The sequence below is a fragment of the Lissotriton helveticus genome, chromosome 12, assembly GCF_964261635.1.
Source record: "Lissotriton helveticus chromosome 12, aLisHel1.1, whole genome shotgun sequence".
Taxonomy (NCBI): domain Eukaryota; kingdom Metazoa; phylum Chordata; class Amphibia; order Caudata; family Salamandridae; genus Lissotriton; species Lissotriton helveticus.
This window is the reverse complement of record NC_136073.1, coordinates 561270450-561342538: the sequence shown is the minus strand read 5'-3', so window position 1 is coordinate 561342538 and position 72089 is coordinate 561270450. Positions and strand designations below refer to the sequence as shown.

The 72089-nt window shown below is 46.2% G+C and overlaps 1 long non-coding RNA gene across 1 annotated transcript; it reads left to right on the top strand.

Moving 5' to 3' along the window:
• The first annotated feature begins 16234 nt into the window (after positions 1-16234).
• On the top strand, positions 16235-51560 carry LOC144798395 (uncharacterized). Its single transcript, XR_013603531.1, has 4 exons — positions 16235-18465; positions 34518-34601; positions 35261-35332; positions 51447-51560. It is a non-coding gene; the product is annotated as an uncharacterized LOC144798395 (long non-coding RNA).
• The last annotated feature ends 20529 nt before the right edge of the window (positions 51561-72089 follow it).

The following is a 72089-nucleotide window of genomic DNA, read 5'->3' as shown; positions in this document are numbered from 1 at the left end:
TGCAGAATCTTGCTTTAGTGTTTTAAAGTACATATGTGCCCAAAAATTCCATAAACATAGAAAAAAGTATTTCTTCAGTATATCCAAGGTCACCATTATTTTATTCATTGAAGATAATGGGGTAACCTAAAAGTCAACCGGACCTGGGTGTAGTACGGGAATGAAAAAATGGTCTGTGACCAATGTCTTCAAAGAAGTCAATTCAACTTTACCCAATATGTGTTGCGTACAGTATAACAACATTGGTATCTAATACCCTCACATGATACTTCATGCATGCATTAAATACTTCTTTATGCATGCACATTTCAAGGGAACACACAGACAAAAAGAAAGATATATTGCCCAATTATATTAAAAAATTATCCACATTTATTTTTGAATAAGTATTAGATTGCTTTCAATAGACATAGGTTGCGTGCAGAGAGAAGAAAGGTAGTGGGGTAGTGGTTGTGGGTAGTGAAAGTGCAAATCATAGAAGTAAGAAAGGAACAGATAGATACTTTGAAAATCACTGGTAAACAAAGACCAGACAGTGTTGACCTGTCCAAGGTTAGACTTTCATTTACATGTACTCTGTAAATTACAGTGTGCACTCAATGCATTTTCAGGTTATAACAGATGGAGTATTGCTACCGGTCTCGTTGGGAAGAGCGTCGACGTTTCGACTCGGCTGATGCAAAGAGGGGGGCTGTAGCCTCAGCTGCGAGTCTTCATCAGGACTGTATGTGGCAACCTATGAGTAGAATGCTAGGTTAGATAGGGCGCTGTGTGTATGTGATTAGGTAGAGAAAACAAAATGGTGTCTCTACTGACCTCAACCTGGTGCCAGGCCTGGCTACACAGGTGATGGATCCATCAGAGAATAAATTGGCCCAAGATCGCCAGAGGTTTTAAATTGGTGTAAAGGTGTGCCGTAATTGCAACACCCTATCTCCTAGTCATCTGCGACTGATGATTCTATGGAGGCCCACTTCCTTATGTGGAATAGATAGAGAACATGGTGTCACGATAATAGTGGAAAACAAGGTGAGTACCACTAGATTGCGACCGTAGTAAATGGTATATGAATATTATACATATAAAACGCCACCGCGTTATGCACAAGGTCATGTGCCATTGTATACTATTAAAAAACGGGGTAATGTGAAGGAAATAATTCAGTCTGTGCCATGGAGAAGGTATAATAAACTTCCCCTAATTCTCCAGACCCCGGTGGATAATGTCCCAACAAAGTAAACCTGGAAGCCCGAAGGTTAAGGGTCATCTTAATTCTAATAGATACTACGGGCCTACATCTGCAGTAGAGGACGGGTTTCTAAATCGAAAATACCTTCGTTGTGGGTTCCTGCTCGATCCCAGCTTCTCGGCAAGGCGGCTGGCAAGGAATGACAATCATGTCCTGTCGGTAAATCAAGACGTCTGGTGAGCGTGCGTAACGTGCACGTTGCCCTTCGGCAGTGAATCGATCTCGGAACATCCGAGTGTCATCTGGGTCTCAGCGCGATGCTGGAGGCCCGGGAAGGAGATCAATGTAATCGGAGTTCTACCTAAAACCGGCATCATGCTCACATAGAAGTCACGTGTGCTGTCAAGCAGCGGATACCATATAAAATGAAAGAGCGTGCAAGTTCAAGAGCTTGAGCCGGATGTCATTCTAATTACAATGAAATGCGGGCCCATATGCACAATGTAGGTAATGAATGCAGTATGTACAGTGGGTGAAATGCTTCTCACAATCTTCAAACGGGTTTATACAGTTTCAAGCAGTGGATCCAGTATATAATGGACGAGCGTACAAGTTCATAATTTCCATACAGTGCGCACCCAAGAGCTAAAACCGGAAATCAGTTAACAATATAATTCCAAAGGACTGCACAAGTATAGTTACAGAAGGTGAATCCAGTATGTACAGTTGGTGAAACGCTTGACCGTATTGCATAATCCTCCTACCATTTGCAAATCTCTAGTAAGGTTTCAACAGTCGGCATTTAGGCAACATTTCTTTTATTTCAATTGTGACTCATTGTAATAACTCAGTAGCATCAACTCTTCTAATGACTAAACTTGAAACAAAGACCCCTGGTGGGCTCACTAGAGAAGAGATTTTGCAAACACATTTATAAACACCAACCGCTCTTTCTGCGTTTCTATTAGAAGTAGGTATTAGTCAGGGTACATGGTAGGTTAGAATAGTCTACGTGGGCATAACGTTGTTTGTGTGATGACTAAGGCCGAATAGGGTATTTCACAGCAATTAATATGAAAGAAAATGTTAGAACTCTGGTACAATGATATGTTGCAGTTAAAAGTAATGTTTTAAATGTTGCATAATTGAATCCTGCTATGTGAAAAGTTCACACGGAGGAACATTTAGAAAAGTTTGTGATATTATGTTGTTAATAAATTGATTGATACATATTTCTGTAAGGTTAGACACCCTTGTTTTCTGAAAAATAAGATTTATATTTCAGCCTGTGTAGCAGATATCATGTGGAAGTGTTTTATTGTGTTTTAAGGTAGATTTAATTGCAAATTATAATGTCACTTATGTGAATTAGTCACGTAGTTCCTACAAATCTATAAAGGATCTGCACGTTTTAGACAACATAAACTACGGGATTGGTGTCCAGACTGATTTCAGGCACCCCCAAAGGATATGTTAGTATGTCGACCAGCTAGCTCACAGTGCCACTATAAGCCCCACAACCTTACTAAGGAGAGAATAGTTTCTGGCAACTATCAAACATGAGAACCCTGACCCCTCAGGGATCGTGGAAACAGTACAATACTTTTTGCTTGGTCACTTGTGCTCACTTTATCTCAGAGAGATACACAGAATAAATGGTGGGGGCGTTTTCAATAAGTATTTATTGAACCAGAGTCCTTCTAGCATAAAATGCATGTGCTGCAACAACCACGAGACAGAAACAGATAAAGACTATTACAAGCACCAATAGAGTAAATAAAAGCTAGAATTCTACCATGGTGCTAAAATAGTGAATATATGCAGGCATATAAATACATGAGGTTAATAGTGCATACTCCTACGATGCAAACCCTAACTAGATGTACCTAAGTGTACCTAGCATGTATGTTGGTGTATAGCCAAGAACCCCTAGGAAAGAGCTAATCCCATTACCTGATGTGAGAAAGCAAAGGACCCCATCTTGGTCTCGAGTGGACAACCCGCGAGTAATGTCAGACGACTGCTAACTGGAGTGTGTGCATGCAGGGACTTCAGAGTCTCGTGTCAGCATGTCAGCATGGAATCTTTTCCTCCTCCGGCTTGCCCAGCAAAGATGGGGTACTTATATACCTGAAAGGTACCCTCTGGGGTGCTACCTAGATGTGCCATGGTACTGTGGGCATGTCAGCCAAGGATGACGATAGTGGTGACCCTTATACAGAGTTATTATGCAGAAGATTGTGATCCTGCTGTGATACTAAGAATCCTCATGCATAATAAATGAGGCTAGTTTTTTGAGAAAACCACACAACATGTATGTGGCACCTAACTAGGTAAAAGGTCAGCACCAGAACTGTTATGTAGAGCAAGGTAGGACAAATGTAGGTAAAAGCTTGTGCAACTACCTAGGACTATACTGGGGTACATTGGGTTTCATAGCAAATTAAGAAGTGTTATAAAATATTTTGGTCTAGGATATAATAAAGAAGTATTTACCTATGTGCATGTAATTTTAGAGCACGTATGCACTTTTTTACTCTGAACCACAACGGCGATCCCCTATGTGATCAAGGCTGCATCTGACAGCTGAAATGCTTATTGGCAGAAGCTCTGTAATAAACTGATGTTCTGCAAACAAGTGGTGTGGTGACATTTCTGGCATATAAGAAAGGAAACTAGAATATATAAACCTAAAATTACAACCAGATATAAGGAGCTAAGAGTGACATCAAGGGCACATGAACAACTAATGACCTTGAACTTGATTCACAGGACAGGCTGAGCCAACAAACACATTTTGCACACTTTGAATTGTGTAACACTACTTCTGCTAGTGCTTGGTATGTAAGCCCATTGCCTTTGAAATTTGGCTTGCTATTCACTTTTACTTACATATATTTCTTTTTTCCCAACTACTATTTGAGCTTCAACGGAAAGAACCTTTGACTTGGCAAAGTGGAAATGCGCGCTTGTTTCAGTAAGGAGGAATTGCTAATGAATGTTACACATGACACTTGTCTCTATGTTTTCCATAACCACTCATTCAGCGTGAATATATGCAGATATTAAATTCACCCCATTATAATGCTGTTCTGCTATGAGGTTGCAATATTCTCACCATATCCCTATTATTTATATGTATTATGATCGTTTCTATGACCTTGATTATGATTGGGCACAGAGGGGGAGCAGCTGTAACCGTTACATAACATTTCCCTAATATGCAATATTTACCAGAAGCATTAACCTCATTGGCCCAAGTTGACACTCATAAAATTGGAAATTACATGCTTACGTCACCTAGTCCTGCATGTATCAGAGTTTATCCGCATGTTTTACCCAGATAAATTACAGGCTCTACAGTGATAATTGCATTACTCATAAATCTGACTGTTGTTGCACAGGGCTACAAATGTAGCCCCTTACTGGTAATCGTTTCCTCCCACTCTTTTTACCCCCCAGGATAGTCATACTAGCACAATGTTCTTCTTTACCTGGATTGTAACACTATCACTCTTCCCACTCTGCCCACTGCTTTCCACATTATCAGTAAGTTCATATTCTGCAATCGGATTGGCACATGATCCAAACTCCCTATCTTCATCTGAATTGTCACTTTTGTATGTTTTGCCAGGTCATCACACTCCACTGAGCTTCTATTGTGCTCCTGAGATGCAATTTTCTTTTCCTTGTGTTCAGTCTTCACACATGTTATCACTAAATTTACATTCTGCCCCCATGTGTTTGCATTCTGCTTCTAAGTATGTGATATTGTTGCATAGTCCCCATGTGGTTTCTGTCTGGATGGCTGCACTGTTGCTCTTTTCATAATAATTTTGGGGCTGCATGGTTTTGTTGTGTGTGTTTCTGTGTACATCACGGCCACTGTCAAGGCCTCCTGTTTTTTTCTGAGCACTGATATCACACCACACTATTTAAGCATTGCTGTATGTGTTCTCCGGTTCTTCTGTCCACATTTAATTTCGTCATTACAGAGGTTGTTAGCTGACTTTTGTTTACCGTTATCTTCTTAAAGTCACTGCAGACGTCAGACGTGGATACTGCATTTAAATTTATATTACTGCATTAAAGTCTCTCACTGTTTTCTTTGCAGTTCCTGGGGACTATCCTAAAACAAGCCTCATACAGAGAATGGAATGTCTCTTTTATGGAAAGAACTCACCGTACAGATTGACATTTTTGCCCATCATGAGAATGAGGAGGTTAGTGCTCTCAAGGGTCAGTACTGAACCATTGGGGAAGTCAATTTAACACAAAGTCGGAGAAGGATAGAAGTGTGTAGTCCAATTGAACTGTGATTAGTAAAGTACATTTTTATAATATGGGTACACAGTATTGGGCTTAGCCAGTTGGGAAAATCAGGGATGGTTCTCCCACTCCCTGGAAGGACTAACCTACTAAGAATCAGATGGAGATGAACTCCCTGAGGTAATCCTCTCCTCCTGAATCATTAAAAGCCACCACATGTCAGGGATATACTCATTTTCCTAATGGATCTCCTTCAGGCAATAGGTAGTCTTCATGTTAGAGGCAATCCCCATTTGGGGTATGTGAGGCCATTTTCATGCAAAAAGCAGTGGAGGTATTGTTCCTATCAAAAAGCAAAGAAGAAAGGAAGGCGGGCAAAGAAGGGGGACTATTTCTTGGTGCCCTCACACATTAGTGAGGATGTCATGCTTCATAGTGGGCTTGCTTCTCGTAGGTCCGGCGCTGTAATGCCCTATGGGCCCCACGAAGGGTCACTTTAGCAGAGATTTTTTTTTTTTTGCTGTCTGATGAGAAGTGCTTGTGTAAGGGCATTTTGAATGTGAGTGGTGGAGTAAATGTGTACAGTGAAGTGAAGTGAGACTAAAACTATCTAAGAGATACCGAACTGAACTTTAATGTGATGGTTCCCTTGGAAGGATTAAAAAAATATAATTTGGTTAGGGCTACTACAGGGGCGTGATGTACCCAAGTATACCAAATCTGTGAGTGTGGTCAGGTAGACATGTTTCACGCCCAATGGCCTAAAAAGGTTCCACAATGATTGGTCAGGACCAAAAATATGGGGGATAGTCCTACCCCACACCTAAGACATGATATGCTGCTAAGGTATTCCTTTAGAAGAAAATACCTGGTTCAAAATGTTTAGACTTGATCATCCAACCTAGAAAAGAAATCAAAAAATAAAGAAAACACTCAGTAGACAAATTTGTGTATGTTTGGTTGAATGCGTCACCAGAATCGCTTTTCCAACTCACTGTATCATAGTGTCTCTAAAGGTAGACACTATTTTTGGCGCTGATCAGTCACCACAATGTGAAATAAGCGAAAAACACACAAGTACATATAATATAACAGAACAGACAAGTGATCATACATGGAACAGACTAAATAAACCCATCTGTGTTTGTGTTACTCAGCGTATCATAAGTGATTGGTTGTCCTCAATTGTGAATGACGAGGTCTTACCCTTTGGATCAATTAATTATGCCCAATAGGTCAAAAGTAGAGGGTAGTGCTCAGCTGCTAACTGTGGAAAGAGCTATGATGGTCAGTAAAAAGAAACAGTAAATCAAGTTAACCCAAATGACTTAGTGTTAAAAGCAAAAGAAAAAACAGAGAGTTTTCAAGAGCAGCAACCATACTCACATGGTTTCTGCATGGAGAGCACAAGAGACCTACCCTCCTCTGCTCGCCTGGCTCGAGACTGAGCAGAGGAGAAGACCTGTCATTGAAGGTACGGTCAATTGGAGCAATTGTTCTCAGGTGTGGTGTGGCAGCAGCTGGAAGGGGTGATGACATAGTGGGCAATGAGGAGAGTAGAGAAGAGGAGGGGAGGGGTGAGCTTGAGCCAAAAGGAGTGAGCCCCTCACGTGCTGATGTAACAGAGGTAACATCCCTCAGTTGCGCCCATCTCAGAGTGTGCAGTGGTTAAACGCTGGGCATCCCAAAGTCAACCATGGTTTTTGTAAGGTGGCGTCTAAGTAGTAAACTAAGACAGTTGAATGTTTTGTTAATCAAAGGTGATGGTAAGAGAAAAGTATGGTAAACTTAAGTGCTCTCGCATATACAGTGATAGAGAGCAAATCAGGTGCACATAACTCCCAGCCATCCCTCATGGTGAAATCTAGGCATATTGGCATCTGTGTTCATGTTGGAAATCTAGGCCACCTCATGTAATAAGTAACACGGGGTGGCCAAGTGGTCTATTCCCAATGGATTAGGATGCTTGGAGGGCACTATTGGGAAATGTCGAATGAGGAGAAGAGGGAAGAGAAGAGGTAGGCTGGAGCAAATAGGAGCAAGCCCCTCATGTACTTGTGTAGCAAAAGTATCATCCCTCAGTGGTGGCCATCTTGGAGTGTGTAGCGGTCAAATGCAGGCCGGCCCAAAGTTGTCAATGATATTAGTAAGGCGGCATCTAAAACTGTAGACTAAGACAGTTAAATGTTTTTTTATTGGAGGGTACCACCTCATTGGTATCAACAGAATCATTTGTGTTACTGAAGAAGAGACCAATTCCAAGTCGCAAAATGCTTATCATAAGCACTGCTTAGTGTGGTGTCTGGGACTCCATAGCAGGGCTTTCCATATGTGACACAGTGTCAATGGTGATATGGTATATCAGGTCCCATGTATGAAGAGAATGTCAATCCAGTCATATTAAGAGAGTATCTGATTTCACAGGGGACTGAACTACACCTAGCACTAGAGGATTTCATCATTCAGACCTTTGCTGTTGGTGGAGAGGCAGAAAATCCATCCTTGCTCCCTTCTGAAAAGGTTTAAAGGGCTCCATGAATTAGTAGCTTCCAAAATTATCTGCCAAAGGTCATCTGGAGAGTGGTTGAAGTTGCAAAAGTGATGGCACATTTTTGTAGTACCTGCAGCATATGTTGCTCCAGTGCTCCATTATTCTTGGTTCGATAGCGCTCGTGGTCATTCCCGCGTAATGAAGGCCACAAAGGCAGGTGATCAGGTAACCACAGTTTTTTGTATTGCAGTTACAGTGACTTTTCTGTTTCCAGGTGTATTGGGGATCCAACCTGACCTCTTAGGAATGTGGGCAAACCCTGTAGGACCCACACGGATAGTGCCCTGTGATAGATGGTAAGGTCCACAAGGTGTTCTGCATGTAGGACTGTTGTATATGTGGTCTGGTGTTTACCAGGAGGTCTTTCAGTTTCTGGGTACACTTAAAAGTGAATCATGGCTGTGAAATCTCAAGGGGCCCAGTGCGTCATCACTCCTTCCCACGGTCGCATGCACCCCACCCAAGGACAATCACTACAATTAGCTGCACCTTAAAAGACGGGTCTTCTCCCCTCCTCAGTCTCAATCCAGATGAACAGAGGATGGTAGGTCTCTTGCGCTCTCTTCACAGAGACCACATGAGTATGGTTGCATCTCTTGAAAACTCTCTGTTTTTCTTTTTTGTCCACCCCAAGGCAATTTGGGTCCCCTTGATTTGCTGTTTCTTTACGTTAACTATCATTGTTCTTTCTACAGTTAGCAGCTGAGTGATACACTCTGCTTTTGACCTATGGGGCACTGATCCAGAGGGTAATACCCTTCACTTACTACTGAGGACAATTTGTGATGCACTGTGTAACATCAACACAGATTAGCTTTATGTTATCTGTTACACGTATGACCACCTGCCTGTTCTGTTATATTGCATGTACTAGTGTATTTTTCACTTCTTTCACATTGTGGCGACTGTTCAGCCATAACAATAGCATGCGCATACAGTGTGTTGGAAAAGCGATCCTGGAGACACCTTGGCCCATACATGCAAAACATTTGTTTACTGTGTGTTTTCTTCATTTTCTCATTTATTTTCTAAGTTGGATGATCAATTTTAAACTTTTTGAACAAGGTATTTTCTTTTAGGCAAATACATACACTTTATATCACATCTTAGATGTGGGGTAAGGTTAGCTCTCCTTTTTGTAGGTCCTGAAGAAGTGCTACGGATACTTTTTGCGCCATCAGGCAAGAAACACGTTGACCTGACCACATTCACAGATTTAGGCTACTTGGATACATCACGTCCCTGTAGTCGCTCATACCAAATTATGTTTTTTTAATACTGCCAAGGAAACCATCAGTTTAAAGTCCAGTTGAATACCTCCAAGACTGTTTTAGTCTCTCTTCATTTCACTTTACACATTCACTCCAACTCACACATTCAAAACGCCCTCACACTGGGTCTTTCCTCAGATGGCAAAAATAAAAAAATCTCCACTAAAGCGACCCTTCATAGGGCACATTGGGCATTGCAGTGCCAGCCCTATGAGGAACACCCCTGATGATGAAACATTACATGTTCATGAATTTGTGAAGTCACCAAGAAAAAATCCTTAGGATTCCCACTTCTTTGTCCACCTTTCTTTCTTCTTTGCCTTCTGCTGTGGAGAGGTGTGGCTCACTGGTTAGAGGCGGCAGACTTGTAAGCAGAGAACGGTCCGGGACCAGGGTTCAATTCCCGACGCGGCAGGGTCTTGGACCAGGGTCAACGGACTCGATATTTCTCGCCTCAGTGCCTACTCTAACCAGGGAACACACTCGGTAACTCTGGGCATTAAGCTTGCCTCATCTCTACAACGGCCCCCAACAGACGCCGGGGATGCCTGGTTTCACCCTGGAGATACCCAGAAAGGGAGCATCTCACAGTGAAAACCAGGACGGGTTCCCCAGCGGTCTACAGTGCCAGGACACTCGGGTAGAGTAACAGTGCGCTTTACAAGTATCCCACATTTACATTTACTTTCTGAAAGGAACAGTACCTCCACTGGTTTTTGCATTAGCACTTTAGGAGCCTAGGTGCTGGACCTTCATTGGCTCCCATTACCCCTCATTTCCTTGTTTTGAGTCATATTCAGGGCCATATACGAATCTCTACAATGTCCAGAAAATGTAACTATACTATACATAACATAACAAACATTTTACTCAACTCATTAAGTGCTATTTGAAAGTGGGAGACAAAGATGTGTGTAGAGTGAATCAAAAATGAATATTCCAATATAAGTAAGACTTTCATAGAGTGGGCAGGAGATGCTGTTTATTCTTAACTCAGACTGTCTTCAATTCACTCCCATATTAGGGTTTTATTTTCCAGTGCCTAGGTAAGTGCATGGCAAGCTGTGATGATAGTGCACTGATCTTACCCTTCCTTCGAAGCATGTTCGAATCTACTAGGTTCATTGCTACACCTCACCATGCAGTAAGTATCAAGTGCATTTCCTACAATTATCATAGATCTATTTTCCTATGGTATTTCTGTACGACCAGAACAAAAACAAGTTGAGAAGGTAGTCATATGGGGCTGTGGAGCATCTGGATGTACATTGTCCGGGTGTGTAACTTCATTAATAGAGCTTGATGGTAAATTATTGATGTCAGTGGAAATATTCCTCACTCAGTATTTCCTCTCTCCTAAAAGTGTGATTTTGTACTCCATGCATAGCCAAATTATATTAGAGTGCAAAACCCTCTACAGAGTAGATGAGGACTAAGTTAGCAGAAACTAAATGTAGAGCTCCTTTTTTCAGGTGCATAATAATGTATTTCATCAGGGCTAGTTAGGAGCCTCTTTAGGTGATCTCTCTTGATAGAAGCTAGTGTTTGAACAAGATGAATCAAGTTTAATCAATGTAGCAGATAAAGCGGTAAAAGACATAAAGCTATGTGAAGGCTTTGAAATGACTCTCTCAGAGAGGCCTTCAAAATAGACAACAGAACTGTCTGTTTCTACTTGTTGTTAGAAGTTGGATTTTTCAAGGAATGAAGGACAGAACAGAATCTGGTGTAATCCCTGCACAGTAGACAAGAGGACGAAAGGATAAGCACCCATTCTAAAGAAATCGCACTCCTTTGTTGCAAAGAAGGCATGTGTATTGAATTGTCCTTGCAGTTCCTTTATGTGACACACCAGAGAGAACAAAGGGACAGAAAACAAATAGTGACTGAACTCTCATGTTATTGTCCAAATATGCTTTTTCAGTAGCATGGTAAAGGCCCTCCATCATAGCTGTAAAAGGGTATCCTTAAATCATGCTTTCTGGCCACTGAATATATTTGCTTTAGGGGGCGTGGCTACGCAGGCGAACGAAATGGCCGCCTGACTGTAGAGCTCCGCCGGGCGAGAGAGGAACGGGGCCGTTCGCATGAGATCCGGCACTGCGCGAGGGTCGAAATATGCCTGCAACTGACCCCTGACGCCGCCTGATGCAGCCTGCCTAGTCTGGAGGAAGGGGGACGGAGAAGACGGGCGGAACAGCTGAGGGGTGCTGAGGCCGACTGGGCCTCGCGGGCCGTTACGTTGCAGCGCCGGAGCGCCTGGTGAGTCTGCCTGATTGCCTTCTTGTTGTCCCCTTCGGCCTTGGGGTCGCCGTTGTGCTCTCCCGGGTCCGCTGTTCGGCCCCGGTGGTGTCCGTTGTTGGAGGCGCGGCCCCTCGGTACGCGACCGGCACTTGCCGCCTGGTCCGGCCTTGGGAGCCGGGGCCTCGGTTTTCGGGGACTGCCCGGGAAGTGTGGCGGCGGGCGGGGGGTGCGGTCGGCGGGCTCCGAGGTTGGGGGGTGATTGGCGGGGGGTGCGGCCGGCGGGCTCCTAGGCACGCTACGGTCGGCTACGCTCCGCTGCACCCGGTGGGCGCACGTCACCTCTGCCCCCACCGTTAACGTGCACCCCAGACCCGCGCCTGTCCCCCTGCAGACCCAGAACTTGCACACTCTCCTGATCTCCTGCTAATGTGGCTGGCCATGAGTATCGAACGCCTGTGCACCTTTACAAGACCGGCGCTGGCTGCATAACCTGAGTGACTTCGCCCATTTGTGCTGCTGAGGCCTCGAGGACCTGCACACCTGGTCCCCACACTACGCCATCATTTGCTACCTGTCTCGGCGGGGCCCTGGACCTGCCGACTGCTGCTCAGTGATCGCCGCGGCCATCTGCCGGCCCTACCTACTACGCAGGGCCTCTGACGCTTTGCTCCAGCCGGGTTAATACCCCGTCGACCTGCGTTCCTCTGCCTTGGCGTCTCTGAGGCTCCTGCGGTGCGACTCAGCCCTAGTACGGGGAAGTATCGGGAACCCCTGATCCTCTGTTCCTGACCTGAACGCCCTGCTGTCGGGGTGCCCTGTCGCTGTGCTCGACTTTCTGGCTGGTCGCAGTTGTCGTTGGGTCCTGTGACACTGGTGCTTTGCCCGCCATCACTCCCAACATGGTTAAGAAAGATGTTACCCAGAAGAGACTTACCTTCAGTTCAGCGCCCGTCCGTGCATCTGCGGCTTCGCCTGCTGCTGAGGCGGACACCGGGGGCCAGGCGGCGACGAAGGACACCGCTGGTATGGTCGCGGAGATGATGGGTGAGATGCGGGCTGGATTCAAGGCCTTGGACTCTCGCTTCGATACCCTCGAAAAGAAAATGGCGGACATGGGCGCGACGATTCAGCTGCACGATAGGCGCCTGGACCTGGCGGAATCCAGAGTCTCCGACATTGAGGATGGAGCTGCGTCGACGCTGAAGAGGTTGGAGCGTGTGGAAAAGATCCTTAAAGACGTCGCAATTAAGAACGAGGATTTAGAAGCGCGCAGTAGGCGCAATAATATCCGGATAATTGGTGTGGCGGAGACGACAGCAACCGGACGCTTTGACACTTTTGTGGAACACCTCCTAATCGAACTTTTTGGCCGAGACACGTTTACAACTGGCTTCGTGGTGGAGCGCGCACACAGATCGCTGGGGCCCCGGCCTAACCCGGGCCTGCCGCCCCGACCCATTATAGCCAGACTCATGAACTTCAGGGACAGAGACGCGGCGCTGAAAGCTGCCAGAGAGGCGGGCGAAGTTAGGTGGCAAGGCGACGTGCTCTCTTTCTACCCGGACTTCACAATCATGGTCCAAGATGCGCGCCGTAAGTACACTGGTGTCAAGGCTGCTTTGCGCAAACTGGGGTTACGCTATGGGATGCTGTATCCTGCCAGGCTCAGAGTAGACGTGGATGGCAGGTTTCGCATTTTTGATTCCCCTGCGGAGGCACAGGAATTTTGTCGAGCCTACAAAAACAGAGGGTCGCCACGAAACTCAGGTGATGCACAACGATCTCCGCCACACACTGACTCGCAGGCTAGTGCTGACCTGTTTACTGAAACCGGACAAGGTTGACTTGTCTCAGCCCCATCCTTTTCATGACAGGCTATTTACCTCAGTATTATGCATCTGACAATGCTGTTAATTTTTTGCAGTGCTTTCTGTAATTGCTGAGAATGGAATGTTGCCCCGTTTGTGGTTCTCGCATGGCGGAGCGTCGCCTACCCCCATGGCACGAGCCGTAATGTACTTTTCTCTTATATTGTCTTTATTTTACAGGTACATTGTTGGAAAACTGTTATTGTTTGTTGCTCTTGGTTATTTTCGTGAGGGTGGGAAAAGCCTCCTAGGGCTTCAGGAGTGGCTGGGTGGTGGGTGGTTGGGGTGGGTTGGTTTCTGCTTTGGTTCTGTTATTTGTACACACGCACTGTTTTTCTCTTTGGATGATGCCTGTTTTGTGGGAGGGAGGCGGTGGTTTTGCACACACATGTTTTACTATGATTCCATCGGGTTTGAATGGCTAAGATAGGGCAGCAGTCTGGTCCTTCCAGACTTACCTTCATGTCTTGGAATGTCCGGGGTTTAAATGACACGAGGAAGAGACGGCAAGTTCTAAATTACGCAGCGCGACACGGGGTGGATGTATTGTTTCTGCAGGAGACACACCTGGTGGGAGCTGACTCTTCCTCCTTTGCAAAGGGCTGGGGCACACACAGATTTTTTTCTAGCTATAGCAGATATGCCAGGGGGGTGGCGGTATTGGTACATAGACGCGTCCCATTTGTGCACTCAGACAGTATATTTGATGTAGATGGCAGGTATGTTGTAGTTACAGGGATACTTTTGGGCTTCAAGATCACCTTTGTTGGAATATATGGCCCCAATTCAGACTCCCCTGCCTTCTTCCAGGGTCTCCAGGATGTTCTGCTGCGACTGGACACTGATATGATAGTAATGGGGGGCGACTTTAACCTGCTGATGAACCCTACCAGGGACAGCACCTCCTCTTCCCCAGACTGTAAGCCCCGCTCGCACGCTGTGCTGGCGGATATGTGCGCGCACTACCCACTGATTGACATTGAGGCCCGTTTGCACTCCAGCACACCCACCTACACCCATCACTCGGGATACCACAACACTAGCACCAGAATAGACTATTGGCTCCTTTCCCCAGGGGTGGCCGGTTGGGTGAGAGACCATTCGACGCTCCCACGCACGCTGTCTGATCACTCTCCCATTGTATTGACCCTGCTGATCCCCAGGTTGGGAGGGTATGAGAGACAATGGCGCTTTCCTGGCAAGGCGTTATCTGATCCGGTCTTCAAAGAAGACATTCGTACTGCCATAGAGGAGTATTTTGAATTTAACGAGGGCTCGGTGGACACTTGGGCTACATTGTGGGAGGGTTTCAAGGCCACCATTAGAGGGGTTTGCATCAACAAACATGTAGGGGCTTTGCGCGAGATCCGTGCCTCCCTGACCCGTATTGAGACGGATATTGCCGCGCTGGACGTGGACACGCACACTGACGCTGACGGTAGGGTAGAGGCGAAAAGACTAGAGCTACTGCAAGAGTTCAGAGACACTGCTGATAGGGAACTGACATATCTCTGCACACAACACTCAGCTAGACACTATGGTGAAGGTGACAGGCCTGGCAAGCTCTTGGCCCACTTGCTCCGTCCCCCCCGCCAGGCTTCATACATCTCTGACTTGGTAGATGATCTAGGTGTTCGTCATCAGACCACCCCCGCCATTTGCGATGCCTTCCTATCCTACTACAAGGAATTGTACACCTCAAGTCTGACGACTGACTGTCGCGACCCTGGCCCCTATATCAACGAAATCTCGATGGTGTTCCTAGAGAAACATATGCAAGAATTTCTGGCGATGCCTATCGACCAGGACAGCGTTGTGGAAGCCATTGATGCGTTAAGGGGCTCCTCGGCGCCGGGTCTGGATGGCTTTTCGGCCGACTTTTATAAGGAGTACAAGGTGGAACTGGTGCCCCGCCTGATCGAGATGTATGCGGAGGCGCTCCAGACGGGGATTCTGCCGCCCACGCTGCGAGAGGCAGTCATCATTTTACTTCCTAAACCGGGTCGGGACCCCGCTAGGTGTGGATCCTACAGGCCCCTTTCCCTACTCAATCTTGACTATAAGATTTTGGAGAAAGTCCTGGCAACTCGACTGTCTTTACTTATGGAATCTATTATTTCGCCAGCCCAGTCTGGATTCGTCCCCCATAGATCCACCTCCTTTAATTTGCGAACGCTGTTTTCTGTGCTTCACAGGATTGACCCGGATACACCGGCGGCTGCGGTGTTTTTAGACGCCGAGAAGGCATTTGACTTCTTAGAATGGTCGTTTTTTCTGTCCGTCATGAATCGGATGGGCATGCCATCATTGTTTGTCTCCACGGTTGAGCTGCTTTATACCGCCCCCAGAGCACGACTGCGCCTTAATGGCACGCTCTCTGATAGCTTCCCACTTTCCCGGGGAACCAGACAGGGATGCCCCCTGTCCCCCCTCCTGTATATTCTGGCCATGGACCCTTTGGTACGACACTTTCAGGAGCGCCACTTGCACCGCGGACTCCAGTTTCGGACAGGTCCATTACTCATCTCCCTCTACGCAGATGATACCATTCTATATGTCAGGTATCCGGAGACCAACCTGTCGCCCTTGCTGCTTGAGGTGGAACGCTTTGGGAAATACTCCGGCCTTCGTATTAATTGGCACAAATCTGACATCTTTCCGCTCACCCCCTCCACTGCCCGCTGGGACTGCCCGTTCCCGCTTGAGTGGAATACTGATTCGGTGAAATATCTGGGTATCCACATTCATCTAGATACGGTATCCATGATCCGTCTCAATTACGGCCAGGCGTTAGACTTTCTGGAGGATAATATTGCGCGCTGGATTCGCCTCCCTCTCTCGATGGCCGGCCGTATCGCCATAATTAAAATGCTTATACTTCCCCGTTTTTTGTATTTATTTAATAACATACCGATCCCGCTCACTCAAATCTTTTTCACCCAACTACGCTCATTGTTGTTGCGTTTAGTGTGGGGGGACAGGAACCCTCGAGTTTCTTGGCGCATCCTAACGCTGCCTTATGAACGGGGTGGCTTTGGAGTGCCAGACTTTTATATTTATTACCTAGCCGCGCAGTGCGCCTATGCGCATCCCTGGTTCCATCCGGACGCTCGGATCCCATATCTGAAACCTGAAGCGGACCTGGTACTACCACTTGCCCTCAATTCGATATTGCCCAAAGGCTTACCCCGAGACCCACTTGACATACAAACGGTGTCCACTACCTCGTGGGCCTGGATGCAGATCCGTAGACTGCTCCAGTTGGACGTACTGTACTCCCCGGCTCTTCCATTGCCTAACCCACACTGGCTCCCCATCACCGCGGAGGCCGTGGTCCGCAGAACGTTGTCCTAATAACAGCTAGCCACAATAGGCGATCTGTTCCCAGACGGACATGTTTTTTCCGTGTCCGAGGATCCACGATTTACGGACCGGTCGTTTATGGACTCCTTTGTCCTGACTAGGCTGAGGTCCATGCTTAGAGCACAGTTTCCCTCGTTCCCACTCCCGCCGGATGACATGGCAGCGCTGACTTTCCTACTCCAGTCACAAACGGGAGCCCACATGGTCTCCAGGTTATATGGACTCTGTGTGGCTGCCCTTCCTGCTGCGGATGCAAAAGTTCGTGCGGCTTGGGAAATTAATCTGGGTGGCCCTATCACGGACGCCCAATGGGCTGCCTGTTGCCGCTCCACTAAAGAGGTATCTGTCAACAGTAGGCATAAGCTAATTCATTTTAAATTTTTGAGGCACCTATACTTCACGCCGGCGCTGGCCCACAGAATCGACCCGGCCAGACCTCATCACTGCCCTAAATGCAAGGCTCCACATGCCGATTTTGCACATCTCACATGGACCTGTCCGAAACTACACACCTACTGGCTACAGGTACATCACATCTTGGGCGACATTTTAGAATGCGAACTGCAACACAAGCCGGAGATTGCACTGCTTGGCTATGTCGCTGAGTTCCCCCGGACCACGCGTAAGCTTGCTGCCATAGGTTTCTTGCTGGCGAAAAGGGAAATTGCTTTACTTTGGGGGTCCAGGCGAATTCCTGATTCCAAGACTTGGATGCGCAGCCTTGCCCAATGCAATACCAACAGTGTGGAATACTCCACGCAGATCCCAACAGCTTCCCGCCCTATCGACATCTGGGGCCCATATCGACAGTATATTGGCAGGATTACACGGGATACACGCTCCCCAGCTGCAAGCTCTATTGTCCCGGAAGGGGTGGGCTAGGCGGTTTTGGTTCAACTGGCGCGCGCTGCCTAGTGTGTTCTACCAGGCTTAGCATATACACACTATTGGAAAGAGGTATGCGTGGGCTGCTGATTTTAGAATGTATGCTGGATGGGGCCGAGCAGTTTCCCTACTCTGTTTCCCTGTGCGCCTTGCCCCGGTTGGAGTGGTCGCTTCACCCTGGTCTTCATTTGTCGTTTTACCTGCCCTTGTCTGCCTATGCCAATGTTAACGCCATCTTGCTTGTAAATTGATGTGTTGCTTGCCGCTCTCTCTATCACGAAGGCTCATTCGTTTTCGTTGTGTTTGAAAAAGGTTATATCTCTTTGCGTCACCTCTCCACGTGTGCGATTTTCTTTCAGATTTGGAAAAGTGAAAATAAGACTTTAGAATGTGTTACAATGCTTGTAATGTTATTGGTCTAGTCCTCCATTTACTTATTTTGTATAATGATCACTGATGTTCTTATTGTAAGCAGTTTCATGTGTAAATGTATGCTTGCACGGACCAATCTGATGCTAATAAAGAGATTTTAAAAAATATATATATATATATATTTGCTTTACGAGTTGACAATCTTTCACCAATACCAGCTGTAAACACTGGATGTGAAATCAAGAACCAGCTTTATCCTTTCTTTCTAATGTGAAATCTCTTGTACTAAATGTCTGTGTTTGGTTATTGTCTATTTTCTCCCTGAGGCTTTGAGTTGTCTTTCACTATTTGCAGGGCATAGTAATTGGTTTCCAAACTTGTGCCAAGGTTCATCTTTTCGCATGCCGGCAGGTACTTGAAGCGTACAAGGGTTGTCTTTCTGCTATTGAGCTGGTAAGAACCATGCATCTATTTCTGACTCATATTTCAAACTTTCCTCAGCAGCGGCAGTTCACATTTATTAAATGTATTTTACAATTAAATAAAAGTTTACGAGAAAGAAAAACTAAAATATGTCTAAAGACATAGGCAGTCTACAATTCCGAAAACAAAAATGTATCAATAAATGGCCAGTGCAGCCTCCATGCCTCATGTGTATATAACATGTGTTGAAGAAATGTAGAAATTTGTTTAGAACATGTATTTTGAAGGGGCTTATGATACCGAATGCAACAATCTCTTAAATTTACCATAAAAACAAGTCATTCAACCTTTACTTTCTCCTTTGATTTACTCATGACTTCAGAAGTAATAGAGCACCGACGGAAAGGCCACCCTCCAAGACAACTTACATTTAGGAATGTGGGTGTTCAATACAAGACCGGGTCTAAGACCAGGCCCTGGACTCAAGGGAGGAGCGGTACTTGATATCAAACAACAGGCCTGGGTAAAGGCTGTGCTCTGCAACTACAGAATACAGTTACATTGAGGAAAGGGACGCGGCTGAGTCCATATTCTATAGCACACAGCTTACTGTGTTCTAAACTCCTGCTGAAATGGTGACTGGCCCGGGCCAGGAGGCAACTGGCACCAGCACTGGTGTGTTGTGTTACAGGACTACCTCTCCTGTCTTTCAGCAAGGTGGATGGGCCTTCATGAGGCCAATGTGAACAACCCACTCTGACATATGGGTAAGGCAGTGTGATTGCATTGTATTTATTTATTTATTTATTTTATTGAATTTATATTGCGCACAGCTACCCGCAATGGGTTTCCCGGCGCCAGGGACAGACTGAAGAAAGAAATCAGGCAGGCGCAAAAAAGATCATGAAAGGAAGGAAATCAAAACAGAAAAGTCTTCAACTTTTTACGAAAGGCCAGAAGATTAGTTTCTGTTTTTAACGCCAGCGGGAGAGCATTCCACATCTTTGGCCCAAGATATGCGAATGAACGGCCTCCCATTTTTGTCAGTCGGATTCTTGGAATCATGAAATTACCATTATTAGATGACCTTAAAGAACGGCCAGGTAAATAAGGCTGGGCAAGGTTATGCAGGTAGGTAGGGGCAGAACCCTGACGGATCTTGAACAAAAAACACAGAGTTTTGAAGGTCACACGATCTGAAATTCTCAACCAGTGTAGGTCACGTAAGGGTTGCATTGCGGACGTTCTTCGTGGAACATTACGCAAGAGGCGAGCAGCTGAATTCTGTACCACTTGGAGTTTATAGATTGTTGCTTTATCCGCTCCAAGATAAAGCACGTTGCCATAGTCGATGCGAGACATCACAAGGACCTGTACGACAGTTCTTCGGGTGGACTCGGGCAGCATCCATAGGATCTTCTGCAGCCATCGTAAGGTGTTAAAACAGACTGCAGCGACCTTGGTCACCTGCTGCCTCATCGAAAGTTTGTCATCAAGCAAGACTCCGAGGTTACGAGCGACAGGCACAGGGGTAGGCAGAGGACCCCTGTCTCATGGCCAGTGTCTAGAGCCCCATAGATCTTTATGCTTGCCTAATATGATAACCTCCGTCTTCTCGCCGTTTAGCTTCAGCAGATGGTCTTGCATCCAAGCTGCAACGCGAGATAGGCCAACTTTAAGGGCAGAGACTACCTGAACCCTGCTGCTAGAAAGAGAGAACACGATCTGCGTGTCGTCTGCATATGAATATATGGACAGACCGGCGTCCTCTACGATGGAGGCAAGAGGTCGGATGTAAATATTAAACAACAACGGGCTTAATATAGACCATTGAGGGACGCCGTAAGCTGAAGAATGAATCGCAGATTCAGCCTTGTTTGAGAAAACCTGAAAGGTGCGCTCATTAAGAAATGAGGCCACCCAGGCAAGCGCAGATCCATCAACACCAAGGGAGCGGAGGGACTCCAAAAGAATGGGATGGGACACGGTATCGAATGCAGCGCTTAAATCAAGAAGAATAAGCGCAAAGGTCTCACCGCAATCGATACCGTGTCGGAGTCTCTCAGTCACCCCAAGGAGTGCGGATTCGGTGGAATAGTTAGCGCAAAAGCCTGATTGGGATGGATGGAGATATCCCACGTTTTCAACAAACTCATTAAGCTGGGTGTTGACATGGCGTTCCAATATTTTGGAACAAGCTGGCAGCAGGGATATAGGCCTGAAGTTGGCAAGGTTTGTGATGTCGGCACCAGATTTTTTGAGCAGAGGAACAACCATGGCATGTTTCCAGTCCTGTGCCACTCGAGATTCAATAAGAGAGATGTTTAATAGCCTCATTAAGAATCTCCGTGGTTCAAGGTCTAGTTGTTTTAGTATCTTCATAGGAACTGGGTCCCGAGGGGAGCCAGACCTGATACTATTTAGACAGGAAAGGAAAGAGGAGTCATCAAATGGTAACCAGTTATGAATAAATACAGTGGGAGAGAAAAAAACACTGCAGGGAGAGTCAGGTTGGGGGGACTCAATTGGCCGTGAAAAGGAGGCCAGAGATTGATGGATAACCTCAACCTTGGATATGAAAAAATCCGCAATGGCATTACATTGTGTGCCATTCAGAGCCGGCAAGGAGGGAATAGTGTCTGCTCCTGTGAGTTTCTTTACCGTGGCAAATAGAGTCAGAGGACTATTTTGCACTTGAATAATGGTAGAAGCGATGTAAGTGGCCTTGGCACGTTTGCAATTTGCATGGTAGACTTTCAACTCATCTTTATAAGTCACCTTGCAAAGGGCGGAATAAGAAATCCTCCACTTCCTCTCCAGGGCTTTGCATTTAGCACGTTGAATTTCAACTCATCAGAAAACCAGGGTGCAGGGGGGCGTAGGGATCTATACTTGCTACTAGAGCGGGGGGCAAGAGCAGTCACGGCATCTGTCAGCCAGCAAGAAATCGGAATGTTTAGATCCTGGTCTGTCTTAACAAAAGCCGGAATTGACTCAGTTAAACACAAATTAAAAGCAGCCATGTCGAGCCTATCCCATCGGTAGGACGATTTAATTTCCTCCACATGAACACTGGCCGAAAAAAGACCAGGAGGTAGCATAAAGTGTACCGCATAGTGATCAGACCAATGTAGCGGACGCGCCGATTGAGTACAATCAAACGAAAGAGTGGAAATAATAGGGTCCAAGAGGTGGCCTGCGATGTGGGTAGCCCCTGAATTACAAAGTTTGAGATTAAAAACCTCAAGATCAGATAAAAGAGATTTATTTAGGGGGTTATTAGCATCTTCTAAGTGGATGTTTAAATCACCGAGAATAGTGAAGTTGTTGGATTTCAATAGTGTTGCTGAAAGGCAATCAACAAGTGAGGGAATCCACGAAGCTGCATTCCCGGGTGGCCGATAAATTAGCAGACCGGAAAGCATCAATCGGGGGTTAATCCTTAGTTTAAATAATGCTGCCTCACTACCTGGAAGATGTACATGTTCCAGTTTACATTGATATATAGATTTAAAAATGATTGCGATTCCTCCACCACCTTTACCGGAGGGTCTATCCTGATGCAACGCAACATCTCGGTCAGGAATAATGCGTCAGGAGATTCATCACTTATGAAATCATAGATGTTTAATTTATTCTTAGGAAGCGATCTACAGTTTAAGCTCCAAAAATGGAGAGGAACTACGGATGAGGTACAGCCCTTAGAAGGCTTCCTTTTCCCCCGGTGATGTTTTATATTTAATTGCATCTTAGAGAGCTGCATTTTACCAGTGGAATAACCACAGCCAGCACATGTAAAGTAATGAGAGGGCAGAGTACATAAAGTGCAGGTAGTAGGGATGGAAGGTCGCAATGCATGTAGTGCCCTGGAGGTGTAATGTACGCGGTCATCCCGAGTTAACATACCTGAGAGCATGTTGGCAGAGGGCAGCCCGTCCTGCAGACCCATCCTCAGCGCGGACGGGCGCAGACGGGCAGGACTCTGGCACGACTCCGGCCACGCGAGGACACGCCCGCTGCGCGAACCCGCTGCGCTAAGGGAGGAGCTTGAAATAGGCGTCCCTCGCCGGCACCTGCGCACTGAAGCGCGCGTAGGGAGTGTCTCCAGCACAAACACCCACCCCGCTCTAAGATGGCGGCACCAGATTCCACCCACAGATCCCGGACCCGCCAAGCGGCGGTGAAATACAATTAAGATGCAGGTAAGGGGACTAAAATCAGGGTATAACAAAGTAAATCAAAGTAAATACGAAACAGGCTTTTAAAAACGATTCCAGGACGGTTCGCAAAGCGCTCCTGCAGCAAATGCGCTACCTGACTGAGGCGCAGGCGCAGAGAACCACTCAAATCCCCTATGCCTAGGACAAGGCCTGGGAGGATCATTGTATTTAGGGGCTGGGTGACACTGAGGCCAGGGTGGATTTAGGCAGCCGGGTAAGGCAATATTCACTGGATCATTGGTTTTGCAGGCCTTTTTCTTCGTGGCCTTCCTGCCGCCTTTAAGGTTGGGGAAGATGTGTGTGTGTGTGTGGGTGTGTGGGAATTAGAGTTAGGGTAAGGGTAATGGTACACATTAAAATTAGGTGTAGAGTAAGGTAAGCATAAAGGATAGAGATTGACTTCAGGTTGCGTATATTGTGCCAGTTACGGAACAGTTCTTGTTTAATGTTAGTCTTAGGAATAACTTTATGGCTAGAGTTGAAGTATGGGCATGATAAAGGGTTAGGGTAAAGAATATTGTTAAGCATACTTTGCTGGAATGAACTAGGTTCAGGTCTTTAAAAAGTGGTGGGTATATTATCCTCCTAGTGGTAGGGGGTTTGGGTTTCGGTTATAGTACATACACAGTAATGGGCAAGTGATAGTGATAGCATTATGGTTATGCATAGGATTTTGGATTTGTGTACCTTACATCAAGAATAAAATCCTGTAAAAACATTTTCCGATACTTATACAGCATTAACATTTGAAATATCAGTTTCTCACTTTTCTTTTTGTATTTTTCCCTCAATATTTCATTTCTAAATGTTAACCTAAATACCACTGGCAGGAGACAAGTGTCTTTTGAGCAGACAGGTGCACGAGGTAGTGCTGCCCAAAAGTTCTTTGACTCCATAATTCAGCTTTGAGTGAATAATTTATGTTGCCTGCACCACTTCAATTGTCTAGCACAGAAAAAGAATGGTGTTTAAACTTTATCATAACCAACAGGCATTACACATCCCTCACTTATTTCACAGTACATTGCATACCAGGGCAAGTGGAAGCTCCACTCCAATAAATGTGCCAATAGCTATGACAAAACATTTGTTTGTTAAGGCATGAAACCCATGAGCTGCACCCTTTAAATGAAATAAAAATAAGCTGCATACGTTTATAAATGTTATTAAGTGTGATGGATCGATATCTGAAATTTAGGTTTTAGTTTGAAGTTTAACAGTGTCCAGAAGCTGCATGAAGTCGTCACTAGATGGATGAAATTACTTTTTCCGACAGTTCAAAAATCCGCTTTCTGGAAAAGCTCTTAACTTACAAAAGTGGTTACTTCTTAGGTCTTTGCTCTAGACAACGCGCGTGCACCGCTCTAACCAAGACTGCTGGATCTACTACATGGGCTTCAGCCTGCCCATAGGCTTCCCTTTAGCTGCCCCAATCATCACTCTTCAATTTTTAAACTCCATTCGTCCGCAGCATGAATACATCATGCCGCTTCCTGTATTGAACCCCCCCTGAAGGCACCAGCCAATTACTTATGTGTTTACACAGCGGCCATTTTAGGTACCTATTTCGGGACTACTTTTTTCATTGGTTGGAACTACTGTGCAAGGTGCACTCTCTTGTTGATCTTGGAATTGCTTGTTTTTTTATTGTTATCTTGTGCTTTTATCTCAACACATTATTGGCTCAGGTTTGTTTTCCGTTTGTGGTGTTTCCGTTGTTCAGCAGGTGTCCCTTTCTGGCCGCTGCTTCATTGATCTAAGGGGTTCCGCAAAGAAATTGGAATTTCAACAGCACAATGCCTGTCGTATAAAAAGCTGTTTTTCTGTAGTGAGACCATAATTCTGACAGTGCCCAATGCTGCGTTGGCTAAAACACCACTTCTAAGTTATGAAAATCAAATAGGAGCGCTCAGTCAGATCACATTGGAAGCAAGCCTGCCTATAGGACATGGCAGTAAGACCATAGATGGGACCAAGCAAGATGTGGAAACTTGGGGTAAACGCTACAGAGGACTGCAGTCTTCTCTGCAGGTTTCGTCCTCACCCAGCAGAAACATTCAGTTTACGCGTATACTTTCTTTCTGCTTTCCTCCTTCTGACTCTACGCACATGTTCATGTTTAACAGCCTGACCACCGTAATAATAACAATAATTAATGTTTTAATTTATAGCTCATGTAACTGCATTTTTGTGGTTTCATAGCATTGCCGCACGTCTTGAAGATACTGTTTTTAACAACCCAGGCACAAATAAATATCACATAGGCCGAGGGCTTTAATTAGGCTAGGTCTTGCTGCAAAGCAAGTGCCTGGGACGGGTCCTTATTGGGCTCTCCATTTTTGCCCGCACCCTCCAGGCAGAAACCTCTGTTTTGTCTGATTCCTACCATACATTTTTACATGACAACGGTTCTGCAGGAAGAAATGCTTTGAGTGTGTAATTGAGGTATTGAAGCATATATTTTGTTAAAAGCCAAGATTGTTAAAAATAAGTTGTGCAGGAAAAAAGGTTTTGAGAGAAAGGCAAGGGCTTAGCTTGGATATCCTGCTTTAAACTCAGTAAAAACAGAAGATGGCCTATTTAAACTAACCTTTGCAAATCCTCCCTTTGATAACCAGCCCCCCATTGAGAGAGAAAAGACTTAAAAGGAAACAAATTATTTGAAAAGGGCATTGAAATGTTCATCTCAGATATAGCCAATGGAAATAAACACCATTGACAAAGCTGACAGCCTGGGCTTGTTGTATATGCCATGCAACTTGCTGTATTATATATCTGGGTGCAATCACAGAAGCTCCAAAATACTAGTGGGGAGGCACACTATACAGAAGCACATATTTTTAGCTTACATGTTTTAAAGCCACATCCGTAATCTTCTTTCCACGTCCCTTTGAGGGACCCACCAGGTTTTTCATACCACTTGAAGCCCTGCATATGCCTTTCATCGTAGGCCAGGGTTTATTTCATGAAGCATGCTAAAAACAGTAACTTGCTACATTTAACTTTTTTTCTTTCTGAGCGTGATGAGCTGCCAACTGTGGTAGAATTTTATGTTTATGGTAATTCAGCATTAGTCGTATCATGTTGGAAATTTGTATAACACGCCCTGGCAGCCGGGGCTGCCGCAAATTGCAGGGGTCTCTGTTTCAATTCTTTTGAGGCTAGTCTTGATAATTATTCTATGATTCTAACTCCTGTGGCCTTGCACCCCTCACACTGCAGTGGAATTGAAAGTGTGAGCATTTAATTGTCCCTTGTCACCGCCCACCTGGGCTCCGCATGTAGGGCATTTCATTGCACAGTGTGGCCCTCACTGAAGTGGTCTCCCACTCTGTGCACTGCCTGGTCAATAAAACATGAACATTGCCTATTTTTCTCAGAAAGTAAATGTAGGTCAAATGGTTGGTATGTGTATGGAAATGAGTGGTAAACTGTAAGGTACTACACAATAAACATTTTGGTAGCCGTCAAAGTCATTTTACACTCATTATCTGATCCGATGAAACCTGTTACATATGTTTCTTTTAGTATATTGACTAGCAGCTCGTCCCGACGTTGTCCGGGTATGAAACAGAATGTGTGCAATGTGTGTAATAGGCAAGGGAAATTTATTTTAAAATCTTGCGGTAGAGAACATTTTTAGCATGAAGTGTCACAATAGTTAAGGCATGTGTGTGCAGATACTGTGTGTACCTCGGAGTATGAAGTATTAGCAGACGTCTCTAGTGTGTATGTACTCCACTTCCGTAGGTAAGCTTGTGTGAAAGTGCATTCAGTTGTAAATTTCGTGTCCCCGCAGGCACGCTGAATCGCGTCATCCCCCGCTTGAGGCCCGGCTCCAGTTTTGTTTGGTGTTGTGCTTGTGGTGTAAAGTCGTTGATGCAGAGAGTTGATTGGGTGACAGCGCGTGCTGGAGACGCTGCGCGTGTGGGAAAGTGCAGTCAGTTCAAAGGTTAGTGTCCCAGCAGGCGCGCTTAGTCGCGTCATCCTCCGGCTGAGCCCGGCTCCAGCCCTGGTTGATGTTGTGCTCCTGGTGTCAATTCGTTTATGCAGAGAGTTGAGTGTGTGACAGCGCGCAGGAGACGCTGCAGTTAATGTACCCGCAGGCACGGTCCTTTATGCAGAGAGTTGACTGGCTGACAGCGCGCAGGATACTGTGCAGTTATTGTCCCCGCAGGCACGATCAGTCGCGTCTGTCCCCGCCTAAGTCCCGGCAATTCCCGCGCCCATTTGCCACGCCCCAAGGCACGCTTTTTTGGGGGATGTGCCGCGCGATTGTTGCCGGTTGTAGCGCCCATTGGCCACACCCTTTGCTGCTGCGCAATTGCAATTGCCGTGCCCATTGGCCTTGTTCACACCCCCAGCACACGCCCCCAGCACAACGCACACGTTTAAGGAACGTTTTTTTTTGTCGTCATGCCGCGCCCCGCCCACGCCCACAAGGGACTACTTTGCTGGTAAGGTTCTTTTACCTTTCAAATGTATATGGTGGGCATCTGTATAGCCTATGTCCTTCTGCTGCAACTGCCCTTTCCAATGCTGTATTGGGTGTTGTGATTGGTGCTGTGGTTCCTGAGATTACCCGCCGTAAAAGGTATGGGCTCTCTTTTTATAATATTAGTATAGATATAGATTATACCGTAATTGCATGTACATGTGATTTTTCTAGGATTACAATGGTGGGCATTCTTCCAAGGGCAGGATGACATATTGAACATTTAGTGACACACACATTTTCTACATCTACAAATCTGTCAACTGCCCCCACACCGTGGCCAAAACACACACATACATTTTCTTTGTTGGGCATCTACTACCACCAATTCATAAACTACAATGTCTGCTTGGTCATTCAATCTTGCTCTCTGTCTCACTTTGAGAACATGGAAGAGTACACATATGCGCTGGTACAGGCAAAGCATTGCAGCGCTATTTGGTATCTCTCTGATGGTCAACTATGCACCTGGATAAAGCCATGTTTTTTAGGCCTCAGCTCTAGACAGAGCATATGCGCTGTCTCAATCCGAGACATGGTGCATCTACTGGATGGGCTTTAGCCTGCCCATGGGCTTCGCATTTGCTGCCACCATCATCACTCTTCAGTTCTATCTCTCATCTCTCCCTCAGTCTCCCAGTACCCCCTCTCATCTTACAATACCGCTGATCTTTCTCATCCCTCCATCACGCTCCCTGTCTTCTCTCCATCCTGCCTGCTCACACCCGCTACCTTCCTGTACCTCCTCACGCTCTGCACTGGTCCACCTCTCATCTCCTCCCTATTATTGGTGCCCCTTCCACTTGTACCTCTAACTCTCTCTCTCTTACTCTCTCTCACTCCTCTCACTCTCTCATGCACTCTTCCCGCCTCTCTCATACGGTTCACTTGAGTTCTCAAGCACAGTTTATTACCATGCCTTTTCACAAATTTCTGTCCCTCAAACCCACACTCTCCTCTTTTTCTTTAAGTGTTTTACTTTTCTGCATACATATGTGCTCCCTCTTTATGCATCTATTGCCTGCTCTCCCCTTCTTTCTCACATACTATTTCTGCTCCTCTATCTCAAATTTCTGTCCCTCAAACCCACACTCTCCTCTTGTTCTTCACGTGTTTTCTGCATGCACATGTGCTCCCTCTTTTTGCTTCTGTGGCCTGCTCTCCCCTTCTTTCTCACATACTCTTTCTGCTCCTCTATCTCAAATTCAATCACCACTTCCTGTACAAACTACCTATCCCTCTATATCATCCATTTCTATCTATTTTGTGCAGCTCTCACCCCTATCTATTCACGATGCCACGCAATTCCACTACACAAATACACCACATAATTCCACCCCACACAATTTCACAACTAACAACTTGAATACAACTGACATAATTCCACTCCACACCTCATACACCCACTACACTCCAAACCAAAAAACATTGTCATTTACAACGTCTATAGCTCTAACCCTTGCAAAGTTGAGACCTATTGTAAAATCATGCAAGCTAATATACTTGAAGGTCTCTGCTCATTGGCTGGGGGTATGACAATGGTGATTAAGATGATCAGTGGCTAACAAAAGCAAGACAATGAAAGGCTGAGATTAGATGAATAGTTTAGAGAAATGCAAAAGCACCAAAAAAGTGGGAAGAAAGGTGTCTACTTCAACCAATAGTTGTCGAACCAGAAAAATGTAACATGATTCTTTTAGATTATGTCAGTCACAACAGCAGTCCCAGCTCTTGCTAGATTCTCTAACACACTACACTGGTATTGCATGTATGTATACATAGATATTTCTATAATCTGAACTTCAGAAATATTGGAGCGTTGATGGATGGGCCAGCCCATCAAATAATGATATCCGTTTGGTCAGGGCAGTGGAAGCATGTACTCCACTGACCTGGCAGCCATACAGCTCACCATATTGAGGGATTTCTGCCAGCCTGAAAATCCCATGCTAGTTTGAAGGACTTCAGTCAATAATATAAAAAGTTGTGGAAAAGTCAAGCTGGCACAACTGCAGGGTCTGCTTTGACAGCGAAGTGAACAGATTGGTTGAGTTTCATTGCTGCAATTTCACCCTGGTTCAAGAGCAGTTATTGCGCTTGAGGAAATTCTTGTTCATATTTCCTGTAGCTGGATAGTAATTTCTTTTTTTTAAATTCTTTTTATTGAGTTTTCAACACATTTGAGATCATAATACTGAATCACTGCATATCACTCCATCCCATGCTCCCCTTGTGCAGCATCCCATTTAGTTCTTGAATACCATGAGGTAAACGACGGTTAAGTCTGCTGCTACCAATTCGGTGCACTATAGATGGATATGTGCCATGGACAACTGTGCACTTTCCACCAAGAACTTCCTATGGGTGGCCAACTCTGGGTGCTTTGTGCTGCACTTTCCACTGTCCCCAGATCCTATCATACTTTGGTGGTGACCCTCTGGATCTGTAAACTGCTTCCTCAGCTAAAGAGCAGTTATACTATCCCTCTTGGCCATTTTTAGATGGGGGGGGCCTGCATCTCCAATGGCCTGCTTTGTGATGTCTAGCCAAAACACAACCGATCCCAATCATCAGTTTTTGTCCCCTTACCCGTCCCATCCCAGAAATTCTTCCATGATAGCCAACATGGGATTGTGTTCTATCAGAAATCGGCATACCGTTTGTAGGTTAGGGTAAAGCAGGATACAATACACCTGAATCACCTGGCATTTCCATACCACATGCATGAAGGAGCTTCTGGCCTGTCCACAACGAAAATATTCAGGGCAGCTGTCCCTCCCCATCATCCCTAGCCTATCAGGGGTTTAATATATTCTTTAACCAGGTCTAATCTCAGGCGAGGCAATATTACCCATTTTCGGGCTGCCATTGTTTGCCTTAATCCATTGTCGTCGTACAAGGTCTGCCATCTTTCCTGCAATTTGTTTTGCAGGTCTGGGACATTTAGCACCAGAATTCTGTATAAGCAAGATCTGCCCTTCCTACCAATAGCTAACATCATGAGTCAGATTTATAATGGGCTGTACTCTTGTGAGCGCTGTTATGTGGCCTGTGTGCCTAATAAGTGCATGTCCGCACAGTAAGTAAATAAACAACTGGGATCTCTGTAAATCCTCTTCAAGTTGGTCGTAGAACATCACATGGTATGTCTGCCAGATGTCTCCCAATTTACAGATCCCAAATGTACCTCTGTGCCCTGGAGCCCTACTGTTTCCGTTGGGCATGTACCCATGCACAACAGCTCATTCCTCGTGGGCAACCTCCAGTTAATCAATGGAATGGCTGGAACGGCTAAAATGGCTGGAAGAGTGGGCAGGAGAAACTCCCCATACAGCCAAAACCCTGGTGCTTACCCGGTAAAGGGAGTCTGCTTGAGTTTCGTGGCTGGGTTCCCCTGGTCCCAAAAGATTCAGTCATTAACCGCCAGCAGGTGAGCTTCCCAGTATTATAGTCTGATGTCTACTGCCCCTAGTCTGCTATCACAAAGCATTGAATGCACTCCTTATGAGAGATTCATGGCACCGGTCCTCCCTACTTGTAGCTATTGATGTTGGACTGTAGGGTTGTAAACCAATGGGTAAGGATTTTCTGGAGGTAGTGTGGCAAAACATACAACAGCTGTGTCAATGCCACCATTTTGAAGAGGGCTATACAACCTCATCATGGAAGGAAGCAACAGTATGTATTGTATTGTATTGTATTTGATTTTGTATAGCGCATATATCACCAATAGGTCTCATAGCGCTTACAGAAATTCCGAGATATAGAGGGGATGTAGTTAGAAGGTCTAGAAGAGCCATGTTTTCAGGTTCTTATGGAATGATTTGTGGTTAATATCGGCCCTGATAGATAGGGGTAAGGTGTTCCATGTTGCTGGGCCGATTTTTGAAAAACATCTGTCCCCGTATTTGACCGTTCGAACTTTTGGAACTGTTAGCAGATGTTTGTCCGAGGATCGGAGGGTTCTGGTTGGGCAATATTTCTTGAGTTTTTTTCCAAATATTTTGGTCCCTGGGCGTTTATAGATTTATGGACCAAGCAGCAGATTTTGAATTTAATACGTTTCCTTATGGGTAGCCAGTTTAGCTGCTTCAGACAGGGGGCCGAGGGAGTGCGGGGCGGAAGGTCCAGAACTAGTCTGGCTGCAGTGTTTTGAAGAGTCTGGAGTTTGGTCAGGGAGCTCTCATTGATGTCAGCTAATAGTGCGTTTCCGTAATCCAGTCGGCTCACAATTAGACACTGCACTAGAGGTTTGCGGGATGACTGGGGTATCCATTTAAAAACTTTTCTAAGGCTACGCATCATTCCTACACTGGTGTGGACTATCTTATTTATCTGTGGGGCCATGGATAGTTTATCATCCATGGTAATTCCCAAGTTCCTTACTGAGTTCTTTGGTGCCGGGCAGGGGCCTAGTTCAGTTGGCCACCATTCATCTGTCCAATGTTTATTCGCGTTGCCGAATAACATTATTTCAGTCTTCCCTACGTTTAGCATTAAATAGTTGTTTGACATCCAGTTTTTTATGGAAATCATGCATTGTTTGAATCTGAACTTTGTTTCGGTAGGGTTTGGTCCTAAGGTGATTAAGAGCTGGGTGTCGTCAGCGTACGAAACTGTATCGAACCCGTGAGCTCTAATCACCTTGGCCAGGGGGGTTAGATACACATTAAACAGAGTGGGGCTTAATATTGACCCCTGGGGGACAACCTTGTCATTATTTACACAGGTTGAGTTAAAAGTTCCTGTTTTGACCTTAGATTTCCTGCCGGTTAGGTAGCTTTGAATCCATAGCAAGGCAGGGCCCTCGACACCAATCTCAGCCAGGCGTTCTAGAAGAATGCTGTGTGAGATGGTGTCGAAGGCTGCCGACAGATCGAGTAATACCAGGATGGCAGATTGGCTAGTATCTAGAGTCATGCGGATGTTATCTGTTACCTCGAGTAAGGCTGTCTCAGTGCTGTGGGATGCTCTAAAGCCCGACTGAGATGTGTCCAGCAGCCCGTTATCTTCCAGATACTTGATTAACTGCTTGTTTATATGTGATTCCATGATTTTCCCAAAGAAGGGTAGGAGAGAGATGGGGCGGTAATTTAGGGGTTGTCCATAGTTTTTTTTATTATTGGCCCGATTATTGCTTCTTTCCAGATTGTTGGAAAAATGGCTTGGGTTAATGAAAGATTTAGTGTAGCCGTGTTTTCCGTGATAATGGTCGGGGCTATTTTGGCCAGAATCTGGGCAGATGCTGGGTCGGCAGGCGAACCTGACTTTGTTTTCTTGATGATGTTAATTACCTCTTCCTCAGAGAAAGTCCGGAATTCTTGTAGCACATTTTTCGGGACTGTGTGTTGTTTGTGTGATAGGGTGGTTGGAGCATCACTTAAGTCAGGTGTGATCTGTGTGGGGAAGAGTTTGTGAATACCGTCTATTTTGTCCTTAAAATAGGAGGATAGGGTATTTGCCCACTCTTGGGATTCTAAGCTTGGGGGTTGGCATGAGGAAGGTTTGGTGAATTCCTTTACAATTGAGTAAAGTTCTTTGTGTGAGTTCCTAGCCTGGCTTATTCTGGTTCCAAGATAGGCTTTTTTTGCAGCTGCTATTTGGTCCATGTAGTCTTTATGTAGAGCCTTGTATATTTGTTTGTCCGATAAGTTTTTAGCTTTTCGCCACTGGCGCTCGGCTGTTCTTGATGCCTTTTTGACTATTTTTAAGTTCGGCGTAAACCAAGGGGATAGTTTATTGGGACTTTTGGTTGCCTTCTTTGGGGCTATGGAATTTAGGGTAACTAAGATAGCTTGATCTAGATCAGTGGCCGCGTGGTTTCAGTCTTTAAAGAAAGGTGCCAAAGGCCCCTTTCGTTGATAGATGCCAGGGATAAGGTTTTGGGCAGAGTCCTCCTTGCACACTTGAAAGATTGGGCATCAGAAAAATGGATTATGTAAAATACTCAATATGGTTTTAGGAGAGGGCGGGGTACAACTGAACAATGTCTTAATGTATCTCTAATCATTAATAAGCACAGAAGGTCCTTTAAGATTCTATCCATCTGGCCTTCATTAACCTATCTAGAGCTTTTGACACTGATAAATTATGGGCTATGTTGGAAGGTATGGGTGTGGAAAAAGCGTTAGTAACCCTACTCCGCAGGCGTCACTCCGGTACCACAATCATAGTAAGATATGGCAGTAAAGGGGAAAAAACACATACTTAGATGCCTGTCAGGTTATAGCACATTACACAGAAAAGTTCAGTAAATTCTCATACTTGGGCAGTCTTTTTAGCAAACTGTTGAGATGGGAACCTCTTTTTTACCTTAAGAGCACAGCAGACAAGTAGGGTGATGGATGCACTATTCTGTTTTGCTTCTAAATTGGGACACAAGTCTGTGAAGGAACTAATTACCCTTTATAGCCAAATGTCTCTCTATTGCCAGGTATGGAGCTGGGGTTTGGGGCTACGCTAAAAGCCAACAGCTTGCAGTAATTGAAAATAAATTCATGGAAAGATTACTGATGCTCCCAAAAAGTGTTCCTACCTCCTTTGCCATACAGAACATAACTAGAATTTATGGAAGTCCGTATAGGCAGTGCCCCTTTTCTTCTATGGGCCAAGATAGGGACCTCTGAGGATTTAATACTTTCATGTGATGTTATTAAAAATTCCCAAAAATCAGACAATATATTAAAGATTCCATGTCGACCACAGAAATTGGCTCTCTCATCCAGGGCTCCCTGGATAGGTTTGGGTGAGCCAAAGGGGATGATTATATTGCCACTGCACGGGTGCCTGCAACTGAAAATAGGTCACCTAAGGTTCGGATTCAGCAGGATTCTATGAGCTGGCATGTAGCTCGCTTAAAATGCGGCTACCATCTTAGGCTGCTTGGTCACACCCCCCAGTAATTTCTTTCTTGATCTCTTTACAATGTATTGGAGGTGAGTGATCTGTCAATGGTAGGCGAGCCCTTTGGGAGCCAGGATGGTATTTATCAGATAAGGTAGAAACTGTATTGTTTAGAAAGAGCCATACAAGATTTCTTAGGTAAAGAGCAGAGTGAGCACTTATGGTAGCAGCATACTTATACACTGCCAAATCACTATTATTCACTGTTACTACATCTTTGATCCATTACTCACAAAAGTAATATTTCACTCACACATATGTTCTGCTTTTAGGTCATGAGTTCAAGGTGCTAAGGATGTGAAATGCCAAAATAGGAGTGAGCATAGTATGTTGTTTCTTGTACATATGTTTATTATTTGCTTGAGGTGTGCAGCCTTTCATGACTTTCATCTTCAAGACTCATGACAGTCTATATTTGTCTACAACAGTCTTGGTAATGCTGATCTTTTTTATTATATTTTCAGGATCCATATAATCTGCTTGAAGAAGTAACACCCCCAGAATACAGGGATGACTTCCACATCCCCAACTTTGCACCTGACAAACATGTGAGTTTTCTTTAAAATACCATACCATCATGTTCATGTGTCTTCTCTCTAAAATTCTGTTTCTTCCATACCATCTTCACAAACAAAGTACATCCAAATGATATCACACGAATAACTGCCCATGGAAACTACACTTCATTCTCAGAAATAAAAGGAATTCTTTACGTTATTAACAAGGAGTGAATGGTGTAGCAACTCAATCTGTCTCTCATCCACTGGTACCCTTAGAGAGCTAGAGCTGATTTCTTAACTTCAAAGCTGGTCTTAGTGCACAGTGTAAATGTACAGAGGTGGAATTTATCTCCTGAAGGAAAAAGAGATTTATTAAAACAATCACTCGTCTCACTATTAGACTAACCTCTTCGGCGAAACAAAACACACTGGGGTTGATCCAATTTGTGGCCGAGCAAGGATGTATGGGCCTAAATATTCCCTTTCACCCTAGGAGCAAATTTAGCTTTTTCTATCCTCACTTCTAGACTAAACAAAGTATTTGGCTGGCCTTGGCTTGAATCAATGGAGAAAAAAGCTCCTATTCCTTGGGGTCAACCAGTTACTGGCAATTCCCACAGTTTGCCTTTTTGAGAAAAATAAGTCAACTGTTATACATGTTGTCATGTCTAAATAGCCTTCTTGTTTCCATTCTCTCAATCTACCAGCTGGAGGACATGATCAAAATGATGAAAAGCACTCTCAGATTGTGCGAGTTCATACTTTCTAAGTAGGGTGAGGTAAGATTTTGATGCTTTTTTTCTGTCAATGTGAGTGAGAGAGTGAGTACTATCAGACTGAAAGGATCACACAACAAACCATTACTTATCAATGGGAGTCACTGGAATGTAATGAAAATGTAAGGTGGGTTTGTAGAGCTGCTTGTCACCCTTGAGGGTCTCCAGGCACTTCTTCCATACAGTAATGATTTTACTATACTTGCCAAACAATCCACTCTATGCTACATAGCTTACAGTTTTTTACAAATAAATGTATTGCTAGTTTAGAAGAATCAAAAATTACACATGGTGTTGCGCTGTGGCAAACATTAACTACTCACCTGAATATATCACCCATGTGTTATACTGGTACTAGAGAGGCAAAACATTTTTTGCGAGAACAGCATTAATATTTGATAAAACAGCAAAATAGTGTTGTCACAGAATGTACTACATTATGCTGCATGGTTTTCACTGTGTTCCATAATTTGGCCTTCCAAATGTGTCTCATGAATAACAATATTGTGGGACACTAATATCATTGATAAAAAAAGTGTAAGACAAAATATCAAAAGGTAAGTATGTATAGATTTTCTGTACATAATTCAACATATGTGTACCAAAATACATATACATATATCTTTATTTATTTGGAGTTAAGAATGGCAAATGTATATGTCCCATTATGCATTTACCCTTCGATATTTTGTCCACAGTATTACTGTGCCACGATATTCTTGTACTAGACGTTCAAGAGTACAATTGGCCCTTCTTAGTCTCATAATTCCTGACCCACTTCTAATATAAGGCGTTTGGTTACTGTTTTAAATTACATTACAGTTATGAGTGTTCAAAAGGAATGAAATACATAGGTTTTCAAGAGCCTAGGGAAATATGTAACCAACAATGGACCAGGCGAGACTGAGCGATCACATCACATTGGTGCTGGAGGAGGAGAGAATTTGGGGTAGGGTTGTCCAAAGCACTCGTCATCATAAAAGAAACACCTCTATTTTGGGCCAAGAGCTTGGCTGTAATCCCCCAATGGATGCTTTGTGATTGCCACAGAAGAGCAAAATAATTCTGCAAATGTGGTTCAGATGCAAAGGGGGGGCCCATGAGTAAGCATCGTTATCTGCCCCCTTGAGTCCGCCCAACACTGCTGTGGAAACATCGACCGTCCGACCTCTGGTTGGTAGTCCTGACCGCCTAATTATGATGCAACCACACATGGTGCGATCACATACTTACATTTCCCTATGGGAGCATGTGTTGTGGCTATAAATCAGCTATAGCACAAGCTCCCATAGGGAAATGGGAGGCTGTGTTCCTCCCTGCAGCACGTGGCAGGCACCTCAAGGTGCCTGCAACACAATGCTGGGATCAACGTGCCCCCTAGCACCCCAACCAGAGGCCGCAAACAGAAGGGGCCCTGCTAGAGGCCCCCAAACACACTTTTCAACAGGCTTTCTGGCATGGAAAGTCTGCCCCGGAAACCGTACATCATAATTAGGTCTCCGGGTGTTATGGTATTTATTTTTTTAACATTTCCCTCTGTATTTGTCCATATTTATTTTTGGGCCAACTTATTGGTATTTATCCATATTTATTTTGTGTTGTGTAAACAGATGAGGTGATAACTCGTATATTTCTGCATTCATTTAACGGATAAATGTGGACTCATACTTAAATGCCTGTCAGGTTTTAGCACATTACACAGTAAAAAATATAAATATAATAAACCCACATTAAACACATTAAAGAAATAGTGTAATAACACATATACATGTTGAGATATGCAGTAATTTAAGGACATATCATTGAGTTTTGTAGCTCCCCTTGCTTTCAATATGTACAGCTACTGGCCTGAAAGTGATTAATCTCAGCATGATGAATCACTCAAAAGAAGCTAAATTATCTGTATTTTTCCACTTTCAAAAATAAATACAGACAGGAGAAACGGTGTTTTCTGTCTGTGTTTATCTGTTAAAGACAAAGCGGAAAACAGGGAACCCTAATCATAATATGGACGGTAAAAAAGGCGTCCATATGGATTACGGGCCAGTCTCCGACAGGCAGACGGGCTCCTTGAGCCTGATGAAAGCCAGCTGGAGTGACTGGCCAGTTTCACTTCCGACAACCAAAATTGTAATTAGGCGGTCAGAAGTGAAACCAACCATCTCGGTCAGAAAGCCTCTATTTCGACCGAGATCGTAATCGACCCCTAAAACTGACATTTATCAGGCCTGTTTCACATTGTTAAAAATAATCTGTATGATTCCAAAACACTGAATGCCTTTTTATGGATTACAAAGAGCCTTTGATTTCTGTGGAGTAACTCCTGTGTAGGAGAGGGTGTGACATTGGAGAAAATAACATTGTATGGCAGCACATTTTTATAAACTGCCTTACCTCTTGTCGTGTTTGAAGGGTCACAATCTCTTCAGTGCTGGATCCCCCGTCACCTTGATAAAGTTATTCAAATTCTTTGCAAGCCAAAGTTGGAAACAGAGCAAAATATATTTCATGAGCTCCTGGTGCCTCCATTGCTTGCTGGACTGTGAGGATGGGCAATTGCCTACTTGACCTATCGGACCTTGTACTTTTACAACTTTCAGGATTCAGCCTACTTACCATTTCTTTGGCCTTTAATTCTGACCACTGGGACTGATATCACTGACAAAATGTATTGAGGATCCATAACCATCTCCCTTTCTGATAAACATTCAGTGCTAAAACACAATATCCCACCAGAGGACATCCAGAGACCCATTAGAAATCGTTGAACAGTAAAGCTTCACCAGCCATAGAGAAACATGAAGATTTTACTTTTGTGATTTGGCGAAGGAGGACAACCGCATCTCAGGAGTATGGCTGAGGATCACTTCGAATGACAACGAAGTACTACTTCCCCTGGTCTGGTGCTCCTTCATCAAATCATTCACCGATATCATCCATGACACATTGGTTCATAACAACTTGAGCAATATTAAGCAGTTGTTCATTAGTCATTGTACAGCCATGGTGAATTTTAAGTTGCTTACTATTTGTAATGTAAATCTTACTGTTTAACATGTTTGTATTGCTCTTGTGCAGACTCTCGGAATGTGAACATTGTACATTATTTTATGTAATTTAATTTAATTTAAGGGCCCTTGGCAGTAAATAAAAAGAAGAAATAAATTAAATATCTCTTGTCTTTAATGATAACTCTCATATATTCTTGGATACATGACTGGCGTAATCCTTCAAGATAGAGTTTCAAAACTAAGTAGGTGTGGGGCATGTTGCATCACAATGCGTCACTCTTGAAAAATCACTCTCAGGAAGGTTTTTCTATGCAGAATTTAGGATTTGGATGGAACATGCTTCTTCAATCACATTCAAAAGTTTGAAACACAGAGACCCACTGGTATTTGTCTATTAATTCGCTTGGCTCAGATCTGTGCAAGGGAAGCAATATGAAAAAAACAATTTTGTTCATTAGACTAATTTGTAGGCGTGGGTGGTAAACTCTGCTACCCTTGAGGAGTTTGTGGACTTTGTTCTATCTCTGCACTCCGCATGGGCCGCAGAGCTGCTAAAAACTCAGCATAGTGGCTTGCAGCAGACTCTTTCCTCTCTCACGGCTCGCCAATATTGAGTTAGCAAGCACGAGCTAGGAAAATCCAATGCTAGACTATCTCCTGGTGAGGTTTCTCATTGCGAGCGGTCATGGTAGGTCATTACTGCTCATGTTGAGAAACCTGCCACTTGCGTAGAGGAAGCTGCCCCTCGAGTAGAACATCTCAAGTGGCAGAAGGACGCTGCACTCTCTTGAGCTAAAAATCAGCAGTGCAACTTACCTCACTCCATCGCTTGCGGAAGTCCGTAGAGAGTGTGGAGTTTTTTGGTCACTTCGCAAACTCAGGCCAGGCCTACTACTTTGTCCCTTGTTTACAAAAACGCTTATGTCAGCCTTTAAGAATTCAGGAAACCACATTTACACAAACCACTATAAAAATAAAATTCATGTTGATCACATTTACGAATCTTCTTTGGCTATTCTCAACCATCATCGTAATTTGGGGTGTTCAAAGGACAAAAAGAATCTTACTGTTTAAATTGTTATGTAGTGTCCTTGAACAGGGTAAGGGGCACATACATCTTTCTTAAACAAATAAATAAAGGACAAAACTAAAAAAAAGTGAAACTGTGCCCAAGCCACTAACTTGCATGAGAGCTTTAACCCAAATTATTTTTTCTACTCTTGGCTCATTCTAAGAAGGAAGATATATACCTCAGGGTCACATGACTTTTCTGGCACAGGTCAGAGACAAGATAATTAGAAAACAAACCCCTGTGATTGTGTGTCTCACAATGTCCTTTGTGAGAGAGAATTTGCTTGTTGTTTAGCAAAAGTGGGAGGGATGGGATCAGATAAGCAGGATGAGGGTTTGGTGCTTTTTATGGCAGGCTTAATAATGCAATCTCTGGAGGGATTTCTTTCCTCATGATGCCCCTTATTACTTCATCTTTGCTTGATAGATGAAAACTCATGTTATATAGTATAGTGCCTCACTAAAGGACCATACTAACTGCCTCTTGGGGTACAAGTCTTGAAGGCCTAAGGAGATTTGAATGTGTGCAAATTTCATAACAATATGATAGTGCTACATTTATTCACTTAATCTCCCTGTGCCTTAAAAAAATGAATGTGTCCCTCTGTAATGCAACTGGTGTTCATGTAAAGAGCTCTGATAGCTTTGGCTCAAGTGTGCCCTATATAAAACTGCAAAGACAGGTTGCCAGGTACATACACCAAACAATGGATTTTCATGCCATGCAAATAGGAAACAGCCATTACCATGAGAAAGTACAATATAACCCTGTCTCTCCTAAGGAGAGGAAGAAAGGCTATCTAGAGAACTGGGAGCAGTCTTAATCCAAAGGACATCCCAGCTGAAAAGGTAGAGGCCATTCTTGGCTTGTAAAAAGGTGTGCAGGCTTTTTTTTATTATTTATTTTATTTCCACGTTTTCAGACACCTAGTATAGCAGAGTATACAGATAAAAACAAAAGAATGTAGTAAATCAAGTACAGGGGCTGAATGTCTGAGAGAGTTAATACAGGCAAATATACATATATGATTATTCCCATATCCTATCCTCTATACAAGGGCACTATGAAATGTAAAAAAAAATCTAAATTAAGAGTCATGAATTAATAAGCGAAGAATAAAAAAAAAAGCCACAATTAATCATGCGGTAAATCCATCCGCAACATACCCCAATAAGAAACAATAACCAGTTAATACTCAGAATCTCCTCATCTATATATAATACGTACTACTTAATCACATCATTAATCATTCATATAATTAAAAAAAAGATTCCATATCATGAGCCCCAGTTTTCGTTTCCTTGACCCCTTTAATGAGTATAAACTGAATTCCAAACTGGCTAGTCTGTACATTTTCGCCCTCCAAACCTCAAACCTTGGTGGTTCAGGACATAACCAATCCCCCGCAATGCAGAGACGAGACACAGTCAACTTATTCGCTTGTAAACTGTTTTAAATTGTATTTTATTTGTATGTACTTTTATGGATATTGTTAATCCGAATAAAGATCATTTGACTTGACTTGACAATCCCCCGCAATGCAGAGACGAGACACAGTCATTGCAACGAATAATAATAATCTATGTTTATACATAATAGACCCCTTTGAGACTAACTGCACCATCCCTAGGAGCATCAGAGCGGGAGTAATACAGAGTGGATCCCCTAATATATTGGATAGAAAACGCTCGATATCTCGCAAAAACAAGTTTAATTTAGCACAACTGAAAAAAATGTGTTCCATATCTGCATTGCCCGCTCCACAGCGGAAACATTTGCCATTGTATTGATTACCCCATTTCTTCATGCACGCTGGCGTATAATATAATCTAAATATAGTTTTAAAAATGTTTACTTTTAAGTTCGCTGACATAAGAACTTCATTAGATCTAATAATTGCTTCATCCAAAAATATGTCAGATTCACTTTCTCCTAATATCTCTGCCTATTGTAAAGTTTGCTTTTCCAAATCGTCCTTCTTACCAGCACTTAAAATCTTGTACAATGCGCCAATCTTGCTCTGAACCATTAGAGCCTCAATCAGGGGGTTAGAAATTAAGTTCAGTTTCCGCTTTAACAGAAAATCAAGTATTTGTACAAATTTAAAAAACTGAGACTCTGGTAAATTATAAACCTTTGCTAACTCCTCAAAATGTTTAATAATCCCCCTCTGATCATACAAGTCGCCCAATAGCCCAATGCCTTTTTCTTGCCAAGCCCTCGCCGTCCTGTCACCAAATATAGATTGAAGCAGTTTTGTCGCGTTCATCGGAGTATATTAAGAAAGAGCTCCTAAATAGATCAGTTTACGCACTTTCTTTCATACTTTGAGTGCTGCATCTATGGTCTTGAACTTGGTTCTTTTAAAATAGCTCCAATCAATTTCCCTGAATAAACTACGATAAGCTTCTATTCCTAGGGTTAAATGAAATATAGAGCTGCTGAGTCTTAATGTTGTTGCATTACCCTCGTCAGTTCCTCCTAATAAAACAACCATTTTTTGAAGAAAACAAACATAATAATATAGGGTAAAGTCCGGTACTCCTAGGCCACCCCTCTCTCTTGATAATGTCATGAATCTCATGGCTCTTCGGGGCTTCCCAGGAGCCCATAAGAATCTAGAACATAGAGCCTGTAGCTTCTGTAGTTGAGCTCCCGATATTTCTAATGGCATTGCTCTAAAAAGATATAGCACCCGTGGTAGTATATCCATTTTTAAAATGTTCGTTCGGCCAATTAAAGTAAAGTGCAGTCTCCCCCACCTCTCCAAAGATTCTGCTATATTGCTATATAATGATACCCAGTTTGCCTCCACTACCGCAGACATTGATGCCCGTATCTTAACACCCAAATATGTCGCTTCCACTACAACTCTTGTGTCATCAAATCTCGCAGTGTCAGTGCACACAAGCTGCGTCTTCATGGCATTTAACTTATAACCGGAGATAAGGCCAAATTTCTCGGCTAACCGTTCGATCTCAGTCAATGCGGAGGCAGGATCCTCAGATGTTATCGCAATATCATCCGCATATGCAAAAACTATATGGGGAATACTATGTACAACAAAAGGTTTATTAAACCTACTTCTAGAGAGCATTAAAATAAAAGGGTTGATCTATAATGCAAAAAGTAGGGGAGAGCAGGGGCACCACTGCCTTGTACCTCTAGTAATCTGCACTATTTCTGAGGTTGATCCCATTGATACTATTCTAGCTGTCGGTGACTCATATAAAGCTCGCAAAGCAATCAAAAACTTTCGCCGGAATCCCATGCTCTCCATTAGTAACCATAAGTATTGCCATTCAACGCGGTTGAACGCTTTTTCTGCGTCTAGCAGAATCAGCCCTAATCTACGTCTCTCTACTTCTGCAATGTCAAATAAAGTAATAACTTTATTAATATGTTTCACTGTCCCCCGACCAGGTATAAAGCCGTGTTGGTTTTGGGAAACTAAAGAAGAAATTACTTTAGAAAGGCGATTGGCTAAGATCTTGGAGTATATTTTTCCGTCGCAATTTAAAAGTGAAATAGGTCGGTATGAGCCAGGGAGTTCTACATCTTTACCCTTTTTGCTGAAAACTACAATTGTAGCATCATTCCAAGTCTTAGGTGGTACCCCAATTTGAGCCGCTCTTAAAGTAGCCAACATCATTTCTTTTAACTCATCAAAAAAGACTTTATAGATCTCCCCCGGTAGCTGGTCCGGCCCAGCTGCCTTCCCCATTGCCAATGTTTTTACTGCATTGGTTAGCTCCTCCAGCATTATCGAGGCATCTAGCATATCAGCCGCTCCAGAGTCTAGTTTGAGAAGCTCACCAAATGAAGTTAAGTTTAATTCCACAGTCATACTTTGCTCCGTAGTGTATAAGTTAGAATAGAATTCATTGAAAATGGCCAGAATCTCCTTTGGGTCCGACCTTAAAACCCCAATGTTGTCTTTTAATGCTTTAATGTTTCGGCTTACTTCATTCATTCGCAATTTAAGGGCTAAGGGTCTTTCTACTGCTTCCCCATACTCATGACAGATTTTCCTGTGTGTTAAATATTTTCTCGTGCTTTCACTGTCCCATACACCCAATATTTTCGCCCTTTTTCTAGCCACCTCATCTTCTAAAACGTCCGTATTGCCATGGGTAGCTATTCCCCGCGTCAAATTCTCCTCAGCACATTGCAATTCCAGATAATACATCTCCATTTCTAACTTTAATTTTTTTTGCAGAGTTACCCCAAAGCTTAAGACCTCACCCCTGAAGCAGGATTTGAAAGTGTCCCATACAATACTGATATCTGCAGAATCCCGATTATGATAAAGAAATTACTTTATCCACCCTCCCATATGTGCTATTAAGTTGTCATTCAAACATAGTTTCCGGTCAAAGAAAAATTTTCTAATGTTGCCCAGTGATCCCCAGCCAAAAAGTGTTAGAACAATAGGTGAATGATCTGAAGCTACATTAGGATAAGTCTGTATTTTAACTTTAGCTAAGTACGGGGTACCCAAGAAAAAATAGTCGAGCCTCACTTTTTTTTATGGGGGTGGGAATAAAAAGTAAATCCAGGATCTGCAGGGGATAGAGTGCTCCAAACATCCATCAAACCATAATCCTTTAAAATATTGAAGAGAACCCTACACACCGGAGGTTTCCGACCTTTATATCCTTTTATTTCCCCAACAAAATCCTGGCACGTTAGATTAATATTCATGTCCCCACATATATTTAATGGGGTGGACCAGGTAGCCAGCTCCATGTGGAGCTCTTCCAATATAGCAGGCGCATCTAAGTTAGACCCGTATATGTTACATAAAGTAAAAGCCCCAATCCGCCCAATGCCTTCAACTATCGCCCAACGCCCTGTATTATCTGTGAGCTTCCGCCGTACATTAAACAAATTCTTTTTAGCTAAGATAGCCACTCCTCGCTTCATACCTGTTTGATGAGAGGAGACTAAGACAGAGAAGCCCAATTCTACTAGCAAATGATGCTTATTCCATGGAAGATGGATTTCTTGAATGCAAACAATGTCCGGGGAAACATGTCAGAGCTCAGTAGCTACCCTCCTCCTTTTATTAAAGTAATTTAAGCCAGAAACATTTAAAGAGCATATTCGTATATCTCTAGCATTCATTTATCCCCGGAAAAGTTCCCCAATGGTATTTAACAGAAATAAACTCAGCCATTACCCCTACAGGGAAAATACCTTCTTTCCACCTGCATTCCAAGCTTCCTTTTAACTCTCTTTCCATTTTATCATGATTTTTTTTGTCTGAAAGTGTGGATTTTGTTCCTCCTTTTACCCCACCACCAACACCCCCCCTACTGCCCTTACACCCACAAATCCCCAAACCCCCCTGACCCCCCCACCCCTCCCCAATAACGAGGCTTTAGGACTGATAGTCCCACAGATGCCAGCTGGCAGTTTCCCCATACCCACCCACAGGCCCTTTGTTGCATTGAATCTCCTTACTACAGGAGAAGCGGCATATGCAAGATATCATTAATTGTTAATTGGAGACCCCTCTTTCCAATCCAGAATTCATCCTTAAAACAAGAAAAGAAAATGAAGCGGAGCTAAAAAGTAAAAAAAAAACAGGCCACACCAATTACACAGAACCTGGAAGATTAGATGCCTAATTCCATTACAAGTATACCAAAATATTAAGGTCCGCAGTAAGGTCCAGTAAGGTCCAGTCTCCTTTTTACAAAATTAGCACAAAGTTTCTCAGTTCTGCATATTATTCAGAAATCCCTTAACCGACCCTATGTTAGTGAAATAGTGTGTGCGTTCCTTATAAATGATCTTCAGTTTTGCAGGATTCAGAAGATACGCTTGTGCTCCTTTAACTTGCAGCGGGGTTATTAATTGACGAAGCTGCCAGCGAAGTTCCATAGTGTGTTTACAAACGTCCGGGGTAACAAAAAACCGGGGCCAGGTCTCTGCTTATCTGGTCTGGCAAGTCTATAAATGTCCTCCCGGGCTAAGAAGCTGTTGAAAGATATTAACAACACCCTAGGTCTGTTCGCATTTCTCTCGCCTGAATTGCTGTTGACAGGACCCGGTTTGTTAAAGGGAAAACGGTGTACCCTTTCAATTTCTCTATCCCAGTCCCATTTACTTAGCTCCGGGAAGGTGCTCTTAAATAAATCTACTACAAACTGACCCTCTTTGCCTTCTGGCACTTGGAGAACCCTCAGATTATTACGGCGAGCTCTATTTTCAAAATCTGCCAGTTTCCATAGAGAGTCCTCTTTTATTCCCTGTAAAGTCTCTGTCACCCCTTTCTGTTGGTCAGCCATGTCTTCTAGATTGGAAATACGAGCCTCCACCTCGTTGAACCTAGATGCAGAATCCGCCTGAGATTTCGCAATCCGCCGGACCGAGTTCTGAAGCTTGCGGCAAAGAGTTTGGACCCTTTGACTTTCTTCTCTAGTCTCATCACAAAGTGACATTATGGACTCATAAATCAATGCTAAAGTGATGTCGCCGTTTGTAACTTTGGAAGAGTCCTCCTGAGGTTCTATACCATCTTCACCCGTGTTTACTGGGGGTTTTGTCATTATTCTACGTACAGTAGATGGACTGTTGTCAGTAATATCTACCGAATCATCCAAGCAGATACTACTGGCTGGACTACCCCCTTCCAAGCTCATATGCAGAGCGTATTGAGCAACTAGATCCTCACAGGATGAGGGTAAAGATGGTTCCGACATAGAGTAAAAGTTGCCTGAGTCCGCATCATGTTGTATAGGTAGCTCTTCGCCCCCACTGCCCGTTCCAGGAATCGGGAGTGCTCCATTTTTAGCTGGAAGACCCTCGACATTTTGTTGAGTTTCTTCGGTATTCAAAATATTATTAGAGGAAGAAGCCACTGTCACCCCCTTTGCAGGCCCCCCCTTTGATTTCTCTTTCCCCTGTGCAGCAGCTGCAAATATTGCCGGTATCACTTTGTTTTTGTCTGCACCTGCTCCCTTTTGTTTAGTTAAGTCAGGGAGACCTTTAGAGTTTTTAGCAGGTATTTGTATGGAGGGCGTCGCATTTCTGCTCACCTCAGTGGGGAAACTGCTCTCTCCTTCCTCCTCGTGCAGCCGCGGCTTCCCCCTTGTATTTTTGGGCGGCATTACAGCACTTTGCACTCTCTCCTTGCTTCTATCCGGTGTCCTCTGAAAGTCGGCTGCTCGTGAATTATTTCTCTCTCTCCAAGTGTGGCGCACTCCGGTAGCGCACCTATCGCTCCAGCCGTATTCAGCCGAGCTCAGCCGGTTTCAACAACTCCTACTTGCCGCAGTAGCTTTGGAACCTTGGAGGGCGATGAAGGCATCCACGCCCAGAACCGCCGCGGGTACAATCGACCGGCGTGTTATCAAGAGACGCCGCCAGCCGCGACCACAGTCCACTGGTTCCCGGTCCCAGGAATCTTCCGCGCTGATCGGAGTGATTCTGCACCTTTCGCCACATCTCTCCCAGCCTTATCGTGGGTCTGCAGGTGAGTAGAGGAGCGGCCAGCCTACACGTCCACTAGCGTGGGCGCCATCTTGCCTCAGATCAAAAGGTGTGCAGGCTTTGCTGATCTGACAACAATGGTAGACTTGGATTCACTAATAAAATATAATATTTAGTATTTTTATTCTTTTATCCCAAATGTATTGTGACATTGTTAGTACTGATCTTGTTGAGATGACTGTGGATAGGATTCAATAAATCCCCATTATATTATTTACCTATTGCCTGTATAATGAATTGAGTAGGCACAATTGGGGTAGGCACATTATGGTCCCTCCAACTTCTCTGGTAGGTGTGCTCACAAATGGGCTTTCTTCTAATGTGTATGGTCCTTCTAATGGTGTATGGTGCCCATTTCGAGTGTGGTGTGGTCCTCCCGCCGCCAGAGGGCGGTATTTCCTCTCGCTGGTAGCCCAACTTTGAAAGCGTTAAATTTGGCGTTTTTCGAGCCAGAACTGCTATCTTGAGGTTGCCTGTCCCCTGCCACCCATTTTACGCCCTTGGGGGGGTCTGTATGCGACATATTTCTTACCTGTATGCACTCTGGGGTCTGTAGAGTGCTTCTTCCTGAACACCCTGTGGGGGTCGCAATTTGGCACCGTGTGTGTGGCGAGCAGGGACACTGTTCCGGGTGGTTTTTGCCCTAGAATTGGAAGGGCCGGTGTGTCCCTGGGGCTCTGCCCGGTCATTGTGCACCTCTGGCCACCCTCATTTGCCTGGACTCCCTCCCAGCTCCACAATCTGTATCTCGTGAGAGGCATTTATAATCGCAATCAGCAACGCCCGGACAGCGATTCATTCGTGCCTTCTTGCCCTCAAGGAAAGATTGATTCTCCTCGCCCCGCCGATCACGCTTGGATCTGATCACATCACCTCTGGACCACGCGACATTGGGAGTTCCCCATATAATTGCTCAACTCTGGTACTACGCTCTGTAGGATCCATGGCCCACGGAGCACCCACATAGATACCATCGACCCCTTAGCGATTACAACACGGGATGACCCAACCAGGCACCCGCACTTCTCCATACTTAGTGGAGTAGCACAACTAGATAGGCTCACCGTCTACGGCCGACCAGTCGCGATATACGCACTGCCACCAACCCTCTTAGTCCTGAAGATGATCCTAATCCTTACGGATCGAAATGCCGTCAACTCATCAGCAAGATCCTAGGCGCCCCTCACACAGTGGTTCTTGCACAGAATGACAAACGGAAAATAACCCTTTTAAATCATTTAGAAACTACTCTGTGTTTTTTAATCACTGTATATATCCATGCACCAACACCTTGCGCCGCCCACGCTGATCACTCTGTCACTTGTGTCGCCGCAGTGTTATTCACCTCTTCACTCGTGCACCTTGTACAACTTTGGGTTATTATTCTTGAATTATAAATTGCAGTGCTGATATTAACTGTAATTGTACTGGCCCACTCCTTTGAAAAATGTTGAGTAAAATGATGCCTTGAGCACACGTGACAATCATATGGAGTCTCCTTGTTTCTCCTTGGATAATGTTGTATTCATATCCTCACTAGCTGTCTACTAATCATACCAGTTGGGATACTGTTTTGTTTATATAGTTCACTACCCCAATCCCAACAAGGTTGACGGGTTACCACTCCTGTTTATTTATACAAACCTCCTCCAAAAAGGGGCGGTTTATTATTCGCTAGAGCATTCCGGAGGTTTTATCAGCAATCTGTTCTTGGTCGACAAGGTCGACGGTGGCAGGTGCCCAGTTATCAACTTGAAACAGTTCAATGAGTGGCTGGTGTACCGCCACTTAAAGATGGATGGCATCCACCTCCTTCGAGACGTCCTGCGACCGAACGATTGGATGGTCAGTCTAGACCTGAAAGACGCATACCTGACGGTGCCCATATTTCCACTCATCGTCGGTTTTTGCAATTCAGCTGGGAAGGTCAGGTTTACGAATTCACCACACTCCCTTTCGGTCAATCCTCTGCACCATGGTGCTTCACGAAGGTCCTGCGGCCAGTTGTGGAGTTCCTCAGGGCAAGGGGAGTGCGGATGATCGTCTACTTGGACGACATGTTGTTTTTATACCAATGTCCTCGGAGGTTGTCATCCCAGTTGCAGACCGCAGTCGACCTCCTTCAGGGTCTGGGTTTCGTTATCAACAAAAAGAAGTCCCTGCTACTCCCTGTTCAGTGCGCTACGTTTTTGGGGTTCAACATCGATTCGGTCGCGTCTACCCTGATTCTTCCCGCCAGGAAGATGGCAAAGATCAGACACGAGTTGCGTCAGACTTTGGCAAAGAGTCAGATCTCTTTGCGCCAACTGACACGCCTAGTGGGGTTGCTCGCTTCTTCCATTCATGCAATTTTTAACGGGCCCTTGCACTACCTGGCCATGCAGCGCCTGAAGGCTTACCATCTCCGTCGGGGACTGACATATTCTCAACTGATTCCCCTATCGGACGAAGTACGGGATGAAATGGGGTGGTGGCTTACGCACATGGAGGCCTGGAGCGGCCGTGCGATTTTCGGGTCCGCCCCAGGTATTTTTATTGAGTCCATCGCCTGTCGCTCGGGATGGGGGGCCCGCTGCGGGGAGTTTTCCACCGGTGGCGCCTGGTCCACTCAAGAGTAGTTGTTACACATCAACTGCTTAGAGTTGCTGGCGGGCTCCTTCGTGGTTCAGTGCTGGACAAAGGACAGGGTGCAGTCATGTGTCCTTCTCAGGACGGACAACGTTTCAGCGGTCCATTACATCAATCACCTTGGTGGGACCACGTCCAGGATGTTGGCAAACCTAGCCAGGGATTTCTGGCATTTTTGCCTTGACAACCAGATTTTGGTTACTGCAGAGTACTTACTGGGACGGGAGAACAAGGTGGCCGATTGGCACTCACGTCGACTTCTGGTTGCCAGCGTGTGGAAGCTGGACCCTCAGGTCTTCACCCGCCTGCTGGAGTTGTGGGGTACGTTTTCAAGGGATCTGTTTGCCTCAAGGCTAGATCACCAGCTTCCGAGATTTTTCAGTTGGCGGCCAGATCCTCTAGCGGAGGCGACGGATGCATTCCTCCAGGACTGGCAGGGGGAGCAGGGCTATGCCTTTCCCCCATTCTCGATGATCACGAGGGTGTCGGCGCTCCTGCATAGCCAGCAAGCGGAGGTGGTGTTGGTCACCCCGCAGTGGAGGTCTCAAGTGTGGTTTTCCGTTCTACTGGAACTTTCCTGGGATTTTCCAATCCCACTCCCCCACTCTCCTCACATCCTTCTCAGTTTGGATCTCGTTCCTCATCGCCTAGTCCAAGACTGGACGCTGAAGCTAATGGCCTGGAGGATCTCCGGCGTCGTCGGATGCTCCCAGGTCTTTCGGGAAAAGGCTGAGGACTTGCTCTTCGAGGCATGGTCGGACAGCACAACAAAGAGATACCGATCAGCCTGGCACCAATGGCGTTGTTGGTGTCTGCGACGGGGTGTCGATTACGTGGGGGCGGATGTAGTCCATGTCCTGAATTTCTTGGCGAGTTTGGAAGTGGACGGCTTGGCCTATCGGTCGATTAATATCTACCGATCCGCAATCTCGGCTGGACATGGGATGGTGCAGGGCTCACCTATTGGCGAACATCCCTTGGTGTGCCAGCTCCTTAGGGGAATACGCCTGTTGCTTCCCCCGGAGCCACGATATTCTGTCCTGTGGGAAGTGAACAGGGTTTTGAACCTGTTTCTCTCTTGGCAACAAGATAGGTTCCTCTCCGGTAAGGAGTTAACAGCCAAGTTGGCAATGTTGTTGTGTCTAGTGTCATGCAGACGGGTCTCGGACGTAAGAGCCTTGGATGTTTCTGCCAGAGTTTTTTCCCTGGAAGGGGTATCCTTCCCAGTGAGCAGAAGGACGAAGTCGAACACAAGGGTGATTTCTTACCCAGCTTTTCCTGACTCCCCGAAGCTGTGTGTGGTTCAGTGCCTCCGTGCTTACGAAGAAATGACTGAGGAGTCTCGCCCTCTGGGCGAAAGGCACCTGCTTGTTGCGCTACGCAAGCCGTACAAAGCAGTTTCTTCCCCGACCATCGCCAGATGGATGCGTTGGGTGATGCAAGAGGCTGGTATAGACACGAAGCAGTTGGGTGCTCATTCAGCAAGGGGTGCGATGACTTCCAAAGCTTTTGCCCTAGGGGCACGGTTGGAAGATCTGATGCCTGTGGCCGATTGGTCCTCGGATTCTACTTTTAAGAGGTTCTATTTTAAGCAAGTGGTTGAGGTGGCAAGGATAGTAGTCGACAAGCTTTGAACGGGCATAATCCGAAGCCTCTGGTCCTGCCATAGAATGGGAATTTGCTTAACCTAGGTGACGGTAAGTTCTGATTCTATTAAGGACTCGGAGGCGAGGATTATCCCTCTCAATGACTTTAGTGAAGTGGACCCTCCCCGTATTGATGTAAGTAAGATATTCATGGGGATTATTTGTTCTGATTACTTTTTGGCTCTGGCTTTCAGCAGTTGTGCCTAGTGTTGTGATACCTTTTTGGCCCAGCTCAGCCTCTGACACTGCCTCTTTTGCAGGAAATGATGGTTCGAAGCAAGATGCGTGAAACTCCACCACAAGTGCATCGCGCGAAGAAAGAGGATGAGGAATAACAGAAGAAGGACTATCAGGGCTGGCTGGGATGCGGTCACTGAGGAAGGACTACTGTTGTTGGACTTTGTTTTCCTTTCCCAAGTGTTCATGGGAAATGTAGTTTGTTGATGTTTTTATCGCTGCTGTGAAAATAAAGGCAGATCAAGAAGGCATAATCCTCGCCTCCGAGTCCTTAATAGAATCGGAACTTACCGGCACCTAGGCTTGGCAAATTCCCTTTATGTCCAATACTCAATATGGTTTTGGGAGAGGGCGGGGCACAAATCAACAATGTCTTAATTTATCTCTAATCCTTAATAAGCACAGAAGGTCCTTGAAGAGTTCTATCCTTCTGGCCTCCATGGACCTATCTAGTGCTTTTGACACTGTCAACCGAGATAAATTATGGGCTATGTTGGAAGGTATGGGTGTGGAAAAAGCGTGGGTAACCCTACTCCGCGGGCGTCACTCCAGTACCACAGTCATTTTTAAGATATGGCAGTAAAGGGGAAAAAACACACCCAATTATTTCTAGGGAGGGAGTCAGGCAAGGATGCATCCTATCCCCCTTCCTGTTTTTCATTCATACAAATGGTTTGGAGGCTTACTTATTAAGCAAGGAACTTGATTTTCCCAAAATTGGCAATAAACCTGATTTGTTTTCATCTTATGCAGATGGCGTGGTTTTATTAGCAAGGACATCTATGAGTTTGCAGGAATCTCTTGCTGCTTTTACCGATTTTATGACCTAGTTTGATTTAAAAGTACATTTTATTAAATCATATACAATGGTATGTGGACCTAAAGCCACTAAAACCAAAACATTTATTGTTCAGGGAAAGAAGATAGAAAAGGTCAGTAACTTCTCATACTTGGGCAATCTTTTTTGCAAACAGTTGAGATGGGAACCTCTTTTAACCTTAAGAGCACAGCTGACAAGTAGGGTGATGAATGCACTATTCTGTTTTGCTTCTAAATTGGGCCACAAGCCTGTGAAGGAACTAATTACCCTTTATAGCCAATTGTCTCTCTATTGCCAGGAATGGAGCTGGGGTGTGGGGCTATGCTAAAAGCCAACAGCTTGTAGTAATTGAAAATAAATTCATGAAAGGGGGGGCGTGGCTAGCCGTGCTGCGAGATGGCCGCTCGTTGAGTGAGCTCCGCCGGCCACAATCATTAATCCTGCTCTGATCCTGTTCCTGGCGACTGCGGACCCCCGCTGCCTCGGGGTTCGAAGGCGGACAACTCCATAGTCCCGGAGTGAAAGTTTGGGGCACGCCGTGGAAGAAACACGGAGACTAGAGCCACTCCGCTTTTTGCCGACCTGCAAGCCCGACCTGCTACTGGGCGGAAGTGCTCAGCCCTGGGCGACGCGGCGCACTACAGTCCGCGGCTCTGTGGGCCTCTGACTACCCGGCGACCGGAGCAGTGAAAACTTGCCGACGGCGGCGCCGGAACTTTGTATGATCCTAGGCGGACCCCTGCAGAGCCCGGGATAGGTCTTAGACACTGGGGTCGGCTGGGACGCAGGAGACAGCCGGATCCCCTGTTTGTCGGCAGTTCTCCTTGAGACGCAGGACTCGGCCCGTTGCCGTCGCAGAGAGTACGCACGGTGACCGTATCTGGGACACACAGGTGAGCACCCCGCTACAACCACTGGCAGAGGCGGACGGGGTGCAGCGGATGGCGGTGCGTGCGGCGGGGCCCCCGCTGGCGCCATCGAGCCCTCACTACTAAGATTGGGTGGTGCTGGTGTGCATAACTGATTTACCTGGCGCAATACCTATGCTACTGCGAGACTGGGGGGCTCCAGCCCTGTCATTATACGCCGGCCACCTGCCCTGCCACCTAACTGAGCGCGGCGCCGCTACTGTAAACTACGCAATTAGCCCGCCATTTTGAGACTTGAGCTGGGCCTGCCTGACACGCTGCGACCACCGCGTGTACTGTTCAAACACGCCACTGAGACCTGGACGCTGGGCTGCTAATCCAAGATCTCCGAAACTGCCTGTATAGTCCCTGCACCACACAGCTTGACGCAACCTACTCAGAGAACCGCTGTGTTCCCGAGGCACCCGCTGCTGGGGTCCCACCGCCGTGATGGGGAAAAATGAAGCCAGACAGTCCAGGATCAGCTTCGACAATGGTCGACCTCCGAAGAACCCTACTACAGAAGCGGGAGGCGGCGGGGCATCGTCGCAAGGGTTGCCGGCTGATATAGATTTTGGTGCGCTCATCATGGAGGTGAGATCCAGTCTGAAAAGCATCGATACCAAACTTGACGCCATGTCTGCGCAACTGGAATCTGTGAAATCCAAGGTTGACGTGCATGAGACTCGGCTAGACTGCTTGGAAAACAGACAAACTGAATGCTGTGAATTCCAGCAACAAACCAAGCAACATATCACGTCTCTGGAACGAGAGATAGGCATTTTGCGAGCCAAGTCAGACGATTTGGAAGCACGTTCCCGTAGATCTAATATACGAATAACGGGAATTCCGGAGACGACCAACATCGACAAGATGGAGACGTATGTGGCGGACCTTTTACATGAACTCTTTGACCCACGCCTGTCTTCAGTCTTCACGGTCGAGAGAGCGCACAGATCGCTAGGGAAGAAACCACCGCCAGGGGCTACACCTCGGCCCATCCTTGCTAAATTGCTCAATTACCAGGACAGGGACTTGGTCTTACGGCTAGCGAGAGAAAAGGGCAAAATCACCCATAAGGGGAACAACATCTCCTTTTATCCAGACTTCACCCCCCTGGTGCAAGCGGCCCGTAAGGAATTCCTACCGGCGAAAAAAATACTACTACAGGCAGGTGTGCCGTACTCTCTGCTGTACCCGGCAAAATTGAAAGTACTGCATGACAACACTACCCACTTCTTTACGGATGCAAAATCGGCGCTCAAGTTCGCCAAGCACATCGGCGGAGCGGGGACTAGGAGAAGATCGCCCAGACATGAAGACGCGACGGAGCAGCTAAGTGACATTGACTGAATATTGTTCTGGTGTCGGAACCGAGACGTCGTGGGTTTACCACCTCGTGTATTCCATGGGTTGGTGCGGACACTTCACGTTCACTGATGTTGCGTGCAACCTGGCTGCGGGTTGGGTAAGGCCCTGTCTTGTCCCCGGACTACCGGCTGCATTTAATGGTGCCCTACTTCCTCTGGACATTTTGAATATGGTAAGACTAGGGATCCCGGGGCGGGGGGTTCGCGGAACTCATGGACCCTTATCCCTATTTTGTGGCCACCCTGTTCACACGGGGGTGTACGCTGGGCACACCACGCCCCATGGGGTGCCTCCCGTTGTTTCCGATGTTGGTTTTAGGGATGTTGGGGTATTTCCACGCTATGCGTGTGAGTTTTTGGGATATGTCACGACCTAATTGGGAGGTTGCTGCGGGAGGGGGGTGGAGAGGGGGATTTCTCGAGTTGCGAATTTTTGTTTGTATTAGGTGCAATGTTCTACTACATATGCTTCTATATTTGCGCGCTGGGTCTGCAGATGTGATGGCTGGGCACTCGTTTGGCCTCTGTAAGTGGGGATACGTAGGGGGAATCCTCTGTTGTACTGCACTCTAATGGGGGGTATCAAACTCTGGACTTGGAACATTAGAGGCCTTGGGGACTACAAGAAGGCCCGTTTACTGCATGGCATGTTATCCAGACACAATGTCGATATTTGCTTCCTACAAGAAACTCATTTAAACGTTATCCCCTCGGCCAGATTGAAAAATTCCAGATGGGCACATGTCTATTCCTCCATCTACTCCAGTTATGCGAGGGGCGTTGCCATACTCATTCGCAGGGGGCTGGATTGGAGGGAGTTCTCCCAGATACGTGATGTGGAGGGGAGGTATGTTTTGCTCCATGGGTCTCTACAGGGGCGTCCCATTGTCCTGGCTGCAATCTATGGCCCCAACGTGGACGATCCTGATTTTTTCAGAAGTGTTTGGGCGAAGATTGAGTTACTACATTGCCAGACGATTGTACTGGGGGGAGATTTCAATGTTGCATTAACTGATGACATAGATCGTGAGGGTGTGAGCAGGCCACAGCATGCTAGAGCGCGCCAGGCGATATTTGATGTCATGAATGAGGGTCTGCTTTTGGATGTGTGGAGAGCTAGGAATCCGGGGGTCAGGGTGGGGACCTGCTACACCTGCCACAAGGCTGCCTGGTCTAGACTTGACTTCTGGTTGGTGTCTCCTGACGTTGCGACATGGGTGTCAAATGTAGATATTATGGCTAGGTCGCTGTCGGACCATGCTCCGTGTATGTTAGAACTGAACCCTCCCGACACTCTCCACAGGGCGTTTCAATGGCGCCTTCCCCCCCACGTACTCACAGACCCAGTGTTCGTAGAAGAGATCAGGGAGGACATCACTGCATATTTTGGGGAGAATGCTGGATCTGTCCCATCCGAGGCTATAGTCTGGGATGCCTTCAAGGCTGTAATCAGGGGTCAGTGTATAGCACGGAAAGCAGGGGTCCTTCACTCCATAAGGGACACGTTAGCTAAACTGGAGGGGGAACTGAAGGATCTTGATGCTGCTTTTAGCTCAGATCCGTCATTGGAGAATGCTGGCGCTCTAAAAACCAAGCTATTGGCCTTCAATGAGGAAGCGGAACGGGAGGTGAAATTTCTGGGAAAACAGGCTGAGGCGCGCAGATACGGGGAAGGGGATAGACCGAGCAGGACCCTTGCCAGGCTGATTACCCCTCGCACAAATTCGAACTTCATACACACTATTTATGATACATCCGGACACTTAGTGACGGGCCAAGAGGCAGTTTTGGGCGCCTTCGCTGACTTCTATGCTACCCTGTACACCTCAAGACAGCCCACGGCACCGCCTTCACTGAATGACTTTCTTGATTCCATAGCGCTCGTATGGTTCAACGATAACCACAGACAGTACATGGACCTCTCAGTCACAATTCAAGACATCGCCCAGGTAATTAAGAGCATGCCGGCCAACAAAGCCCCTGGCCCAGATGGCCTGACAACCTCCTTCTATAAGACCTATGTAGCTGAACTGGCGCCGAGACTACACTCTGTGTTCGTCGAGGCTCTAGAATCTAATACCCTTCCGGACTCCATGCGGGAAGCTCTGATTATCACGTTACTCAAACCAGATAAAGATGAACGACAGCTAGACTCCTACAGGCCCCTGTCGCTTATAAACGTGGATGCTAAAATTTACGCGAAGGTCATTGCAGATCGGTTACAACCGATGTTGCCCGTGATTGCGCTTCCGGACCAATCGGGATTCATCCCTGGCCGCGCGACATCACATAATCTTAGAACCATCTTCTCTGTCCTTCACTATCTACACCCATCTGTACAGGCGGCGGTGGTGTTCCTTGACGCCACCAAGGCCTTTGACTCCCTGGAATGGCCCTACCTCTTCCGTGTCCTAGGACGGATGGGCTTCAGCCAAAACTTCATGACACTGATCAAGCTCCTATACACAAAACCCAGAGCCCGGGTGAGCGTTAATGGTCTCATCTCCAAACCGTTCAATGTCTCAAGAGGTACTAGGCAGGGATGTCCTCTGTCCCCGCTACTCTTTGCGATAGCAATGGAGCCGCTCGCGGCCCGTATACGGCAACACCACACCGCTAGAGGCATTGGATTTAGTGCTAGGAGCTTACTGATTTCGCTATACGCGGATGATGTCACCCTGTATGTCCTGAATCCCAAAGATAACCTGAATCCGCTACTCCGCGAGTTTGTGAGATTTGAGGGCCTGGCGGGGATCTCCATCAACTGGGCAAAGTCGGTGGCGTTCCCACTGACGGAGAGCACTGAGCGCCCTGCTCCTGATTACCCCCTCGGATGGGAGACGGAGGCGGTCAAATATCTGGGTGTATGGATCAGCCGAGATATACAGGAGTTGTGGTCACTGAATTTCGGAAGAGCGGTGGACTGGCTGGAAGGGAAGGTCGAGGTTTGGAATAAGTTACCGCTGTCTCTGGTCGCGAGGATTGCTCTGACTAAAATGGTGGTCCTCCCCAAATTCTTATATTTGTTTGTCAATGTACCATTGCCTATGACAGCGGCCTTCCATGCTCGGGTGCGCTCATTGCTGCTGAAGCTGGTGTGGGCTGGCGGTCAGGCCAGAGTCTCCTGGGACTTACTCACGCTTCCACTCCGGCAGGGGGGCCTGGGTGCCCCTGATCTGAAACTGTATTCCCTCTGTGCGCAGGCACAGTTCCTGCATTTCTGGGCCTACCCCACCCCGTACCAGCCGCATGTGGCGGTGGAACTAGCAGTGGTCGCCCCATTGCCCCTCCAAGTGGCATTGTATGGTAAAGTCACGTGTCCGTCGCGTGAAGTGGACACGGTGGAAATGGTCCGCTGGTCCTGGCGAGAGCTCCAGAAGAGAGCCGGTCTCCCCCTGCTTTATGCTCCGGCCATCCCCCTGAGGGGAAACCCGATGCTGCCTTGTTTGACGGCAAGGGGTGGTGTCCTCTCCATCCGTGACACTCGCCTTCTCACATTTGCTGACTTATATCCGGACGGTACTTTCCTCGAGCTGTCCGCGGGTGGGGGGGACCAGCCCTGCTCATTTGCTGACACACTATTGCATCACTCACTTAGGGAATCTTGCAAGAAGATGGGACCGAGCTTCCCTGAGGAACCCAGCACACTAACCGCCCTCCAAAACTTGCTATCACGACCTTCCCCTAAAAAGCTGGTGTCCAGACTGTATAACAGCATGCAAGACCAGGCCCCGGTGACAGAGGCTACGGCCAAACACGCTTGGACTGCTGACCTAGAGAATCAGCTGCCGGACGCCACATGGGAATATTGCTGTGCACAGCTAACTGCCCTATCCCCTAATTATCGATTAAGGCTTATCCACTTCAAATTTTTACATCGATATTACCGCACTCCGACACTATTACACCGTATGGGTCTCCGGGAGAACGCCTCTTGCTGGAGATGTGGGGGCGCGGATGCGACCTTTATGCATATGGCATGGAGCTGCCCCAAGTTGTGCACGTACTGGTTGGAAATCTTTACTGCCATTAATCACATCATACAAAGAAATGACTCTCCGTCCCCACTGCTGGGTTTGCTGGGGTATGTTAAAGACACTGCACCCTGCGACAGGAAACTACATGCGTTGCTTCTTCTATACGCCAAACGTCAGATTGCACTACACTGGGGCAGGCCGGGTCTCCCCTCCTTCGAGAGCTGGATTAGGGATGTGACTTATGGCCACACACAATTGGCACACTACTGGGAGACCATGCCCACCGCTTCCAGACCCACTGACATATGGGGCCCGTTTGTGCAGTGGGCTGCAGCGCGCGCGAGATCGGACACCTCAGGTACTCCGAGCGCTGCGAGTGTTTCAGACGACATGGGCTGAGGGTGCGCGCAGAATAGGTTGTCGATTGAAGTCCCATGTGGTGGCGCGGTGGTGGTCAGGTCCTACCCTGGCGCGCGCTCATCATTTGCTGCCCCCACTGGCCCCGACCGTGTCCCTGACCTCCCCCTTCCGCTGGCCCTCCTGTGGCCTATTGATTGCCCCTTCCCCCCCTCCCCCCCACACGCCCTTTTGCCAACACGGGCACAGAGGAGATGATATTGCACACACGTCCTGACTATGACCTGCCCTCTCTCTGAGTGGTCTGTTGTGGGCCCGCGCGTCTCTTTTGTGGACTGAAGTGTTGTATGAATGTTGTTTCTTAGTACTTGCACCTATGGTTAGACGGTTTTTGGGTTAACTTGTTGGGGGGGTCCTGTTGGGAGAAACAATGGTGCTGATAGACATATCCTACCCACGGGCCGCTGCAGCGGATAGTTGACCGCTGCCTCTTTAGGAGCGGCTCCCCATTTTTCGTTATCCTCTAATTGTCTGAGGCACTATGAGAAAAGCATGACCATTTCCTTGCTGATACTGCACTGCGCACGCTATAGATTTATTGTAATTCATGTTTATATCTGCTTGACTGACCGGGTCGGATGTCGGCCACTGGATTGTTTCTATGCACCTTTATGTATGATCTAATTGATAGCGGCCTGCCTCCGGGTTGTTGGCGTGACGCAGTGTGAATCTTCTCTTTCATCTGTTTACATTACAAGTCTTGCAAATAAAAAAAAAAAAAAAAAAAAAAAAGAAAATAAATTCATGAAAAGATTACTGATGCTCCCGAAAAGTGTTCCTACCTATTTTGCCATACGGAACTTAACTAGAATTTATGGAAGACCGTATAGGCAGTGCCCCTTTTCTCCTATGGGCCAAGATAGGGACCTCTGAGGATTTAATATTTTCAGGTGATGTTATTAAAGCTTCCCAAAAATCAGACAATGTTTTAAAGATTCCATGGTTTTATTATTTAGGGAGGATTTACCATGAGATTGGTCTGGAATACTTTATTGAAAACCCTGAAGGAATTCCCCTAAATGCCAAAGGAATTATCAAGGAGGCGTACTGTTCCAGGGGCAATAGGCTTATTAGTTACCAACATGACAATATTGGAGTCCCCTGTTTGCTTCCTGCCCCTGCACAATGTTACCTATTTATTTCTACTAAGTCCCAGTTCTGATTTTATCTAACCAGGTTCTGTTTATGCACTGTGCACTCTTTTGCCGGCATTTCCTCGCCAAGGAGGGTGGTCTCGACCTGGTCAGAGCCGACCTGGTCGCTCCACCCGCCTCGTGCCTGACCCCTGCCGCTGTGTCTCCGGTGTGCCCCTGAGCTGCTGTGCCCCGGAAAATCGCCGCCAAGGATCCGGTTTTGTGCACTAATTTATTCTAATATTCTATTTAATTTATAATCACTTTTGCGCCATATATAACTGTTGTGCCTGTGTTTGTGTGCTCTGCCTGAATTTAGTCGTGCCCCCTGTTTGCTACCGCCACAGCTGCCCGCTGTGACTCTCTGGTTAGTTTCGATTTCATTCTCAGAGACCATTTGTTGTGCCCCTCCACCCCGCTCCCTGCCGCTGCTCAGCCCAACCCTCGTCCCCTCCTGCATCACCGCTCCTACCCACCCCGCTCCCGCCTCCCAGCTGCTCCTCCCTCGCTCCGCCCCCTTCAACTCTCCACTTATGGCAGAGTGGCAAACGCGCAGCGGGCGCGCCCCATGCGCGCCGAAGGCGCGCCAAAGGCAAGCCCGTCTACGCCCGTCCGCGCCTGGACCGCGCCCAGAGCCAGCCCCCTGGCCTCCGCAAAAACCACTCCACCCGCCTAACGTAGGACGCCGCAACCCTCACTGCACTCAACACCGGCCGACTCCCCGACTGCCACCAAGCCGCCCCAGGTCGTTCCCATGGACCATTCACCTGCCAATCCTGCAAATTCTGCTGCAGCAGGACCCACACTGCAACCACAAACACCAAACAGAGCCCAAACAACAACCACCTGAAGTGCATCCTGCTCAACACCCGCTCGGTCCACAGACACGCCATTGAACTTTGGAACCTACTCGACACCACATCGCCGGACGTGGCCTTTCTTACAGAAACCTGGATGAACGCCTCATCAGCGCCCGACATCGCCATAGCCATCCCGGATGGTTACAAGATCATCCGAAGGGACCGCATTAACCAAAACGGAGGAGGCATCGCCATCGTCCACAAGTACTCCATCCGCATCACGACCAGCGTCGACAACACCCTCACAGCCGCCGAACATCTTCACTTCCAGATTCACACCGACCCCAAGACCACACTTAGAGGCACCCTCATCTACAGACCCTCAGGACCCCGCACACAATTCAGCGAAGACATCACTGACTTTATCAGCCCACACGCCCTCCCCTCCAAGGACTACATTCTCCTAGGAGACTTCAACTTCCACCTAGAAAAGAACAACGATAGCAACACCACCACCCTTCTGGACAACCTCGCCAATCTCGGACTCAATCAACTGGTAAACACCTCCACCCACTACGCCGGACACACGCTCGACGCAATCTTCTCCTCCAGCAAGCACATCTCCTTCAATCACGCCACAGGACTCCACTGGACGGACCACAGCTGCGTCCACTTCAACTTCAGAAAAACCACGACACACCACCACCCACAACAAGTCCCCCGCAGAAACTGGAACAAAATTACCACCAACCCGCTCACCACATCGCTAAACCAAAACCCTCCAGCCAGAGCATCGGACCCAAACCATGCAGCCATCAATCTCACACAATGGATCACCCGCTGCGCTGACGAATTAGCACCCTTGAAAAACCACCACAACAACCCAAGAAGCAAAAAAGCCACCTGGTTCAATGACGACCTCAAAAACTCCCAAAAAAACTGCCGCACCCTCGAGAAAGCCTGGCAAAAAAAAACAACCACAGACAACATGACCGCCCTCAAGGACGCCACCCGCAAACACCACCAGCTGATCCGATCCACCAAGAAATCAGCATTCAAGGATCGACTCGACAACAACGCCCACAACAGCAAGGAACTCTTCAGCATCATCAAAGAGCTTACCAATCCCAGCGCCGGCACCAACGACATCACTCCCTCTCAAGACCTCTGAAACTCTCTAGCCTCGTTCTTTCACAGCAAGATCGCTGACATACATAACAGTTTCGGCGAACAATTCACTCCCCTCACCACCGAACGGAAGCCCCCCACCACCACCCTTTGCGCCTGGACCCCGATCAGCACCGAAGACACCATCCGCTTGATGAACTCCATCCACTCCGGATCACCAACCGATCCATGCCCCCACCACATCTTCAACAAGGCCGACTCCATCATCGCACCCCAACTCCGGGATATCATCAACTGTTCCCTCTACACCGCTACCTTCCCGGAAAGCTGGAAACATGCCGAACTCAGCGCCCTCCTGAAGAAACCTACAGCAGACCCCACCGAACTTAAGAACTACCGCCCCATCTCGCTCCTCCCATTCCTGCCAAAGTCATAGAGAAGACTGTCAACAACCAGCTTGCCGCCTTCCTCGAGTCTAACGGCTCCCTCGACCCCTCACAATCCGGCTTCCGAGCCAAACACAGCACCGAGACTGCCCTCATCGCAGCCACAGATGACATCCGAACACTACTCGACAACGGGGAAACAGCTGCCCTCATCCTCCTGGACCTCTCCGCAGCGTTTGACACGGTCTCCCATAGCACCCTTATACACCGCCTCAGCAACGTCGGGATACAAGAAAAAGCATTGGACTGGATCATCTCGTTCCTCGCCGGAAGAACTCAGAGATTCCGCCTCCCCCGCTTCAGATCGGAGGCCACCGGAGTCATCTGTGGAGTACCACAAGGATCATCCCTCAGCCCCACCCTCTTCAACGTCTACATGAGCCCCCTCGCAGCCATCGCACGCCAGCACAACCTCAACATCATCTCCTACGCTGACGACACTCAGCTGATCCTCTCCCTCAACAAAGACCCAAACACCGCCAAAACCAACCTACACGAAGGAATGAAAGACGTAGCCGAATGGATGAAGAACAGCCGCCTAAAACTGAATTCAGACAAGACGGAAGTGCTCATCCTAGGATCATCCCCCTCTGCATGGGACGACTCATGGTGGCCACCGGCCCTAGGCAGCGCGCCCAAACCAACGGAACATGCTCGCAACCTGGGATTCATTCTAGACTCCTCCCTCTCAATGACCAAGCAAGTCAACGCCGTCTCGTCATCATGCTTTAACATCTTACGCATGCTCCGAAAGATCTTCCGATGGATCCCCACCGAAACAAGAAAGACGGTCACCCAAGCACTTGTCACAAGCCGGCTGGACTACGGAAACACCCTATACGCCGGAACCACAGCCAAATTACAGAAAAAACTCCAACGCATTCAGAACGCCTCCGCCCGACTCATCCTAGACATACCACGCCACAATCACATCTCCGGCCACCTGAGAGACCTTCACTGGCTCCCCGTCAACAAGAGAATCAAGTTCCGCCTCCTCACCCACGCACACAAGGCCCTCTACGACCTAGGACCCAGTTACCTCAACACGCGCCTGACCTTTTACACCCCCACACGCCAACTACGGTCATCCAATCGAGCCCTCGCTGCGATTCCACGAATCCGAAGAGCCACCATGGGAGGAAGATCATTCTCCTACTTAGCGGCCAAAACCTGGAATTCTCTCCCCACCCACCTCCGCCTTACACAGAACCACCTCTCCTTCAGAAAACAACGCAAAACCTGGCTGTTTGATAAATAACGAAACCCCCCTCCCCAGAGCGCCTTGAGACCCTCTGGGTGAGTAGTGCGCTATACTAATTTTGACTTGACTTGACTTGACTTGACTTGGTCAAACAAGCTTATGCCCTGCCCATGTGATAGTGTCTCAGTTCAAAGAACTATGGACTTTGTACTATTTTTCACATTGTATAAATCAGAGAGAAATAGATTTCTGCTCCCATTACTAAGGAATACTCACTCTTGCTCGTATTGATGGTTTTAACTTCTTACAATCTTTGGCTACGGCTGAAATCAAAGTCAAAGATACTTTATTCGGTTTTGCATGTGTTGAAAACCATAAAAGCAACATTACAACATAGACATAAAAATTTAAGAAGTAGGTAACATGATCATTACCCCAATTTATGTACAATTCATTTCATTTACAGAGGCGTATAAAATATATCAATAAAATACAAAGTTAATACCAAGTTTAAAAAGGCTGTCAAGGCTCTCTTACATGTCTAAATTTTAGTGCTGATTTAAGAAATCCAACCAAATATAAAGTGCTTTCGGGTTTTAGCATTTGCAGGTAACACAGGGCGGGGCGGACCTATTTAAAATTATTTTTTTAACAAGGGTTTCAAGAAAAACCTCCGGGGGGTATTATGAAGTGGGCAAATAAATAAAAAGGGCACCAGGTCCTGCGGAGACATGTTGTCGCAGCCACAAGGAGGTAACATCTGACCTCTATATGATCCCCTAGGTATAGCTAGTAAAAGGTGATAATAGCCCAGCCGGAACCTTGTTAATAGAAACCGCTCATGAGTTGTAATGGGCCATGATAGGTATGGCTCCATTAGGGATGTGGTTTTAAGCATTACAAATTTGCGTATGCTAGGTTTTACCAGTTCCACCTCATCTCTAGCTAGTTTTTTCATTAGCATAAAGTTTTTTTGACAATCTCTACATCAGCGGTGACAATCCGGTCTGGATTTGAGAAAAGATCTGGACGCCACAGCCCAGTAAAACAACTTTTTAGATATTTAAGCCAAGGTAAATTAAGCATGTGATCTTGAAACAAAACTTCTCTTAACAGCTGATGACTAAGAACCAGGTCTTTGTTTAGCCAGCACTTCAGCCAAAACAATAGGGGCCGTAGTGCTATGGTATCGCCAATATAGGGTATTCCAGTTTCCTCGTGTATTATTAGGTTGGCAGTTCCCTTGGGTACCCCCAGTAGCTGTTTCAAGAAGGTGTTCTCCGCCACCTCAATGCATTCAACTGGTGCGTACTCCCATAGTTCACTGCCATAACTACCCAGGGCAACACTTTTTGCCTGGTATATCTTCAATAGAGCGGCTACTGGACGTTTGCATTTTGGCCGCAAAATTGAATATTGCTGAGTTTGCCCGTATTATCTCGCCTCTTTTCGTTTGTACCAGCGGGCCCCATTTTAACTGGTCGTCAAACAAGACGCCTAGGTATGAAAATGATCTGGTTAAAGGTACCTTCCCTGCATTTACCACAAATGAATACTGTTTCTTTGGGCGCACTCCTATCTGCATTATATATGATTTGGTGTTCTTTATGGCAAGATCTCGACCAGCCATAAAGCTATGAAAGGCATTTAATAAAGATTGCAAACCTCTGGGGGTTCTTGCCAGGAGAACAGCGTCGTCTGCATATAGCAAGACCGGCAGACCCCTGCATCCAACATAAGGGAAATCAGCGTTAGTTTTTACCAGAGATGCGTCCAGCTCATTGATATATAAGTTAAAAAAGGAAGGGCCAAAATGCAGCCCTGCCTTAATCCCCTCTCGACGGGAAAGTCCCTCGATACCCTAAGACCTGGCGAGTATCTTACATTTGCCTTAGTGTCCTTGTGAAGGGCCCTTACAAAGTTGACCAGGGAAGGCTCCACCCCATGGCGCCCATGAGATCCCATAATGTCCCCCGGTTTACACAATCAAACGCGGAGGGGAGATCCATGAACGCCATGTAGATGGTGCCCCGTCGGGCCATGGTATACTTTCCAAGGTCCATATATAGATTTAGGCATTGTGCTAGTGTGGATTGACCAGGGTGAAACCCGTACTGAATATCCGATACAATCCTGTTTTCCTCAGCCCAAGTTGACAATCTGTTCAAAACCACCCCTCCCACGACCTTAACCACTGAATCAATCAGGGAGATCGGTCTATAGCAGGTAGTGCTATTCCGGTCTTCCTTCTTGAAAACAGGTACGATCGTCGATGTTCCCCAAGACCCAGGACAACCCAGGGTTGCTGCTGCGTTAAGTACTGCTGTAAGGACCGGCGCCCATAGTGTCATGTTTGACTTGTAAATATCCGGGGGCATTGCATCAAGGCCCGGTGCTTTATTACTTGTCAACCCCATGATGCCTCTCTCAATTTCGCTTCGGGCGAAGTGCGGTCGTATTACACCCTGCCCACCCTCACACAAGTCTGACGGAGGAGTGTTGGCCTTAAATATGTTATGTTATGTTATGTTAAATATGGAGCTAAAGTGCAGTACCCAGTCATGTTCGGTGATATTAGTGCCTAATTCGGGTACCCCACCTATGTCAAACAGTGGTCTGTTGACGATACCCCAACATTTCTCACTGTTATTCAAAGTACTGGGGGTCTAAGAGATCCCTCCAGATTGTTTCTTTTAGTTCACCCTTACGCTTTACTAGTGCTTTTTTGTATAATAAGCGTAGTGATCGAATCTGCAGGCGGTCTCTCGGGGTGCCTTTCAGGGCTGACTTTAACTCCCTGACAGCCCTTGAGCAGTTATGGTCAAACCATCTTGGGTCCCTAGGCCTTGGGGCTGTTATCGGGGGAGACAGCATTGTGCCCACTTTGATTGTGATTGTCTCAAAGGCCCTAACAATATTCATTGGGGCGGAGGCAGAAGATACACAGGATTCAAGTTCCGGGGCCCATATTTTATAGATTCCATCATAAAGTGCATCCGGGTTTACTTTTGACCACTTGAGACAGCGCCTTCCGTCTGTGGGTTTCAGCACCCCAACAGGTATGGACTTTTCCCGTAAAGACAATATGTTCCCTGCCAGATGGATACAAACAGGGTTATGATCACTGTATATACTGTCTAAAATTTCGAACCCCGATAGGCGGGTTCGTAGACCCTCCGTAACTAAAATGTGATCTATGAAGGCCCCCATGAATGGCCCTTGAATGTAGGGACAACCAGTTTACTATCAACATCTACCACAGACATGGTACTAATTAATTCATATTCATTCATTAGGAAGTTGAGGGCGTCACCCCGGCCAGAATTTTCAAAGTGTATGCCCCCCATTTTGCCACAGCCCCGTTCACCCATGGCAGTTTCTGTTTGGTTACCGCAGGGGTGAATGTTAAAGTCCCCCGTTAGCATCATGCAATGTGAAGCTTTTCTCCAGTGTTGTACGATAAATGCACCCAGTTCATCAATCTGACATGTCCCTGATGAGTTCACTGCATTATAGAAATTAATCAGAAACACCTTCACATTCCCTCGCTCAGGATGACTGCTTGGATGTTACTGTTGGGGCTAGTTATAGGGGTGATTACGCATTTCATGGCTATGGAGGTGTATATGACCAGACCGCTTTTGGCTCTGCCACTAGATGAACGTTCGTCCGGGACAAAAAAAGCCTTGTAACCCTTTAAAAAGAGTTCACAATCCACCGACCAAGTCTCCTGTAAACAGATCACAGGAAAAAACCTAATGAACTCTATCCACTTTGGATCTTGGAATTTTCCTGCCAGGCCGGCAACATTCCATGAGATTACGTTATAAGCAACATTGTTCCCTGGGGCTTCGCTGGGAGAAATTGTCGGCTTGCAACTTGGGGAACAACATAGTCTCCACCCCTGGATTCACCTAGGCCACTCTTTCCTGTGTGCTGAGGATCAATAGGCAATGTTGACTCTTCAGGTGTATCAGTACTGTTTAGTCAGTCTCAGTCTATTACACAAACTAGGTAAGGTGTTAGAGTTTCCCTAGGGAACATAGTTAGCTGACTGGAATGTATAATGTGTGGGTCTAATAGCTGTAGGTGGCCCATTTGGCTGCCAATTGGAATGTAAGGGTCGGTTATTTTTTGTTGGGTGCTCTGGATGATAGTAAAAGCCCAGGGGGAGGATCTGAATTCCAGTATTGCTTTTAGGCATGCCAAGCCCATTTCCTCTGTGTAGCCTCTCAACAGGCCTACGGTCATTAAAATTTACAACAATACAGTCCCCCCGTCCCAGTTTTCTTGAATTTCCCACCCATCCCACCCGACGGACCATTATGATGTTACGATCTATTATGGGGCTTACCGATGCGTTATTGCAGAGCCAGTGAATCACTTTGTTCTTAAGTTGTGAATAATCTTCGGTGGTACCGTGAAGAAGGGGTGGTACATTACACAGAAATACCACAAGGGGTGTGGATTGGGGAGGTAGATCTAATACTGTGGGATTTAGGGCGTAAACGGGCCTTACACCCTGGGTCCTGCTACCGGTGATTCTAGGTCCTTGGGTTGTGAGGTTGGAATTTAATGTTAGTGGGGCCTATGCGATAACGAGTACTTGGTAATACCCCCGTCTGCTCTGTCGATGCCTCAATGCCAAATCTCCCCTTAGAGGCCCTATGGTTAGGTGGATCAATAATTAGGTGTTTCTCTAGTGTATTTAGCCTAGCTTCAATTGCATCCAGCTTCGCCAACACGGGATTGATTATTGCTGATAGCCTCTCTTCCAGATGTTTTAAGATATCCGTTGTCCTCTGGAGACAGTTGTGGTCTAGCACTCCCGCTGTCAAACTAGTGATGTCCCCACCCCCCTTATGAGTATCTGAGGCTGATAACGTAACTACCAAGCCTCCCTGCTCCTGCGTAACATTCCTATTTTTGGCCTGTTTGCTGATCTGTTGGCTTGTTTTAGGGGCGCTACGTTCCAATCCTTTTTTTTGACTGGTCCTTTCCTTTGGGCACTGGCAAGTTCTTTAATTGCCTAGTGCGGGTGAAAGGGGGAGAGGGAGAGGGAGATGGTATTGAGCATAATGAATTAGCCAGAGTTGGCGGTTCAGGGATGACCTGTAGCTGGATCGAAACAAGACTCTGTGGTGCTATTTGTCTATTAGTTATGACAATATTAGGCTCTAACTGGGGGACCTGAGGTAGATGTAAGTTGAGAGGTTCTAATGATAACCTCCGCTCTGTGAGCTGGATCTTGTGCATTAGCGCAGACTCAGCCCTGGTGAGAAATGCATCCAGGGTCCCCACAACTCTCCCCCCATTTCCTCCTTCGCTTATTGACTTACTCATGCCCTAAATTATCTCTTTTCTAGGTCATACACTGATCAATTATCCACAGTGAATCACTATCTAACCGAGATATGACCAGAGCAATTATAGCGCAATTAGCTTTCTGTTCGTGCTAATGGGTAAATGTCAACAATATTCTCCTGGAGTCCAGGACCAAAGTTATTAAACTGCTTACTTTCAGGTCTTGATGAAGACTTTGGGGGGGTGGCCCAGCCCAGCCTCTGCCGGCCCCTGACGGACGCGGATAGCCCGTCCTTGGCCCGGGCTTAGCCCGGGCGCCGCCCGTGCCCGTCCCGCATGCCGTGAACCCCCGCCTGGCGCGATGGATGGCGTCAGCGGTGGGCGCGGCACTGGGGGAGCCAGAGTGGTAGTCTGTGGCCCAGGAATCCCGCAGCAACAACAGCGCGTCCCCGCCGGGACCGCGAAACAAAGTGGTGACAGGCAGAATAGCGGCAGGAGCAACAGGTGAGCAATCCCTTTTTGTACGAGCCCCCGTCTGTACTAATGCGCCTCCTGGCGCGATGGATGGCGTCAGCGGTGGGCGCGGCGCTGGGGGAGCTGGTAGCGGTAGTCTGTGGCCCAGGAATCCCGCAGCAACAACAGCGCGTCCCCGCCGGGACCGCGAAACAAAGTGGTGACAGGCAGAATAGCGGCAGCAGCAACAGGTGAGCAATCCTCCTTTGTACGAGCCCCCGTACGAGCCTGTACTTATGCGCCTCCTGGTGCGATGGATGGCGTCAGCGGTGGGCACGGCACTGGGGGAGCTGGGAGTGGTAGTCTGTAGCCCAGGAATACCGCAGCAACACTAGCGCGTCCCTGCCGGGACCGGGAAACAAACTGGTGACAGGCAGAATAGCGGCAGCAGCAACAGGTGAGCAATCCCCCTTTGTACGAGCCCCCGTCTGTACTTATGCGCCTCCTGGCGCGATGGATGGCGTCAGCGGTGGGCGCGCCACTGGGGGAGCTGGGAGCGGGAGTCTGTGGCCCAGGAATCCCGCAGCAACAACAGTGCATCCCCGCCAGGGGCCGCGAAAAAAGTGGTGACATGCAGAATAGCGGCAGTAGCAACAAGTGAGCAATCGCTCTATATCTATATTGCAGTAGCTAATTACATAAGAGACTCCATTGCGATCAGAAAGTCTTATGAGTAAAATCTGTATAGAGATTTTACCTTTTTATTGTGAATCGTGTATGTATTCTATTTAAATCATTTTAATTTGTAAAACTTTTCATGGTTCTCTGAGCTGAAATAAAGTTATTCTTGACTTTACTGGCTCTATACTCCATCAACATCGGGGGGGGGCTCCTTCTCACTATATTTCCCTCAATTTTGCGTATTAACGGGTCATATTCCTGTCCCAGCTTTCCTCTGGGTCTCATGGGTTAGAAATTGGGTTTCTGGTTGGCAAAAGTATGCAGCCTGTCCAAGCAGAAGCCGTAATCCTAGTCAGGGTAAGCTAGATCCACACTAAAAGATAACCTGTGCTCACCCTCTGATAGCTTGGCACAGAGCAGTGAGGCTTATATAAAGAGGCAAGGTGTAAAGTATTTTTGCAACACACAAACACACACACGCACACACCCACACACGCACACACACACACACACACAAATAAACACAGACATATGCCACCTAGTTGTATTGTATCATAATTGCATTGATATAGAGTTTACTACCATTGATGAGGGATAAAAACGTTTTACAGAGAGTAGCATGCTTCTCCGGAGCCCATAGTTAGAGAATATTCTAGTGGTAAATGGGTATTTGTATTAGTCTTGTGCTGTCAGGGAAAGCATTCCATGCAATTACTTCAGTATCTTGGTAGATTAATTAACAAGGGTTAGATGTCCTCCTGAATAGGGTTATGAGAAATGCAAATGATTACTAGGAAAAGTTGCTAGGATATGGTTAGCCTATTTCAAAGGACTGAGAGGCTGTGAACTGTGTAATGAGGTGTGGGCAAATGAGAAATGCTTAGTATAATAGCAAGGAAAAAAGAGCAGGTGACTTTGAGTAGGCAAAAAGACGAAGGTAGATAAGAAAAGAATATTTCAAAAGGAAAGGAGAGGGAACATTCAATAGTTGTCATTTGTATCTCACCAGTAAGGGTATTCTGGCGTGGTACCTGAAGTTCAATTATCCATGCAGGTTTGAGGAATATTGGTTAAGGAGGCTTGTTGTAGTGCCATGCCATTCAGATATAATCATGTAAGATATGGAGAGAAACAACATCATTTATATGTGAGATAATACTTTATTATGCGCTTTTGATAAACAGTATTGGTCCAAAAGTCTGTCCACTGACAGGATGAGTGTTTCAAGTCAAGTCAAGTCAAAAAGTATGTTATTTAGATCGTAATCTTTAAACAAATACAAAACAGTTAATAATATATATTTTTTTTTTAATTCCCCTGCATGAAGCGGACTAAATACACGTTAAAATGTTCTACCGCAATTTATAAAATAATCTCCCCCTAGTTACATGACCATTATAAATGGATGCTCATACAATTGTTTCTTTAGTAAAATCCTTACCCTGTATGGGTCAATAAAACCGACCAATTCTTCTATATAAGATTTAAATTCATTCGTTATAAAATTTTAAAACAATATTCTTGACTTCTTATGAATCTTTGTACTACCTTTATGAACTTCCCTAAAGCAATTGCGATGTCGATACTTGGCAATTATGTGATGAGCTCAATCGCTTGCACCCGAGTTCTTATACCATATTTTACAAATATAGGGCGCAGCCAGAGTTTACGCAGATCTAAGATGTTTATACAGTCCAATAGAATGTGCACAGAATCCCCTTTTGTACCCAGCCTACATTTACAACACCCATTGGGATCCAGCATTTTGGTTTTAATTTCTTTACTTATTAGCCATGGGTTAATCCCAATGCGCAACCTTAGGATCTCTTGTCTAAACCACGGGTCTGGTAGGGTATCCAGGTAAGGGGACCAGTTTTCCTTTGCCCATGAATTCATCATGAACCCTACTGATGTTTTCTTACCAAGGTATTCCCTATCCGCGCTTTTAGTGACTTCTTGTCCATTAAATTTTAGCTCTTTTTTTGTGCACTCTACTTTTAGGGAATCTTGGCATATGTCCACTTTTAT